The sequence below is a fragment of the Anomaloglossus baeobatrachus genome, chromosome 7 (genome assembly GCF_048569485.1).
Source record: "Anomaloglossus baeobatrachus isolate aAnoBae1 chromosome 7, aAnoBae1.hap1, whole genome shotgun sequence".
Lineage (NCBI taxonomy): Eukaryota > Metazoa > Chordata > Amphibia > Anura > Aromobatidae > Anomaloglossus > Anomaloglossus baeobatrachus.
The window spans coordinates 257,581,776-257,653,864 of record NC_134359.1 but is presented as its reverse complement, the minus strand read 5'-3'; the positions used below and the strand labels follow the sequence as shown (position 1 = coordinate 257,653,864).

Below are 72,089 nucleotides of genomic sequence, written 5' to 3'. Positions count from 1 at the left end.
TTCTGGTCTGAAGTTTGTATTCTAGGCTAAGATCTAAGACGTCTTTGGTCCAGAGAATATATTAAAAAGGTTCTGGTTTGGGGGCTATCAGGAGTTCATGTATTTGGTTAGTAGGGTTTGAATTAATATGAGGATCCATGTTGTCTATATTTCAAGGGTTTATAACTTGTTCTTATTTAGGGAGTCTATATTGTTTAGGGACTCACATTTGAGGTCTGCTTAGCCCCATAGGAGGTCTTTGGTAATTTATGAGGCTTTGTATTGATTTAGGGGATCTGATCTGTATTTTGTATCTTTTTTGGGGTATGATGAATGAGGTTACATGTACTATATTTGATTATGTCATAGGATGAGGTTGTGTCCTAAATAAGTGGATGAAGCCAAAGCATTGGGAATCCCAACAAGTAAACGTTTGTGCATCCTACCTAAGAATCAGAAAGGAGAGCCTGAATGGTAGTGGTATCAAGGTATTTAATTAACAGCACCAAAATGTTGTACAGTGACATCTTGTTACTTGTAGTGCTGTAAGGGTAAGGGTTCAGCACCCTTTCCTGCCTGGCTTCTGCCTGTAGTTTTCAATCTCAGTTGCAGCTATTTGAGCTCACTCCCTCTTCACTTTTCAAGGTAATAGAAACTGAATCCACATTTCTATGTGGTCCACCACTTTGGAAGAAGCCTGCTGTGGAAGAAGTTAGTTGTGTTGTGTGCACTGGTGATGCTTACTGCACTGAAGCTACCTGGAATATTTTATCTTTTCATGCCTATTCCCCCTGTCTGTTCTCCTACCCTTGTGTTTTTGAATTGTAGATGTGAGACTAGTGATCTCGTTGGCCTGCTCACTAGCAAGGATGGGTTTAGGGCAAGCGAGGGCTTAGGAACGTGGTCGGCGACGGGTTGAAAAAACCCATATAAGAACATCAGGGAGTGTAGGGTTCAGCTGCAGGTAAGTGCAAGTGGTGACCCTGCTCCTCTCTCCCTAGCCCCAGAGACCTCCATTGTATCATGACCCCTGTGTACCCTGTGTGTAGTGACATCTATGGGGGGGTTTGGTATCTGGTTTCACCCTGTTAGTCGCGTGAGTGAGAGTCTGTGTATGCTATGTATATAAAATATCATAGCAGCTGTAATACCAGTCTCCACTCACTAGCTCAGAGATAATAAAAAAAAAATTACAGGAAGAGCCTGCAGAGGAAAAACTGATGAAAAATCAAAGATATAGTTTATTTAATGGGCAGTGGTATTGTCTAAGTTCTCATGACAGATGCTGCGATGTCGAGCGCGATAGTCCCCGCCCCCGTCGCAGCTGCGATATTTTGTGATAGCTGCCGTAGCGAATATTATTGCTACGGCAGCTTCACATGCACTCACCTGCCGTGCGACGTCGGTCTGGCCGGCGAACCGCCTCCTTCCTAAGGGGGCGGGTCGTGTGGCGTCACAGCGACGTCACACGGCAGGCGGCCAATAGAAGTGGAGGGGCGAAGATGAGCGGGACGTAAACATCCCGCCCACCTCTTTCCTTCCTCATTGCAGACGGGACGCAGGTAGGAGATGTTCCTCGCTCCTGCGACTTCATACACAGCGATGTGTGCTGCCGCAGGAACGAGGAACAACATCGTACCGTCGCTGCACCGGCATAATGGAAATGTCGGACCCTACACCGATCATACGATAACGACGCTTTTGCGCTCGTTAATCGTATCATCAAGGATTTGCACACTACGATGTCGACTGCGACGCAGGAAGTGCATCACTTTCGATTTGACCCCACCGACATCGCACCTGTGATGTCGTAGTGTGCAAAGCCCGCCTAAGTGCCCAAGTCTCCCACTGCGAGAATGGATCTTTGATGTTGATAATTTGGAGATAATACCTATATAACATCCATTACCCTAAATCGGCATATTATCAGGGGTTGCACTGAACCCCTTTAAGATGATATTTAAAGAGTTTCCATTGAGAACCTTGGCTTCAATCGTTCCATTCATCTTTATAGTTTGTATTCTATAAACCAATATCGTAGATTGATTCATGAACTTCCTTAATGATTTCTAACACGTTCCAGCCTGAGCATCGTCCCTTCTAACAATCCTTGTATCGCCGGCTGCATTTTTGACCTTGTCAGCACATGTATGCCTTCATTTCAAACTAAATAAATATATATTATTAGAAATGCGATACATTTTCCATGCTTATAAGCTGTCAAACAACACGCTTCTTTTATTGCTGCAGTCTATTACATGTCTGTTGCATGCCTGGCCTGTCATTGTTGTGTGTGGCTTAGCATTTCCAGAGCAGACACACTTGACAGATCATTATTTTACTAAATCCATAAGTATTAAGAAATAATGTTCCCTACAGCTCTGGATGTACAGGAGTGGAGTCGCGAGCCGGTGATTATCTGCTGTTTTGCTGTGGAAGGAAGTGGAGTTCTGCGATCATTAGGCTATTTTAGGTAGCCTGTTGTCATGTAGACAAGGAATGAAATTACATTTTCGGCTGTAGTTTCTGAACTATAAAGATGAAGTGCACGATACCTCTTATCCAAATGTAGTGCATTTGTGGCGCCCTGGACTAGCCAGGTCGTCACAGGTACTACAACATACACCCCCACCCCGAGACAGGCACATCAGTCAGACACAAAATCCTTGTTGCCTCCCTCCAGGGGCTGATGTCCACACCAGGTGGGGTGGAGCCAGGCGGTTGGCCCCACCCACTGAGGAGTTCACAGTCCTGGAGGCGGGAACAGAAAGGCAGTTGCAGTTAGTGTTGAGCAGTGAAAGAGAGAGGAGCTACTGCTGGTGTCTGGGTTGGAGCCCAGGCACTGACAGCAAGGTTGGCAGACGGTGGTGGCCGTCTGCAGGAGAGGCAGATCAACGCGGAACCGTAGGACCGGGTACGGGCGGTGGCCCGCCGGTACCGAACCGGGGAGCAAAGTGAAGCCAGCACACACCGGCAGGGCCTGCGTACCCCGACCAGGCTTGGAGTCGCCGTTAATAGGTCAAATCCGTCAGTGACCGGAACCCCAGGGGTTTCCTAACAGCCAAGACCCGATAGAAGGCAACCGTCCGACCAGTAGAAGGAAATACAGCTACCGCCACAGCTAGAGTTCCAAGGGCCAGAGCCTGCGGGCAAAAGGGCTCCTCCGGCGCATATACACGCTGGGGAGCGGGTTACCGTTGGGAAGCCATCGGGACCGAACGTACACAAAGGTGCAGGGAAAGGCAGCCACCGCCAACTGTCCGGGAGAAGCCACAGCAGCCGGCTGCGGGACCCGTCCATCCAGCCGTTTGGTTTACCAGAGACTTTGCGTGCATCTGTTGCTGAGTGAGTACACCAGTGCCATCCGGCACCGCGCTGCGCTGTCCCCGCGACCCTGCACCTCACCAACCCTGCCTCCCCGTCACCTCACCCAGGCCCCGGGACCACCAACCCCTACCCACGGAGGGGGAAAACAACATCCCAGCTGCTCCCTGCCATTGCTCCCGGGATCCCCGTTATCAGCAGCGGTGGTGCCCAACCTCACCACAACCCGTGGGTGGCGTCATGGACTAAATCCCCAAACCAAACCACCCCTTTCACTCACGGGCGAGGAGCGCCGCTCGATTCCCCGGATCCGGCCCACCGCTCGAGCCACCGAGCAGCAGCAGCCGCAGCGCCGGACCCGAGCGTTAGCGAGCGCAGCGCCCCGCCGCCCGCGACACATTGGTAGCCATTTAGCTCCACTTGGCCTGACATCATGAAATGTTATGGGTAGGTGTCCATATTATCTCTGTTAAAGGGAACCTGTCACCAGATTTTGGCCTTCTAAACTAAAACTAGTACCTTAAAGGGAACCTGTCACCAGATTTTGGCCTTCTAAACTAAAGCTACCACCTTAAAGGGAACCTGTCACCAGATTTTGGCCTTCTAAACTAAAACTAGCACCTTAAAGGGAACCTGTCACTAGATTTTGGCCTTCTAAACTAAAACTAGCACATTATAGGGAACCTGTCACCAGATTTTGGTCTTCTAAACTAAAACTAGCACCTTAAAGGGAATCTGTCACCAGATTTTGACCTTCTAAACTAAAACTAGCACCTTAAAGGGAACCTGTCACCAGATTTTGGCCTTCTAAACTAAATCTAGCACCTTAAAGGGAACCTGTCACCAGATTTTGGCCTTCTAAACTAAAACTAGTACCTTAAAGGGAACCTGTCACCAGATTTTGGCCTTCTAAACTAAAACTAGCACCTTAAAGGGAACCTGTCACCAGATGTTGACCTTGTAAACTAAAACTAGCACCTTAAAGGGAACGTGTCACCAGATTTTGGCCTTCTAAACTTAAACTAGCAGTGGGCTCTTATATACAGCATTCTAACATGGTTTATATAAGAGCCCAGGCTGCTGTGTAGCATGTAAAAATGACTTTATAATATTCACCTACGGGGTGGTGGGATGCAAACTGGTCGGATGGGTGTCTCCGTTCTCCGATACCGGTGCTTCCTCTTTTGGCCATCTTTGTTCTCCTTCTTCTGAAGCTGGAGTGCATGACACGTCCTACGTCATCCACACTAGCCGGCATTGAGGTCCTGCGAAGGCGCACTAAAATTCTTTAATCAAAGTGCGCTTGTGCAGGACCTCAAAGCCGGCAGAAGAAGGAGGACAAAGTTGGCCGAAAGAGGAGGCACCGGTACTAGAGAACGGAGATACCCATCCAACTAGAGAGCAGACCATAAGAGCTTACACTCTACAGGAGAGACTGAGCGGATCCCACTGATCATAAGAGCTTATACTGTACTCTACAGAAGAGGGAGGACCACACTGACAATAAAAACTTATACTCTACAGAACAGAGAGACTTAAGGCCGCTTTACACGCTGCGACATCGCTATTGCGAACTCGTTGGGGTCACGGAATTGGTGACGCATTAGCGATGCCGTTGCATGTGACACCTATGAGCGATTTTGCATCGTCGCAAAAACGTGCAAAATCGCTCATCGGTGACATGGGGCTCCATTCTCAAAAATCGTTACTGCAGCAGTAACGAAGTTGTTCCTCATTCCTGCGGCAGCACACATCGCTCCGTGTGACGCTGCAGGAACGAGGAACCTCTCCTTACCTGCCTCCCGGCTCCTATGAGGAAGGAAGGAGGTGGGCGGGATGTTACGTCCCGCTCATCTCCGCCCCTCCGCTTCTATTGGGCGGCGGTTCAGTGACGCTGCTGTGACGTCGCTGTGACGCTGAACGAACCGCCCCCTTAGAAAGGAGGCGGTTCGCCGGTCACAGTGACGTCGCAGGGAAGGTAAGTATGTGTGACGGGTCTGGGCGATGTTGTGCGCCATGGGCAACGATTTGCCCATGTCGCACAACAGATGGGGGCGGGTACCCACGCTAGCGATGTCGGTACCGATATCGCAGTGTATAAAGCGGCCTTTACCCAGTGACTCTGGAGATGGAAAACAACTCTGCCAAACTGTGCTCCCCTGGGAACCACTGATCTATGATTATGGTGTGATAAACTGCTAAATATCAAAGCTGCAGAGCATTATGAGAACACACTCACGGCAACACAAAAAGACAATGGCTCGCTCTATGTTGCTTCAGTAGGGTGGGAAATAGTGTCAGGCAAGATTTTTTGGAACTGCAAATTAAATCTCAAACCTTTACAAATTTCAAGAAATTTTACTAACAGTCAAGCCTCCACAGATCAATCCGCTCATTTCTACAGTTCGTCGTGTACTTTATAAAAATATCCATCATGTGATAGATGAATGGGCTAGGTCCATTAGAGGGAGAGCTGCTGTTTGAAGAAGCTCACTGCTCTGGTTAATAGAAGACACAAACAAGAGACCCTTCTCTTTGCCTACAAAAAAGTAAAAAATATCACTAGAAGCTGCTAATATGAGGATTTTAAAACCTTTCCTAAATTTTTGAATGACTAACATGCCCAACTAATCAATGTTTGTGTCACATGGAGTTTTCCACAAACTTCGACAACTGTCATGGCGTCAGGTTCTGTTTAGATTGCAGATTCTGACACTCCACCCGATGGTTTCTCTTGTGTCTGGGATACACACAGGCAGATTTGGGTGTCAACCTGCTGTGTGCTGATTCATAGGCAGGCTAGCAAACTGGTCTGCTTGCTTTTTTGATCATACATTGTGGGGAGGTCTGTCCCATCTGCTCCCCTCCTATTTATGCTGGTTGAAACCTTCCACCCATGCAGCTATAGTTTGTCTTTGTTGGTCTGTGAGGTGGGGTGTCCCAGACTTAGGGCGGCGTCACACGAGACGATATTTCATGCAATCGCATGAGCGATCGCACCCACCCCCGTCGTTTGTGCGTAACGGGCAATTAGTTGCCCGTGGCGCACAAAGTTGTTTACACCCGTCACACATACTTACCTCCCGAACAACCTCGCTATGGGCGGCTAACATCCTTTTCCTGAAAGGAGAGGGACGTTCGGCGTCACAGCGACGTCACACAGCGGCTGCCCAATAGAAGCGGAGGGGCGGAGATGAACAGGACGTAACATCCCGCCCACCTCTTTCCTTCCGCATTGCCGGCAGGACGCAGGTAAGCTGTGTTCATCGTTCCCGGGGTGTCACACAGAGCGATGTGTGCTGCCCCGGGTACGATGAACAACTGGAGCACAGAAGAAGAAACGACTTTTTGAAAATGAACGACGTGTCAACGAGCAACGGTAAGGCGAGTATTTTTGTTCGTTTACAGTCGTTCATAGCTGTCACACGCTATGATATCTCTAACGATGCCGGATGTGCGTCACGGAATCCGTGACCCCGACGACATATCGCCCGATATATCGTAGCGTGTGACGCCGCCCTTACTGGTGAAAGTTGTGCTTATTGCTTGGTGCGGTTGTTGAATGTAATTGCGGTGGTGCGGTTGTTAAATGTACCTCTGTTGTTTTGTAGCTTTTTTCCTCATATTTTTCCTCCTGAATATCTAATGGTCTTTACCTTTGTGTGTGAGTGCTGTGTGACAGAGTTGTGTGACAGAGTTTTGGTTCTCCTTTGTCTGTCTTTATCTGTGGGTTTCATGCCACTCCTGTCCCTTCCTGGGGGGAGAGGGAATCAGATCACGACTGGTCAGGAGCAGGGCCAGGAAGGAGACTCAGACATCTCCACCATGAGGAGTATCCCTGAGATTAGGAATGGCATAGTGCTCCCTAGCTTGAGGGACAGCTTAGGAGCCCCAATTCTCCATTAAACCCAAAGTCATCGTGACACTATGTTCCACGTGCCTATATTGTTGTAGTGAATACAGGAAAAGTTACATAATCACCTTTGGAGCCCATGTTGGGTTTGATCCAACTTCCCTGAAAATGGAAGAACGAAATGTTCCACTTGACCAGAGAAAGCAATATAAGGACTTTTTGAGATTTAGGGGGAAAATGCTGTTTCCTGTGAACAACTTTAGGAATAAACTACAATATAAAGTCTGTTCTACTCCATGAGCAGCATATTGGTCTGTTTTTCAAGATATTAACCCAACTCTGTTGAGGCATGTTTTAGAAAAAAAACCCTGCAAATTGCGATTGAATCAAACAATTGTGTTTGCGTCTTGGCATTCTGGCTAGCGATTAACACTGTAGGCAGTCAGTATAATGAATGGAAGGAATTTGTTGGAAAATAGAGAATTGCAGGTATCGAAATGCTTATATTCCTGGGCATACAGCCAGAAAAGAGAAAAACACCTGGGTTTTCTGAAATTACCATATTCTCATCAAATCTCAAAAAGACCTGTCCTGTAGACTCATTCCGTACTGCACAGGCAGAAAAATATCATCTATTTCCGCTAAACACCAACTCTGAATATGATCACAGCAGAGGACTGGTTACGAATACAAATATAATTATTTATAGGGGGATTTGTAGTTTTTGTTAAAAGATGTTCATTGGTAATTGGTTATGGATCTGTCAAGAAAAAAAACGAGATTCTCATATATAGAACATTTCCTGGATACTTCTTATTTTTTCAGATGGAACCATTGGTATAGGTTCTGGTCAAGAAAAAACTTACTTCAACTCTTTGATTTGACTGAGACAAAGGACCGTCAATGAGTCTTTTGTAACAATGTGAAGACCTAGGGGTACTTTGCACACTACGACATCGCAGGTGCGATGTCGGTGGGGTCAAATTGAAAGTGACGCACATCCGGCATCGCAGGCGACATCGTAGTGTCTAAAGCCTAGATGATACGATTAACGAGCGCAAAAGCGTCGTAATCGTATCATCGGTGTAGCGTCGGCGTAATCCATAATTACGCTGACGCGATGGTCCGATGTTGTTCCTCCCTCCAGCAGCAGCACGCATCGCTGTGTGTGAAGCCGCAGGAGCGAGGAACATCTCCTACCGGCGTCACCGCGGCTCCCGTAGGATATGCGGAAGAGAGAATGTGGGTGGGATGTTTACATCCCGCTCATCTCCGCCCCTCCGCTCCTATTGGCCGCCTGCCGTGTGACGTCGCAGTGACGTCGTACGACCCGCCCCCTTAATAAGGAGGCGGGTCGCCGGCCAGAACGACGTCCCAGGACAGGTGAGTCCATGTGAAGCTGCCGTAGCGATAATGTTCGCTACGGCTGCTATCACAAGGATATCGCAGCTGCAACGGGGGCGGGGACTATCGCGCTCGGCATTGCAGCATCGGCTTGCGATGTCGCAGCGTGCAAAGTATCCCCTAGTCTTGATCAATTTGAAACCTTCTAAAGCAGTGTGTCCTCAAAACCCACCAACAGATCATGTTTTTAGGTTCTCCTCAATATTAGACAGGGAATAATTCCATCACCTATGCATTATTAAGGATCTCCTGAAAACCTGATTGAGGAAAACCTAAATACATGATCTGTGGGTGAATCTTGAGGACTGGCGTTGACCAACACTTTTATAAAGGAGCAACACAGTCTGTCTGATTTAACTTTTAGTTGGGTCTGCGGTACACCAAGTTACCTTCCAATGTCAACAAATCTCCCTGCCATTGCTTAACTTTGCTGGTTTGTCCAATCATCTCTAGTTCGGTCCAACCTATTTACCAATGGAGACAACAAAGGGATTCAACCATCTCTGAGATGTCGTGATGGATCTTCTCTTGCTGGAACCTTCGAAAATTAATTGGTGAAGAAATACTAGCTGCCATTTCACTGTTTCGGCTCTTACACTGTCACTTCTCAGCTCTCCTTTAGGAAATGGTTTGGTGCTGACACTGCTGAGACTACTTTGCTTTTCACACTGAAGACTGAGTCGCGCAGTGACTAGACAATGTACTCATTTTCTGGTGGGCTTTGCCTCTAAAATTCCTGCCACTACTTTCTTTCAATGCTTTGTTTACCTAATATTCAGACCTTCTAGGGAAATAACATCTCACAAAACTTTTGCACAATCAAGGAGCTTCATGGCATGTGGTTTCCAGTCTTATCAGCTACATGCAACCGTTATATCACCAAGCACAATGGCAAGCCTCTTCTGGTCCTCAAAACACAAACCAATGTCCCTACGGGCATGGGTGGGAGAGATTGGTAACTTTGCCCACACAAATCCCTGACATCAACCCTATCAAACACCTTTGGGATAAACTAGATCTGAGATTGTGAGGCCAACCCTCTCCTCCAACATCAGTTTTTGACCTCACAGATGTTCTTCTATATGAGGAGGCAAAAATTCGAACAGACACCTCCAAAATCGTCTAGAAAACCTTCCCAGAAAAGTGGAAGCTATTAAAGCTACAAAGGGGGGATCAATCCCAAATGATTGTCTATGGATTTAGAAGAAGAGATCATAAAAGCTCCTTTAGGTGTAATGTGTGGATGTTGCAGTATTTTTGTATATTTAGTTGTAACATTGCCAGGGACAGTAGTCATGGGCGAGGGTTTCACTACTTCGCTCACCCCGAAACGCTACAGACACAGGGATGGGTGGGTGCGAAGGTGTTACCTGGCCATAGCGGTACTTCTTGGTCACCAGCCGGTTTCTCATTCTCTTGTTCACACTGTGCGGTACCGCGTTCAGGGTTATTGAAGACGAGTACACAATGGTTAAAAACTGCACATAGTTTACACGTTTCAAACACCGTTTCCCTTAGCTTGCAACAGGTTTCACACTAGACTTCTTACAAGGCATTAACATCTTAACAGACTAAAGCGGGCTTTACACGCTACGACATCGCTAGCAATTGCTAGCGATATCGAGCGTGTAAGCACCCGCCCCCGTCGTGGATTCGATATCGTGTGATCGCTTCCGCAGCGAACATTATCTCTACGGCAGCGTCACACGCACTTACCTGGTAGGCGTCGTCACTGTGACTGCTGAACAATCCCTCCCTCAAGGGGGAGGGATGTTCGGCATCACAGCGACGTCACCGCGACGTCACTAAGCGGCCGGCTAATCAAAGCGGAGGGGCGGAGATAAGCGGGACGTAACATCCCGCCTACCTTCTTCCTTCCGCATTGTGGCCGGCAGCAGGTAAGGAGACGTTCCTCGCTCCTGCGGTGTCACACACAGCGATGTGTGCTGCCGCAGGAGCGACGAACCACATCGATAATCAACCATTACCGATTTTTGGTTTTGGGACGACCTCTCCATGGGGAACGATTTTCACCATTTTTGAGGTCGCTTAAGGTCGCTAGTAAGTTTCACACGCTGCGATATCGTTAATGACGCCGGATGTGCGTCACTAACAACGTGACCCCGACGAAAAAACATTAACGATATCGTAGCGTGTAAAGCCCCCTTTACTCTTCCGATACGGCTGCAGACAAGTTCACACTGGCTACCAAGGAGGGTGGGCGGTTTGCTGCTTTGCTGTTCCCTGGATATGCAACCACATGAGTCCATGGATATCGCTATGGCTAGAGTACCCTACACGGCTACGCTACTACTTCAGGGTCACTCCTAAAGTCTAACCCTCAGTGTTTGTGGCCATCAGTCAACACAGACTCCACCACTGTCCGCACTGTTCAGACTCACCTGCTTGATGGGGGAGCGCTCTCTGGTCTCTCAATTTACCTCGACGGAGCTTTAAAGCTGCAATCCGCCTTTGGTCACCTTTGCTTCCTCCTGCTCGTTTCTTTTGCCTGTTTCTCTCTCCACTTCCTACACTCTACACTGACTAAAATCAGGAACAGGTTCACGACTAGAGTCTCTCAATACCATCTCAGGCTTTATATTTAAATGTAGTTTTATTTCCTTTGTGACCTAAGGAAGTTAATGTCAGTTTTGTTTCCAGCAACTCTCAACAGAGCATTTCAGCTGCAGCTGCTTTATAGGCACATCCCTCCAGGTATAAGTAGTAGTGTTTTCCCAGCAGTCCTTCCTGAAGATACAAATCCATTGCATTCTAGCCACCTTGGGGGAAGCTCCTGTCTAAGAGTGTACCAGAACAAGGACTTTATTATTTTTTATTGCTCTTTTGCCATTTGTCTTACCTTTCCTTGTGTTATATTAGTGCTGCGGTGGGGCTACCATCTCCCACCTGCAAACGCACAAACCAGAGCATCTACAGGGTTTTCTCAGGGTCTCACGTTCCTGCTCGGCTACAGTTGAGCAGACTATATAGGACCTGATTAGGAGAATAGTGATACCTACAGGTGACGATATGAGGTATCCCATCTACCCCTCTAAATAGAGCACGGCCCACCATTGTTATTGTGTCCCTGGTGTTTCCCTATGCTTGTTGTATTGTTTGTTGTATTTTTGTCATGCATCAGGTTTCCTGTAGATCTGAATGCGTGTGCCACGCTTATCATACCGGCAGCATGATACCGGTATTCCCTTCACTGTGGGCTGGCTTTTTCAGTTAACTCCTTCAGACCTGTCAAAATAGCTGAAGCCTAAGAGGTACTTTGCAAACTACGACATCGCAGCTGCGATGTCGGTGGGGTCAAATTGAAAGTGACGCACATCCGGCGTCGCTGTCGAGATCGTAGTGTGTAAAGCGTTTATGATACGATTAACGAGCGCAAAAGCGTCGTAATCATATCATCGGTGTAGTGTCCGACATTTTCATAATTGCGCGTCAGCGACGGAACGATGTTGTTCCTCGTTCCTGCGGCAGCATACATCGCTGTGTGAGAAGCCGCCGGAGCAAGGAACATCAGCTTACCAGCGGCACCAGCCGGTTATGCAGAAAGACGGAGGTGGGCGGGATGTTTACGTCCCGCTCATCTCCGCCCCTCCGCTTCTATTGGCCGCCTGCCGTGTGATGTCGCTGTGACACCGCACGACCCACCCCCTTAGGAAGGAGGTGGGTCGCTGGCCAGAGCGACGTCGCAGGGCAGGTGAGTGCATGTGAAGCTGCCGTAGTGATAATGTTCGCTACGGCAGCAATCACAAGATATCGCATGTGCGACGGGGGCGGGGACTATCGCGGTAGACATCGCAGCATCGGCTTGCGATGTCGTACTGTGCAAAGTACCCCTTAGTCCCCCCTTCCATCTAGGGAACCCAGGACCGCTAACATCTAATAGTGGCTTGTGGCACTGCACCCACAGACACACGGAATTGAAACATCTTATTACTACTACTACACATATAAGTAAACATTATACACTCTTACACAAACACTGACGTCTTCATGGGATTGCAGGTCACAGTCCACTCTCCTACATAGTGTATCTGTGGATGACACATTTATGGACCAGCAGTGGCACCCACACTGCTAATATTTCATGGGCGGCTGACGCACTGATATGGCATATATGTGGCATCCACGCACTGGTATGGGATTTCTATACAAATCACTGTCTTACAATGGGATTTATGGTTGGCACTGTCATGATTCATGCATGGCTCTGCCATTCTTGAGCCAGTGCATGTATCCTGCCTGGGTTTAGGTCTCTGGAGAGGAGCCTGTTCATTCTGGCCTCACTCAAGGGGGTCGCACCGCCATAGCTTGGTGCTGCTACCTCTGGGACGTCGCCAGTAATATTTCCGGTTCTGCTGCATACACTGTTCCTGTGAGAAGTTCTCTGTTTTTTGTCATGCTACACGGCACTTTGTCCTGACCCCCGTCCCTCTTGCCCGACCTGACCTGACCTCCATTTCCCCGATCTGTCCTTACCTATGTCTCTCCTGCCCGTCCTGACCTCTGTCCCTTTTCCCTGACCTGTCCTCCACTCCTCCCTGCCCTCCGGACTCTGGTCCTGTTTTGTGTCCTCCACTCCCTCCCCTGTGCTTATTTGCTCTCCCGGAATCCGACCTCTGCTCTGTTCTTTGACTTTGGCTTGTTTTCCCCATAGGTACAGACGTGACATCCTGGCATTGACTCTGACTTTTCACTATCCTTGCTCTTGTGTTAGCGACCTCTAGTGGGCTTCTGTCTAACGTCACTCAACAGCTCTTTTCCTACCTGAGTCCCTGCACCCCCTAGTGGTAGCTTGACAGGCACACACTAGTTTGGAGGCTTTTGTAGCAAGCACACTATTATAAGGATGTCAGTGAATGGTACACATGGTTTTGGGGTCTTCTCTGTGTATCTGTGGTGAGCTGTCAGGAACTTTATGGTTCATAAAAAAGATATTGAAAACTGTTCCACGTTTTATGGCAAGGTGTGGGCAGGAGGTTTGTGTGTCTTTGGGATTTTCACGTTGGGGGGTATTTCATGGCATTAGGTGATCATATCCATGCAATAAGTTAAAAGTGGGTATATGAGGATCTGTAGACATGCACCGTTTTGTAGATATCAGGGTTTTTATGACTTTCACTAATACAGCTGTCAGCAAAGCACAATATTACATATTTCCCAGGGAAAAAAATATCAAGCTGGCATAGCTTGAAAAAGTCGACAGAAATATAATTCAACACATTTCATTTTAGATCCCATTGATTATGCATTTAAGGCAGGGGAGGGCATGGGAAGCTCATGTGTAGTTTCCATTTATTACATATTACTGCAGATTTTATCACACTGCCTTGTTTTCTTTTTTATTAGTTTAACTATTTGGTGTCTCGGGATACATTTTTCATTCTGTCGCTAGTTTCCGGATAATAAATACACTCGTGAGAAGATGATGATTATGTGAGGGCAATTATAGAGTAAAAATTCCACGATATTTTACAATAAAAACCTGAAAAAATCCAATTACTGTACTCAGGGCCGTATTTGGCATTTAAAAAAAGAAGAAACTCCGGCACACTACTAGTACCCCAAACAAAACATACACTGGTATTTGGCTATTTTCTTTTCTTCATTTATTGGTGCAAAAAAACTCAGTGAGAGGTGCTGTACAATTGTCATAGTCCGCCACAAGTGACGTTTCGGCCTATTGGCCTTCGTCAGATCAGACCATCAGATGGAATATATAGGAAACTAGATGTCAATATAGAATGGTATGCACGTCCAAATATGGATACCTGAGTTCAGGAGTGGCAATATGAGTAGATTGGTATAACCAACAAGGTCTTATCAGGAAAAGGACATCTATAGATAGGATTGTTTTAAAAGTGGCAGTTTACATGTACCGAAAGATAAGTACTAGGCTACTTATCTCACGGTACATCTAAACTGCCATATATATGTGTGTGTGTGTGTGTGTGTATGTGTGTGTGTGTGCATATATGTGTGTGTGTGTGTGTGCATATATGTGTCTGTGTATATATATATATATATATATCTATATATATAATTGCCTTATTCTGTCTGTCTGTCTGTCTGTCTGTCATGCTCCAAAATTGTGTCCTTACGGTGACACAAAGCTGATTGGCCGCTGGGCTCACCATGGCCCCGCCCCCCCCACACGGATTGGCCTCTCGCCCCGGCTCTCTGCAGGCCCCGCCCCCCTCACGCAATGCACGCTCGCTCTGGCCCAACTGACACGGAGCTCCGACTCCCAGGTGAGTACACACACACACATCAGATCACACTCACTCTCACACACACCTCACACATCACATCCACACACTCACAACATTATACACATCGGGTAACTAAGGTCCCTTGGTTACCCGATGTGTATCATAGTTACCAGTGTACACCGGCTCTGTCACGATCCCAGCAGCGCCAGACATAACCTTGCGATGCTGGGATCTTGACGGAGGCCGTGAACGCTGGTAACCATTATACACATGGGGTAACTAAGGTCCCTTGGTTACCCGATGTATATCATAGTTATCAGTGTACACCGGCTCACACTCACTCTCACACACACCTCACACACACATCACATCGCATCCACACACTCACAGCATCCGGCGATATCGCTTGCTTCTTGGCCTCGATACTGTGCTCTTGTGACCTTCCAGGACCTGCCGGGGGATCACATGGCCAGAAGCATGTGGTATCTCCGGATGTTGTGAGTGTGAGCGTGGATGTGCGATATCGTCAGTGTGTGTGTGTGTGAGTGTATGTGATCGGGTGTGTGTGAGTGTATGCGATTGGGTGTGTGTGAGTGTAGGCGATCGGGTGTGTGTGAGTGTATGCGATCGGGTGTGTGTGTGTATGCGATCGGATCTGTGAGTGTCGGCAGAGGAGCACGGCGTGCTGGAGGAGGCTGGGAGGAGAGAGGCTGATCTTGGGGAAGGCTGGGAGGGGGAGGCTGATGCTGGGGGAGACTGGGAGGGGGAGGCTGATGCTGAGGGAGGCTGGGAGGGGGAGGCTGGGAGGAGAGAGGCTGATCCTGGGGAAGGCTGGGAGGGGGAGGCTGATGCTGGCGGAGGCTGGAAGGAGAGAGGCTGATGCTGGGGGAGGCTGGAACGAGAGAGGCTGATGCTGGGGAAGGCTGATGCTGAGGGAGGCTGGGAGGGGAAGGCTGATGCTGAGGGAGGCTGGGAGGGGGAGGCTGGGAGGAGGGAGGCTGGGAGGAGAGAGGCTGGGAGGAGAGAGGCTGATCCTGGGGAAGGCTGGGAGGGGGAGGCTGATGCTGGGGAGGCTGGAAGGAGAGAGGCTGATGCTGGGGGAGGCTGGGAGGAGAGAGGCTGCTGCTGGGGGAGGCTGATGCTGGGGGAGGCTGGGAGGGGGAGGCTGATGCTGGGGGAGGCTGGGAGGAGAGAACCTGATGCTGGGGGAGGCTGATGCTGGGGGAGGCTGGAAGGAGAGAGGCTGATGCTGGGGGAGGCTGATGCTGGGGGAGGCTGGGAGGAGGGAGGCTGGGAGGAGAGAGGCTGATGCTGGGGGAGGCTGGGAGGAGAGAGGCTGATGCTGGGGGAGGCTGATGCTGGGGGAGGCTGGAAGGAGAGAGGCTGATGCTGGGGGAGGTTGATGCTGGGGGAGGCTGGGAGGAGGGAGGCTGGGAGGAGAGAGGCTGATGCTGGGGGAGGCTGATGCTGGGGGAGGCTGGGAGGAGAGAGGCTGATGCTGGGGGAGTTTGATGCTGGGGGAGGCTGGGAGGGGGAGGCTGATGCTGGGGGAGGCTGGGAGCACGATGGGGGGTGCGCAGCATGGGGGATGGAGCACGATGGGGAGTGCGCAGCATGGGGGATGGAGCACGTTTGGGAGTGCGCAGCATGGCGGATGGAGCACGTTTGGGACTGCGCAGCATGGCGGATGGACCACGTTTGGGAGTGCGCAGCATGGCGGATGGCGCATGTTTGGGAGTGCGCAGCATGGCGGATGGAGCATGTTTGGGAGTGCGCAGCATGGCGGATGGAGCACATTTGGGAGTGCGCAGCATGGCGGATGGAGCATGTTTGGGACTGCGCAGCATGGCGGATGGACCACGTTTGGGAGTGTGCAGCATGGCGGATGGAGCATGTTTGGGAGTGCGCAGCATGGCGGATGGAGCACGTTTGGGAGTGCGCAGCATGGCGGATGGAGCACGTTTGGGAGTGCGCAGCATGGCGGATGGATCATGTTTGGGACTGCGCAGCATGGTGGATGGACCACGTTTGGGAGTGCGCAGCATGGCGGATGGAGCACGTTTGGGAGTGCGCAGCATGGCGGATGGAGCATGTTTGGGAGTGCGCAGCATGGAGGATGAAGCACATTTGGGAGTGCGCAGCATGGCGGATGGAGCACGTTTGGGAGTGCGCAGCATGGCGGATGGACCACGTTTGGGAGTGCGCAGCATGGCGGATGGAGCACGTTTGGGAGTGCGCAGCATGGCAGATGGAGCACGATGGGGGGTGCGCAGCATGGGGGATGGAGCACGATGGGAGGTGCACACCTCCCCCCAACACACACACACACAACACACCACACACACACTGGGAACCACAAACACCGCCGTACACAGACACCCACACACACAGACAACGCTGCACACACACAACACCCAACACACAAACACCGCGGCATACATAAATATACGCACATACCACGCAACACACACACATTGCACAAAACATACCTCCCCCCAAAACACACCACACCCACACAAACCGCACAACACACACACACAACGCTACACACACACAGCGCTCCACAAACAACGCAACACACGCAACACACATACAACACCGCTCTCACCCCCCCGCCACACCCAGACAACACCCAGAACATGTACAGCGCCTACACAAACACTTGCTAACTACACACAACAACATCTATATATACATATATATATATATATATATATATATAAAACAAAAATCATACATTAACTACACAATACGTAAATTCTAGAATACCCGATGCATAGAATCGGGCCACCTTCTAGTATATATATATATCTGTGTGTATATATCTGCGTATGTATGTATATATATATATATATATATATATATATACTATATATATATATATATATATATATATATATATATATATATATATATATACATACTAGCTGTACTACCCGGCTTCACCCAAAATAACAAAATAGAATATATTAACAAAAATTTATTCTGCACACAAAAACCCCAAAACAAATAGATAGAAATATAATTATTAAATTGTTGCCTATATTAACCAATCAGAGCTCAGATTAATTAACTGTAGCAAAATAGAAGCTAATCTGTGATTGGTTGCTATTGGCAGTCTGATAAATCTCCAGGCAACAGAAAGCCCTCCCCCTGACAGTATATATTAGCTCACACATACACATATACACAGGTCATGTGACTGACGGCTGCCGTATTTCCTATGTGGTACATTTGTTGTTCTTGTAGTTTGGCTGCTTGTTAATCAGATTTTTATTTTTGAAGGATAATACCAGACTTGTGTGTGTTTAGGGCGATTATGTGGTGAGGTTGGTGTATGTGTGGTGAGATGTGTGCTGAGGGTGGTATATGTGTTCAAGTACGTGGTAGTGTGTGGTGCATTTTGTGTGTGTGTTCATATCCCCGAGTGTGCTGAGTATCCCATGTCGGGGCCCCACCTTAGCAACTGTACGGTATATACTCTTTGGCGCCATCCCTCTCATTCTTTAAGTCCCCCTTGTTCACATCTGGCAGCTGTCAATTTGCCCCCAACACTTTTCGTTTCACTTTTTCCCCATTATGTAGATAGGGGCAAAATAGATTGGTAAATTGGAACGTGCGGGGTTAAAATTTCGCCTCACAACATAGCACCCGACGCTGCCCGGGATAGTAACTGTCTCTCTGTTTCTCTCCCATTCTCTGTCTGTCTCCCCCTCTGTATATATCTCTCTGTCTCTCTATCTCTTTGTCTATCTGTCTCTTTCCCTGTCTGTCTCTGTCTCTTTCTCCGTCTGTCTATCTATCTCTTTCCCTGTCTGTCTATCTATCTCTGTTACTTTCCCTGTCTGTCTCTTTCCCTGTCTGTCTCTTTCCCTGTCTGTCTCTTTCCCTCTCTTTCCCTGTCTGTCTCTTTCCCTGTCAGTCTGTTTCTTTGTCTGTGTCTGTCTCTTTGTGTCTGTCTCTTACCCTGTCTATGTCTGTTTCTTACCCCATCTGTGTCTGCCTCTTTCCCTGTCTATGTCTGTCTCTTTCCCTGGCTGCATTGTGACACGCCAACATTCCATATAAGGGCGTGGCTGCGCATTCTTCTGAAGTTCTGGCTGCACTGTGGCTCCCAGCTCCATTCGCTTTAATGAAGGCAGATTTTTTGGTGAATAACTGTAAAGAGCGGGGATAAAATTTCCCCTCAAAACATAGCCTATGACGCTCTCGGGGTCCAGAAGTGTGAGTGTGCAAAATTTTGTGGCTGTAGCTGTGACGGTGCAGATGCCAGTCCCGGACATACACACATACACACATACACATACATACCACATTCAGCTTTATATATTAGATGAGTGTGTGTACACTGTGTGCAGAATTATTAGGCAAGTTGTATTTTAGAAGATTTAGTTTATTATTGATCAACAGCTGTGTTCTAAATCAACCCAAAAGACTCATAAATATCAAAGCTTAATACTTTTGCAAGTTGGAGTGTTTTTTTTTAGATTTGGTTATCTAAGGCTGTGTGCGCACGTTGCGTTTTTATTTGCATTTCCGCAGCGTTTTGAGCTGCAGCGTTTTAATGCAAAATTGCATGCGTTTTGATTTCCAGGCAAAGTCTATGGAAAATAGAGCTTTCTTGTGCGCACAATGCTTTTAAAAACGCAGCATTTTAGTTGCGTTAAATTTGTCAAAAACTCTGCGTTTGAAGAAGCAGTGTGAAGCCCCACAGGTGTAGTGTCGGTGTCGGTGCGTTACCTTCAGGGACTCCACGTTGCTGGATCTCCGTCACTGGTAGGAAATCTTCTGTTTTTGATCGTGACGCCACTCTCAGTATTGCGGCCAGTAGGGACCGCCACTGCAGGTTAGGGGTGCCTGGGGCTGATGGTGGGTGCAGTCGGATGTAGTAGCCTCCTGAGAGTGAGGCATGCCCCAGGGTCCAGTGTAGGTTTGTAGTACCACAAGTCGCAGAATGACCACACAGGCAGGAATGTCTTTCAGGGTTTTTACTCACTTCAGGTGGCAGGGTGAGTAGCCCGGGCGTAGCTGAGATGAACCAGGTGGGAACCAGGTGTCCTTCAGGCTGACTTTATGAGGGTGACTACTGACTCGCCTTCCTTAGCCCTTGGTGGTTTGGGGTGACCCCGACTTTGAGTCCCTATGGGGGTCACCCAGGGAAGATGCTCCAAGCCTCTCTCCCCTTCTTGTTTCGCCGTGTGCTTGTTCCCCGGACCAGGCCACTCCAGCCTCTTGCCTCCTATGACCTATGGGCCCTCACTGCGGTTACGTGGCTGCGGCTTTTGTAGTGTTGTGGTGTGGGCTTTAAGAGCCCCACACCGGCAGGTTTAGCAGAAGAAAGTTGAATCTATCCCCGCTTCGGGATCTGCCGCCCGGTTGGGCCTGGTGCTCTCTAGCAGTCTCCTTACTTCCCACTCCGTGCACTCTCTAGCTGAAGCTGGCTTTCAGGCAGCACTCCTAGTTGACCGTTCTCCCCCGTCTGTAGCCACTGCGCGGGCGCTGTTAGACAGCAACAGCCCCACAGGTCTGCTCCTCACTGAGCCCTATGGAGTTCTGCTCTAACCGACTCACTGGTGGGTTTTTCCATCTCTGCTCTTTCTGCTGACATCTCCTCAGTCCGAGCTCCAAGCTCTAACTAACTCCTCCTATCTCTCTTTTCTTCCCCACTTGTGTCTGCCTACGCCACCTAGCAACCAGACTCTCTTACCACACCCCTTGAGAGGAGATGGAAGCTCTCACCCCCCTCCACTATTCCAGTGAAGGCGTAGGCTCTGCCCCCTCCTGGGTTCCCCAGGGGTCCTCTCTTAGGTACATGTGTGAGGCCTGATCACTATGCGCCTGTGTTCCACACCCCTGTCAGCCTTCTGGATTACCTGTATTGTACTGTCCCCAGCATGGGTGCAGTACTCAGTGGTGCCTGACCAGGTCAGGGGCGCCACATTCCCCCTTAGTTATCACCAGCACGTCCTCGGGCTGCAAGACAACATTTTAAAATGCATAAAACATTAAAACATGTAAAACATTTTTAAAAGCACCAGGTATCAGACATCACCACCCTCCACCCACAAGTCCGTTAACCCACCCAAAACCCTCTCACGTTGGCCGCGGCTTCAGCCACTTCTGGCAGGATGTAGAGGCGGCTTTCATGGGCTGGTGGTTTCAGGGTATACCCGGCCTGGTGGATCCGCGCCGTCAGCCTCTTCTGGCGGGATGCAGAGGCGGCCTCCACAGTTGGTGCTGACCAGGTACCCTCTTTGTGGTGGTGAGCCAAGGCCCCATAAACAGGCGTGCTCTCTGGTCGCAGGTGAGCCAAGGCCCTTTTCTACGGACGGGCCCCCCTGGTTGCAGACGAGCCAAGCCCCTAAACAGGCTGGCCCTGGTGGTGGTGCCACTGGTGTAACTATTTACACTGCGAGAGTTTGTGGCTATAGCAAGTTCATAGCCTTAAGTTTATTTCTCACAATAGTTTTTGTGGGCGCATTTCTTAAACGTTGCAAAACAAAACTTTCAAAACTTTAACTTCTGTACTTCTTTTCTGTACTTTACTTTACTCTACTCCTCTTTTTCACTAGGGCGTGGGCATGTTGGGCACTGGCACCTGTGACTTTCTTGCTCTTTGTCTCTTTCTTCATCTGTGGTTGCCTCATCTATAGGTTCTGTGTCTTTCCTTTCTTGGTCTGCATCTGATTCCTTTTCTGTATCTGTTTCTTTATCTCTGTCTTGTCTTTCTTGTCTTTCTTGTCTTTCTTGTCTTTCTTGTCTTTCTTGTCTTTCTTGTCTTTCTTGTCTTTCTTGTCTTTCTTGTCTTTCTTGTCTTTCTTGTCTTTCTTGTTGCATGGGATGGCTGTAGGGTTTGTTGGGACATAGCGTTACGTCAAGTGCGTACAATCCCCTTTCACCTTGGTGCATGGTAAACTGTGCGGAATCTCCCATCTTTAGATTTCTGCAAGGGTGTCCTCTTGGCAGATGAGCGTTCACATCTCTGCGGTTTACAAATATCCCTTCTTTTATTCCTGGTGCCACAATGAAGCCATAACCACTTCTCAGATTAAAGTCTTCCACTACGCCATAACACAGGGGTCCTCTAGCCTGGCTTTTGGACTCTCTCAACAAACGCTTCTCCTTTAGGTCTCTGGCGGTGACTGCCCTCTGTTCAGGAGACTGTGGTGCTGGAGCAAACTGTGTTCTTCTGCGCCGTGTCTTGCGGGCTGGATCCATGCCTGTGGGCTCCCAGGTGAAGCTCTTAGGCAGCTCTTCTTCTGCAGAGGGGGTCAGGTCCTCCTCGTCCCAGCGGGCGTATGGCAGCATCTCTGGCTCCGAATACACATCTGCTGCTGGTGGCACTGGAGTCGGAGTCAACCCTTCTGCTTCCTGGCCTCCTCTCCCCCTTAGTTCTTCCTGGCACTCCAGCTGTGGCAGTGCCGGGGATGGCTGCTCTTCGGCCGGCCCAGGTGAGGGACTCCTTGGTGTAGCTGCTGCAGGAGTTAGCAGGAGACTCTTTGGGGTATGCGGAGGGGGTATGTACTGGCTCACCAACCATTGTGGAAATTTGGCCTCCAGGTCAGCCCTCATCTGCCAGTATTCTTCCTCCAGCGTGGGCTTCCTATCAGAGACCTCCGTGGATTGGGGAGCGGTATCAGCTCTGGCCTTGCAGGCCGGGGTAAATGGTATGTCTCTTTTATCTTGGCGGGCCGCGCCCTGTATGGCGGCGGCCTGGTCTTGGCGGGCCGGGCAGGGCATCGCTGCGGCGGCCTGGTCTGTGCGGGCCGGGCAGGGCATCGCTGCGGCGGCCTGGTCTGTGCGGGCCGGGCAGGGCATCGCTGCGGCGGCCTGGTCTGTGCGGGCCGGGCAGGGCATCGCTGCGGCGGCCTGGTCTGTGCGGGCCGGGCAGGGCATCGCTGCGGTGATCGGAGCTTGGCGGGCCGCACCCGGCGGGGCTGCGGCCTGGTTCAGCATATCACTTGCGGCGCGGACGAGCGTCGCTGCTGCGTTGGGGTCTTGGCGGGCTGGGTTCAGCAGGGTGGCAGCCTGGGTCAGCGTCACACCTGCAGCACGGATGAGCACTGCCGTGGTGGTCGGAGCCCTGCGGGACAGGCGGGGCATCGCTGCAGCGGCCTGGGCTTGGCGGGCTGCTTCTAGCGTGGCTGCGGCCTGGTCCAGCATCGCCGCGCCGGGCGCCTCTTCGGGGACCGCGGGCGTGGCTGCAGGGGTCGGGGCACTCGCGCTGGCCGGGGCATCACTTGACTCACCCACCGGTGGCAGCATCGGGGTCTGCGTCGTCGCCGCTCGGTCTGACATGCGTCGCGCGGCTCCCTCCTCGTAGGTCCGCACCGCCGCAGCCATCCCCAGGAACTCCGCGTACTCTTCTCTGACCTGCTCTATGACCCGGGTCTCCAGTCGATCACAGAACTGGGCCAGCTCCCGATACCACCAGGCAGCGGAGCCTGGTTCTGGGTTCCTGCTGTCAGACGCCATTCCTTCTGCGCCGTCTTCCGCACGATCTCCCAGCGGTGGCCTCGTCGCTGCCTCCTGTAGCAAGCTGTCCAGCTTCTGTTCTGCCTCTTTCAGCAGCTCCTCTCCCAGCAGCAGGCTTGTGGCTCCCCTTCTGCTCCGCCGTTTCTCGACGCTTCCACTCTCATAGCTGGCAAGCTCAGAACTCTCCAGAGGATCTCTGGGTAGCCACACCTCTTCGTGGGCGGTAACTTCTTCCAGCGCGGGCTGCTGTTGTTTTTCAGCGCGCTTTTCATGGTGGCAATATGGCGGCGCTTCCAATTTTTCAAGCGGACCGCCCAGGCACATGGTCACCTGTCTTAACAGGTCTAGTCCTTATCCTGTTCGTGACGCCAGATGTGAAGCCCCACAGGTGTAGTGTCGGTGTCGGTGCGTTACCTTCAGGGACTCCACGTTGCTGGATCTCCGTCACTGGTAGGAAATCTTCTGTTTTTGATCGTGACGCCACTCTCAGTATTGCGGCCAGTAGGGACCGCCACTGCAGGTTAGGGGTGCCTGGGGCTGATGGTGGGTGCAGTCGGATGTAGTAGCCTCCTGAGAGTGAGGCATGCCCCAGGGTCCAGTGTAGGTTTGTAGTACCACAAGTCGCAGAATGACCACACAGGCAGGAATGTCTTTCAGGGTTTTTACTCACTTCAGGTGGCAGGGTGAGTAGCCCGGGCGTAGCTGAGATGAACCAGGTGGGAACCAGGTGTCCTTCAGGCTGACTTTATGAGGGTGACTACTGACTCGCCTTCCTTAGCCCTTGGTGGTTTGGGGTGACCCCGACTTTGAGTCCCTATGGGGGTCACCCAGGGAAGATGCTCCAAGCCTCTCTCCCCTTCTTGTTTCGCCGTGTGCTTGTTCCCCGGACCAGGCCACTCCAGCCTCTTGCCTCCTATGACCTATGGGCCCTCACTGCGGTTACGTGGCTGCGGCTTTTGTAGTGTTGTGGTGTGGGCTTTAAGAGCCCCACACCGGCAGGTTTAGCAGAAGAAAGTTGAATCTATCCCCGCTTCGGGATCTGCCGCCCGGTTGGGCCTGGTGCTCTCTAGCAGTCTCCTTACTTCCCACTCCGTGCACTCTCTAGCTGAAGCTGGCTTTCAGGCAGCACTCCTAGTTGACCGTTCTCCCCCGTCTGTAGCCACTGCGCGGGCGCTGTTAGACAGCAACAGCCCCACAGGTCTGCTCCTCACTGAGCCCTATGGAGTTCTGCTCTAACCGACTCACTGGTGGGTTTTTCCATCTCTGCTCTTTCTGCTGACATCTCCTCAGTCCGAGCTCCAAGCTCTAACTAACTCCTCCTATCTCTCTTTTCTTCCCCACTTGTGTCTGCCTACGCCACCTAGCAACCAGACTCTCTTACCACACCCCTTGAGAGGAGATGGAAGCTCTCACCCCCTCCACTATTCCAGTGAAGGCGTAGGCTCTGCCCCCTCCTGGGTTCCCCAGGGGTCCTCTCTTAGGTACATGTGTGAGGCCTGATCACTATGCGCCTGTGTTCCACACCCCTGTCAGCCTTCTGGATTACCTGTATTGTACTGTCCCCAGCATGGGTGCAGTACTCAGTGGTGCCTGACCAGGTCAGGGGCGCCACAGCAGCATGTCAATTGTTTTTGCCATTTTGGCAGCGTTTTGGTATCATTGAATTCAATGATAATGATCAAAATGCATCCTAAATCAAATTTCTTGCGTTTTTCATGCGTTTTTGACATTATAGTGAGGTCATGACGTCTCCTTTCACACACATATCTAGCCCGACTATAAAAAAAGAGTTAAACTATAATTTTACGTTATTTTATACATAAATATTAAATCGCAATAATCTTTTTATTAATATTATCTATTATGTGTATGATTTAAAGCATGCATTTTTTTTATTTTTTTTTCCTTTTTCTCACAGTGTTTGAATGTTTAAACTTTATTTAGTAGTGTAGTTGTATTGAAAACGCAGCTGACTTTAAGCACAGAAAATGCATGTAAAACGCGGTCAAAACGCGGCAAAACCACTAGAAAAACGCATGCATATTTCCTGCGTTTTTGTGGTCAAAACCAAATTTGACATTGACAAATTCTGCCAGAGGATGCGTTCATTTCTGTATGGTCCTGGACGCAACGTGCGCACATGGCCTTAGGAGGATATCTGTTTGTGCAGGTAACTATTACTGTGCAGAATTATTAGGCAACTTAATAAAACTAAACATATTCCCATCTCACTTGATTATTTTCACCAGGTAAACCAATCTAACTGCACAAAATTTAGAAATAAACATTTATGTCATGCAAAACAAAACCCCAAAAAATTAGTGACCAATATAGCCACCTTTCTTTATGATGACGCTCAGCAGCCGACCACCCATAGATTCTGTCAGTTGATTGATCTGTTTATGACCAACATTGCGTGCAGCAGCCACCACAGCCTCCCAGACAATGTTCCCAGAGGTGGGCTGTTTTCCCTCCCTGTAGATCTCACATTTTATGAGGGACCACAGGTTCTCTATGGGGTTCAGATCAGGTGAACAAGGGGGCCATGTCATTATTTTTTCATCTTTTAGACCTTTACTGGCCAGCCTCGCTGTGGAGTAGTTGGATGCATGTGATGGAGCATTGTCCTGCATGACAATCATGTTTTTCTTGAACGATACTGACTTCTTCCTGTGTCACTGCTTGAAGAAGTTGTCTTCCAGAAACTGGCAGTAGGTCTGGGAGTTGAGCTTCATTTCATCCTCAACCCGAAAAGGTGCCACAAGTTCATCTTTGATGACACCCGCCCATACCAGTCCCCACCTCCACCTTGCTGGCGTCTGAGTCGGAGTGGCGCTCTCTGCCCTTTACTGATCCAGCCTCTGCCCATCCATCTGCCCATCAAGAGTCACTCTCATTTCATCAGTCCATAAAACCTTTGAAAAATCAGTCTTAAGATATTTCTTGGCCCAGTCTTGACATTTTATCTTATGTTTCTTGTTCAAAGGTGGTGGTTTTTCAGCCTTCCTTACCTTGGCCATGTCCCTGAGTATGGCACGCCTTGTGCTTTTTGATACTCCAGTAACGTTGCAGCTCTGAAATATGGCCACACTGGTGGCAAATGTCATCTTGGCAGCTTCATGCTTGATTTTCCTCAATTCATGGGCAGTTATTTTGCGCCTTTTTTGCCCAATACGCTTATATATTATTATATTATATATGTGAGTGTGTGTTTGTGTGTGTATATATGAGTATATGTGTGCATATGAGTGTGTGTATATATATGAATGTGTGTGTGTGTTCGTATATATACATATATATACTGTATATACATATAATATATGAGTGTGTGTATATATATATATATATATATATATATATATATATATATAAAATTATATATGAGTGTGTATATGTGTGTGTATACAGTATATATGAGTATATGTGTGTATATGAGTGTACATATGTATGCATGAGTGTATATGCATGTGTGGGTATATACTGTACATTTGAGGGTGTGTGTGTGTGTGTGTGTGTGTTCGTGTATATATGTGTGTGTGTGTGTGTGTGTATATATATATATATATATATATATACAGTATATATTATATCTAATATATAAAGCTCAGTGTATGTGTGTGTGTGTGTGTATGTCCGCTAAAGGAATCTGCACTGTCGCATTTACAATCACGAAATTTTGCACAGACACCCCATGTGACTCAGGGAACGTCATAGACTATGTTTTGGCGGGAAAATTTAACCCCGTGCATTCCAGTTGCGCTACAAAATCCTACAGCCATTAAACTGAATGGAGCTGGGAGCTATAGGCTATAAATAACAACTGTCAGTGGTTGCTATAGGAACAAAATAAACTGCTAGTATAAGATAGGATAGACGGATATAGAGAGACAGAAAAAGACAGACAGACATAGAGACAGCCCTGGAAAGAGACAGCCAGGCAAAGAGACAGCCGGGCAAAGAGACAGCCCGGCAAAGAGACAGCCCTGGAAAAGAGACAGCCCTGGAAAAGAGACAGCCCTGGAAAAGAGACAGACCGGGAAAAGAGACAGACCGGGAAAAGAGACAGCCCGGGAAAAGAGACAGCCCTGGAAAAGAGACAGCCCCGGAAAGAGACAGACGGGCAAAGAGACAGCCCGGGAAAAGAGACAGCCCAGGAAAAGAGACAATCCGGGAAAAGAGACAGACCGGGAAAGAGACAGCCCAGGAAAGAGACAGCCCGGGAAAGAGACAGCCGGGCAAAGAGACAGCCAGGGAAAGAGACAACCCGGGAAAAGAGACAGCCCGGGCAAAGAGACAGCCCGGGAAAAGAGACAGCCCGGAAAAGAGACAGCCTGGAAAAGAGACAGCCGGGCAAAGAGACATCAGGGCACAGAGACAGATGCCCAAAGAGACAGCCCGGCAAAAAGACAGCCCTGGAAAAGAGACAGCCCGGGAAAAGAGACAGCCCGGAGAAAGAGACAGCCTAGGGAAAGAGACCGCCTAGGGAAAGAGACAGCCAGGGGAAAGAGACAGCCCGGGGAAAGAGACAGCCCGGGAAAAGAGACAGCCCGGGAAAAGAGCCCGGAAAAGAGCCCGGAAAAGAGACAGCCCGGCAAAGAGACAGCCCTGGAAAGAGACAGCCAGGCAAAGAGACAGCCGGGCAAAGAGACAGCCCGGCAAAGAGACAGCCCTGGAAAAGAGACAGCCCTGGAAAAGAGACAGCCCTGGAAAAGAGACAGACCGGGAAAAGAGACAGACCGGGAAAAGAGACAGCCCGGGAAAAGAGACAGCCCTGGAAAAGAGACAGCCCCGGAAAGAGACAGACGGGCAAAGAGACAGACGGACAAAGAGACAGACGGATAAAGAGATAGCCCAGGAAAGAGACAGCCCAGGAAAAGAGACAACCCGGGAAAAGAGACAGCCCCGAAAAAGAGACAGCCCGGGAAAGAGACAGCCCAGGAAAGAGACAGCCCGGGAAAGAGACAGCCGGGCAAAGAGACAGCCAGGGAAAGAGACAACCCGGGAAAAGAGACAGCCCGGGCAAAGAGACAGCCCGGGAAAAGAGACAGCCCGGAAAAGAGACAGCCGGGCAAAGAGACAGCCGGGAAAAGAGACAGATGCCCAAAGAGACAGCCCGGCAAAAAGACAGCCCTGGAAAAGAGACAGCCCGGGAAAAGAGACAGCCCGGGAAAAGAGACAGCCCGGAGAAAGAGACAGCCTAGGGAAAGAGACAGCCTAGCGAAAGAGACAGCCAGGGGAAAGAGACAGCCCGGGGAAAGAGACAGCCCGGGAAAAGAGCCCGGAAAAGAGCCCGGAAAAGAGACAGCCCGGCAAAGAGACAGCCCTGGAAAAGAGACAGCCCGGGAAAAGAGACAGCCCGGGAAAAGAGACAGCCCGGAGAAAGAGACAGTCTAGGGAAAGAGACAGCCTAGGGAAAGAGACAGCCAGGGGAAAGAGACAGCCCAGGGAAAGAGACAGCCCGGGAAAAGAGACAGCCCGGGAAAAGAGCCCGGAAAAGAGACAGCCCGGAAAAGAGACAGCCCGGGAAAGAGACAGCCCGAGAAAGAGACAGCCCGGGAAAGAGACAGCCCCGGAAAGAGACAGCCCGGGAAAGAGACAGCCCAGGAAAGAGAGAGCCCCGGAAAGAGACAGCCCCGGAAAAGAGACAGCCCCGGAAAAGAGACAGCCCCGGAAAAGAGACAGCCCCGGGAAAGAGACAGCCCCAGGAAAGAGACAGTCCCGGGAAAGAGACAGCCGGGCAAAGAGACAGCCGGGCAAAGAGACAGAGAGAGAGAGACACAGACAGATACAGAGATTGAGACAGATAAACTGATGCAAATACAGAGAGATAGAAACAGACAGACAAGGAAAGAGACAGACAGCGGCACACAGACAGAGACTGGGAGAGAGATAGAGACACAGTTACTATCCCGGGCAACGCCCAGGTACTACAGCTAGTGTATATATATATATATATATATATATATATGTTTGACTGTTTTTTTTTGTATGAATGAATATGTATCTGTGTACATGTGTGTATGTATATGCCTGTGTGTCTATGTATTTGTGCTTGTCTGTGCATGTGTCTGTATTCTGTGTGCATGTATGTGCCTATGTTTGTGTGTTAACGTACATATACACCATGTATGTACCGCCCCTGCAGCGGATCGAACCGCTGGGATCCGGGGGTGATGATTACTCGTGGCTTAAGGTCTCCGGACCCGGGGGCTAGGGGCCACACTCAAATGAAAAAGGGGATTATTTACATGGGATTGGTATAGTTCGTGACGCCACCCGAGGTGTACGGTAATTGGGAGTACCGCCACTGCCATTGGGAGAGCCCGGGGTGATGGAGTGGGGCAGTAAGATGACGTTACCCTCCACGGGTAGGGGTAGACCCCGGGACTCTGGATGGTGATGCAGGGGTGCAGTGCAGGGGTCAGTCGGGTAATCACTCAGCAATGAAGCAAACGCTGACAACAGGGTAAACCAAGTCTCTGACTGTCGCTGTCTTCTGAGGGGAGCTCGTCCTGGTCTCATCCCCTGCAGCACTGCCTGGTGGTCCGTAACCTGCCTTCTGGCACCAATTTAGATTGTCCGTTGTGGCCCTGTAGCTTGGAGCTTTCCGGGCACCACTCCCTACTGTGGCTAAGTGAAAGAGCCTGCTCTCAGAAGCTCATGCTTGGAATTTCAGTGGGCCACTTGCTAGGAATGCCCTATCCCCCTCGTTGCACTATTGCCCCTGATCTTTTAGTTTCGTGAGAACAGTCTATAAAAGCCCTGTCCTCCGCAGGTTATTTCCCGGGCCACCTGAAGCTTCTCCCAGACCTAGGGTCCGTGTACCCCGATGTGCCTTCGGTCCCGGACCGGTGATAGGACCAGGCTGCTGACCGTCCTCCTTGACAAGTTCCAGGCACCTAGCCTCAATCCCCTGCGACTGGGGGTCCGACTCCTCTAGGTTCAGACCACCGTCTGCAACCTAGTCTGCTTCTCCCCTGGGAGCTACAACTCCCAGCTTCCTCAGAGCTCCTCACAGCTCGAGGGCTACCACTCAACTGACTTGACATCTCCCACCTCCCTGTCTGACCCCTAGATGGGCGGCCCTATTCCTGCTTAAGCAGCCCACTGGTGTGCCTGACAGGTGTGGTGCAAGGTGTATCTAGGATTTGTGAATGCTGGTGGAGGCAGTACTGTAGGATGGAGACCCAGAACCATGGGGGTTTGAGTCCTGCACGGGGAGGGCAGATTGTGCAGAACCCTGTGACGACCTGAATAGTCCAGGGCGTCACACATACACTCCACATACACACACCACATACAGTGTGGGCAGGCTTGTGCCTGTGTCTACATATGTGTGCGTGTATTTGCATGTGTTTTCTCTTCTACATGTCTACATATGTTTGTGTATATCCGTGTGTGTGTATGTGTCTGGCTGCATTCTTGTGTATGTTTGCGTTCATTTGCGTGTCTATGTGAATATGTATGTAAATTTTTCTGCATGTGTGCATATCTGTATGCCTGCCTATATGCACATGTTTGTGTGTGTGTCAGAATGTCTGTAGATTTGTCTGTGTGTCTACTAGAGATGAGCGAAGCGGTCGTGGTTCGGCTCGAGTTCGGTTCGTCGAACGGAGGTCTCGTTCGAGTTCAGTTCGTCGAACGTTCGACGAACCGAGCTCGAACCGCATAGGAAACCATGGCAGGCATTCAGAAATACATAAAAACACCTAGAAAACACCCTCAAAGGTGTCCAAAAGGTGACAAACAACTCACAACACAACACAAACACATGGGAAAGTGACAAGGACATATACTCATGCGAAAACAAAACAGCTGGACAAGGAAAAAGAGGAGGACACACAGATATAGGCATGGCACGCCCTTCTAAAATCATGTAAAACACCTCAAGGTGACTCCAAGCGGAGTATCCCTTTTTTCCAAAAATTGGGGCCCACACACACCCACCCATTCAGTGGCAGCAGTTGTGCCCTAGTTGTACACTTCACAGCTAGATTTACATCAAGCACATTCAAAAATACGCCATACTTAACCATCCCCAGGATGACACCGGGGTAGGTAGCAAAGTCTTTCCTGATCCCAGCTCTGTTCATCTTGGCTCCTTTTAAAAAACACGGCAAGCAAGGGTTACTCCAAGCGGAGTCTCCCTCAAAAATATGCCATTCTTAACCGTCCCCAGGATGACACCGGGGTAGGTAGCAAAGTCTTTGTTGAACCATGACTTGGTCATCTTGGCTCCTTTTAAAAAACACAGCAAGCAAGGGTTACTCCAAGCGGAGTCTCCCTTTTTTCCAAAAATTGGGCCACACAGACACCCCATCAGTGGCAGCACTTGTGCCCTAGTTGCAAACAGGATGTTTTGATTTGCATCAAGCACATTCCAAATCCACAAGCATTTACTCTCCCCAGGATGACACAGGGGTAGTAAATTCCTTGTGGATCCATGACTTGTTCATTTTGATGAACGTCAGTCTGTCCACATTGTCACTGGACAGACGCGTGCGCTTATCTGTCAGCACACACCCAGCAGCACTGAAGACACGTTCAGAGACAACGCTTGCAGCTGGACACGACAAAATCTCCAAAGCGTAACTGGAGAGCTCTGGCCATTTTTCAAGATTTGAAGCCCAAAATGAGCAAGGCTCCAGTTGCACAGTCATGGCATCGATGTTCATTTGGAGATACTCCTGTATCATCCTCTCCAGCCGTTGACTATGTGTCAGACTTGTTGTCTCTGGTGACCTTGCAAAGGACGGTCTAAAAAAATTATGAAAAGATTCCATAAAATTGCTGTTACCAGCACCAGATACGGTCCTACTGGTATGGGTAGACTGTTGGAGATGACGAGACCGTCCCATGTTTGTCAAGTTACAACTGGGAGATTCACTCCCTGCACCTGCACGGTTGTTTGGTGGAAAAGCGGATCTAAGATCGAGTAACAGCTTCTGCTGATACTCCTGCATACGTGCGTACCTTTCTATGGCTGGAATTATGTCACAAAAGTTGGACTTGTACCGGGGATCTAATAGTGTGGCAAGCCAGTAGTCATCATCACTTCTAATTTTGACAATACGAGGGTCATGTTGGAGGTAGTGCAGCAAGAAGGCGCTCATGGGTCTTGCGCAGCCATGCGGACCAAGTCCACGCTGTGTCTGTGGCATAGAGGTGCTAACCGTTCTTTCTTCCTGTGACATCTCCCCCCAACCTCTTTCAACAGAAATTTGACCAAGGTCTCCCTCATCCGCTGAGTCTTCCATGTCCATGGACAGTTCGTCCTCCATTTCTTCATGTTCTCTTGCACCTTCCTCAACATTTCGCCTGCTACCATGTGCCCTTGTTGATCCCTGTCCCCCATGGTCCCATGCCTGCCGCGTTGGTGATGATGAACGTCTGGACCTTGGTGATGTTGTTGTGTCTTGCGCATATGAATCCTCCTGTAGTTCATCCCCTTCCTGTTGTCCCACCCCCTGACTCCGAATAGTGTTTAGCGTGTGCTCCAGCATGTAAATGACTGGAATTGTCATGATGATAATGGCATTGTCAGCGCTAAACATATTCGTCGCCATGTCGAAACTGTGCAGAAGGGTGCATAGGTCCTTGATCTGAGACCACTCCATCAGGGTGATCTGCCCCACCTCTGCATCTCGTTGGCCCAGGCTATACGTCATGACGTATTGCACCAGGGCTCGGCGGTGCTGCCACAGTCGCTGTAACATGTGGAGAGTCGAATTCCAGCGTGTCGCCACATCGCATTTCAGGCGATGAACCGGCAGGCCGAAAGACTTCTGGAGCGATGCAAGTCGCTCAGCTGCGGCGCTTGAACGGCGGAAGTGAGCAGACAGTTTTCGTGCCCTGGTCAGAAGGCCATCTAGGCCGGGATAGTGTGTTAAAAATTGCTGGACAACAAGGTTCAACACGTGAGCCATACAAGGCACGTGTGTCACCTTGCCCAGGCGAAGGGCCGCACCCAGGTTTGCAGCATTGTCGCACACGGCCTTACCAGGCTGCAGGTTGAGTGGAGACAACCATTTATTAAACTCGGACCGCAGAGCTAACCACAACTCCTCAACTGTGTGACTCCTATTACCAAGACATGTCAAGCTAAAGACCGCCTGATGCCGTTCCACTCTGCTGCCAGCATAGTAATGAGGGGTGCGTGATTCCTTCTGTGCAGTGCGAACGCTGGTGGCCTAACCAGGCAGGCTTGGGGCGGAGGTGGAGGACCCAGATGAGGTGGAGGAGGCAGAAGCAGTGGCGGAACTTGGACAGACAGAGGATTGACACACAAGTCGTGGGGACGGCAAGACTTTTGCAGCAGACCCTTCACCATCTATCACCATAGTTACCCAGTGCCCAGTCAGCGACATGTAACATCCCTGTCCATGCTTACTGGTCCAAGTATCGGTGGTGAAATGCACCCGTTGACACACAGGTTTGCACCAGTGGGACACTAATGGAAGTCCAACAGCCACTTTTAGAATGCCACTAAGTTTACTCAGTGTTTGCTAGTATAATGGCTTAGTAACAATGAGTTTGAGTGTGCAATGCAGAGGTGCTGCACATAGGTTTGCACCAGTGGGACACTAATGGAAGTCCAACAGCCACTTTTAGGATGCCACTAAGTTTACTCAGTGTTTGCTAGTATAATGGCTTAGTAACAATGAGTTGGAGTGTGCAAAGTTCAGGAGGGTACAGTGGCAGGGTTGTGGGTCTGGGTAGAGGAAAGGAAGCCTGCCTTTCTATCCCTCCTAATGGGGAAATGCAGCGAGGAAATCCCTGACCTTAGCTACACAGACGCTGTCATCTTGTGTAGCTGTTAAAATCTGTTTTCATGGTCCTGACTGTCACCTATGGCTCTGACCCTGCTGATATTAGCCCTTACAAGGACTAATAGAAACTTCTATCCCTATTCTGTATAGCGCTGTGTATAGAGCGTACACAGCAGTATCGGAGACAGGAGCTACGCCAGAGGTGACTGACATCCAGATGCAGAAGGCAGATAATGGCATGCTGGAGGAAAATGTCCATTTTTATAATGCATGGACATGTGACATGGACATCCTATCACACATGCCGTTGCTTCTCTGGCTAAAAGTCCACTTAGCTGTGTGTGTGTCTGGGATTGGTTGACATGCTGGCCCGCCCCACTACACGCGCGCGCTTAGGGAAGGAAGACAAGGAAACAAAAAAAAAAATATCCAAACAGCAGTGATCTGAATGCGCTGTTCCCGCACACTATACGCTGAAATTTCATAATAGTGTGAGTTACAGAGTGACTTACACTATTACAGCGGAAAGCCAGCTAGTAATTAGCTTGTCTTTTTGCTGCTAGAACCGTTCTCAAACGTATCTAGAACTATCGAGCTTTAGCAAAAAACTCGAGTTCTAGTTCGATCTAGAACAGCCCCCAAAATCACTCGAGCCGCGAACTGGAGAACCACGAACCGCGCTCAACTCTAGTTGAGACCTTGTATTGATTACCATCTTCTTAATAAATTTACGATCAAATATCAGTAACCTTTGCCTCTGATGTCTGAACTGTTCTCTAGAGTGAAGAGTGCCAAATGGTTTACGAAACTGGATCTAAGGGTGCGTATAATCTCATCCGTATTAAGGAGGGTGATGAATGGAAGACGGCTTTTAATACTCCTGAGGGGCATTTTGAGTACCTAGTGATGCCTTTTGGGCTCAGTAATGCCCCCTCCGTCTTCCACGCCTTCATGAATGATATTTTTCGGGACCTTATTGGTAAATTTTTGATTGTTTATTTGGATGACATCTTGATTTTTTCTGATGATTGGGACTCTCATGTTGGACAAGTACGGGCTGTTTTTCAGATACTTAAGGATAATGCACTGTACTTTAAGTGGTCAAAGTTCCTCTTTGGGGTGCAAAGGTTTTCCTTTTTGGGCTTCATCTTGTCTCCCTCCGCTATCGAAATGGACCCGGTAAGGTTCAGGCTATTTACGACTGGGTGCAACCGACTTCTCTAAAATCCCTGCAGCAGTTTTTGGGGTTTGCTAATTTTTACCGTAAATTTATAGCCAATTTTTCTGCCCTTGTCAAACCTCTGACAGATTTGACCAAGAAGGGAGCTGATGCTGAGCATTGGACCCCGGATGCGATTATGGCCTTCCAGGAGCTTAAGAGGCGATTCACTTCTGACCCAATCCTGCAGCAACCTGATGTGTCTCACCCATTTCAGGTTGAGATCGATGCCTCAGAGATCAGAGCAGGAGCTGTTCTGTCTCAACGAGACGCTACTTTGGGTAAACTTAAGCCCTGTGCTTTTTTCTCTCGGACGTTTGCTCCTTCTGAACGGAATTATGATGTGGGGAACCGGGAATTATTGGCTATGAAGTGGGCATTTGAAGAGACATGTGGAGCCAACAGTTCCTGCAGCAGCGCCTCCTGATCCTGTTTTGGTACAAGGTGATCGGGAGTATGAGGTTGAAAAAATTCTGGATTCCCGTCATAGTAGGCGACAGCTTCAGTACCTTGTGAAATGGATGAGTTATGGGCAGGAGGATAACTCTTGGGTTGTGGCTTCTGACATTCATGCGAACAGGTTGGTTCGCGCCTTCCATCGTGCTCATCCTGAGCGACCCGGTGGCGTTGGTGAGGGTTCGGTGACCCCTCCTCAAGGGGGGGGTACTGTTGTGAATGTCAGTTATGCTGGTACTGCTGTGAGGCTCCCTCTTGTGGCCAGGAATGGTTTGGTCAGATGCCAGGTGTGTTGAGCAATGGGCGTTTCCATTGCTAACTCTCTGCCTATTTAAACCCTGATCTGATAGCAGGCTATGCCGGATGTCAGTTGTTCTTTGTTCACCAGCCTGCTTCATCCTGCTCCAGACCACATCTACCTCAGATAAGTGCTTTGCTCTTTATTTGTTGTTTGGTTCTTTTGGCTCTTATCTGAGTTTGTCATTTGCTGTGGTTGTTGTCAGTTTATTTGCATGCAGGGATCTTCCCTCTCAATTGCTTAGCTGGGAAGGTCCCTGCAGCTATGTTTGGAGTATTGCTCCTATAAGTCCATGTGTTTGTTTCTTCTTGAATTTGTAATGATTCCTGCTTTCTATTCATTGGTATGACAAGAGCACCTGGTATAGGACGGAGTTCAGATCTAGTGATCTGAGGGCCTTTTTGTACTATCAGGTATTTGGATTTTTGCAGGATTTTTCTCTGGCCACCATCAGTCCCTTTCCTGTCCTGTCCTATTTAGTCAGTAGGGCCTCACCTTTTGCTAATCCTATCATCTATCTGTGTATTGTGTTTTCCTATATCATCGCAGTCTTTGAATGTGGGGGGCTTGCTATTCTTTATCTATTTTCTGAGGCAGAGAGTTATTCATCTTTCCTTCCTTTAGGATAGCTAGTTCTCCGGCTGGGTTCGCGGTGCACAGGATGTTAGTTCACCCCTCGGCTACTTCTAGTGTTGATAGTTAGTAAGGGGATGGCGGCCAGATTAGTTGCCAATGTTCTTGTCACCTTTTACCAATGTTTTATGGTGGTCTTTCATGGTTCCGGATCATAACACCGCCCCATCATCTCCCTGGCGGTGGATGGTGTCCTGACCATGGCCCTGCTTGACACTGGATCACAGGTAACGACTATACCTTATATACCTTATTCATTGTACCAGCGATATTGGGCTCATAGTGAACTTGCCCCTCCGGACGATGGTTTAACTATCATTTCGGCCAATGGGCTCCCTATGATCCAGGTGGGATTCAAGGAGGTGACCCTGACTGTGGGACGAACAGAGCTGAGATGTCAAGGGATGATTGTGGTGTTGAATGACTCCAGTGACCGTAACCCGAAGGTAGTCCTCGGGACCAATGTGATTGAGTACTGTATGGGGGAGGTGTTGAGTCTGTTGCAGCAGTTGTCTGCCACTGCGGGAGGGGGCCGACAGACGGCTTTGCAGCTTGAGATTCGGGCCCTCCTACAGTGACAGCAGGTGAACATGACAGGTGGAGAGATTGGTGGTGTGCGGGTAATGGACGCCGCACCTCTGGTGGTGCCACCACGGAGTGAGATGATGATTTGGTGCAGGGTAGCAGTAGGATCCCAAGGACAGGAATACCTGGCAATGGTAGAGACCTTGCCTTCAGAGCACTGGCCCACGATAATGGCAGCCAGGAGGGTGATTGATGTCAAAAAGGGGAGAGTGCCTGTGAGAGTACTGAATTGTGGAGAGGAAGAGGTCAGGCTCCCCAGCTATGCCACCATAGCCAAGTTGTTCAGCGTAGACGCACATGCTATCCATGACATGACCCCTACAGCTACCACACCACACTCAGGCAGTGACCTTCCACACGGACAATTAGAGGAATGGTGCCAGGAGTTGCATGTCGGCACCGAGGCTACCCCCATACACCACAAGGAGGGAGTATACAGGGTAGTGCAGGAGTGCGGGCAGGTCTTCAGCAAGCACCCGCTAGATTTTGGGAGGTGTAAGGGGGTCCAACACCATATTTCCACGGGTATGCATCCACCCATTAAAGAAAGGTACAGGCCAATCCCACCTGCACACTACCAGTGCGCCAAAGACATGTTGAGGAACATGAAGGAGGCAGGGGTCATCCGGGATAGTTGTAGTCCCTGGGCAGCTCCATTAGTGCTGGTGAGGAAGAAGGATGGCACCATGAAAATGTGTGTGGATTACCGGAAGATCAACCAGATAACGCATAAAGATGCATACCCTCTTCCCCGCATTGAGGAGTCGCTCGCTGCGCTGAAGACTGCTAATTATTTCTCTACCCTTGACCTTACTAGTGGCTACTAGCAGGTGGCGGTTGCCCGAGAAGACCGCGAGAAGACTGCGTTGGGACTCTGTGCGTTTAGCAGTATGCCGTTCGGGTTATGCAATGCCCCGGGAACTTTCCAGAACCTTATGGAGTGCTGTTTGGGACATCTTAACTTCGAGACGGTGCTGCTATACTTGGACGACGTGGTTGTGTACTCCAAGACGTATAAGGCCCATCTGGAGCACCTGGCAGAAGTGTTTGCAGCCCTCGCCAAGTACGGGATGAAGTTAAAACCCTCCAAGTGTCATCTGTTGAAACCCAAGGTGCAGTACCTCGGGCACGTGGTGAGCGCAGAGGGCGTAGCCCCGGATCCTGAGAAGATTACTGCTATCCAGAGCTGGCCGCAACCAACCACGGTGAAGGAGGTGAGGTAGTTTCTAGGCCTGGTGGGCTACTACCGCCGTTTCATCAAAGGGTACACAAACATGGCCGCGCCCATGCAAGACCTCCTCGTGGGACAGACCAAGAATGGTAGATCTTCTGGACCCCATTTGTCTGGAGTGAGGAGCACAAAGAGTCTTTCCAACAGCTGAAGTCGGCCCTGACAGGGGAAGAAATCTTGGCTTATCCTGATTACGGCCTACCGTTCATTCTCTATACCGACGCCAGCAATGTGGGCCTGGGTGCGGTCCTGTCCCAGGTACAGGATGGAAAAGAGAAAGTGATCGCCTACGCCAGCAGGAAGCTCCGGCCAACAGAGAGGAATCCCGAGAATTACAGTTCCTTCAAGCTTGAGTTCCTGGCCCTTGTGTGGGCAATAACAGAGAGGTTTAAACACTACCTCGCGGCGGCGAAGTTCACGGCCTATACGGACAGCAACCCGTTAACACATCTGGATACGGCCAAGCTGGGTGCCCTGGAGCAACGGTGGATGGTGCGACTGTCCAATTATGACTTCACCATCAAATACAGGGCTGGCCGCAACAACACCAACGCGGATGCGCTGTCCCGGATGCCCCACTTGCCTGATGAAGGGATGGAGGAAGACACTCTAGAGGAAATCGAGCTACCCGCATTCCATTGGCCCCGAGTTGAGAAGCCCTGCGTTCACCAACAGCAAGCAAACTTTGACCCGCTGCCCAGCCAGGGGTGGCAAAAAGGCCCAGGATCAAAAGCCTGCAGTTCAGCTGGTAAAGACAATGATTGCCCAGGGTTCTTCCCGGATGAGCCCCACAGCTCCCTCTGAAGCCCAGCAGTTGTGGAAGGAGAGAGACCATCTGTACCTGTAACAAGGGAAGCTCTATAGGGGATCGATCAACCCGAAGACCCATGAGAAGGTTTGCCAGCTGGTGGTGCCCCAGGCGTGTGTACCCAAGGTCCTGCAGGCCTACCATGATGGCGCAGGACACTTCGGCTGGAAGAAGCTAGAAATGCTGTTGAGGGAGCGGTTTTACTGGAGTGGGATGCGAGAGTCCGTGGAAGCTTGGTGCCGAAAGTGTGGCCCCTGTACGCTGAGGAGGCGGGATGAAGCCAGTCAGAAGGCCCCGCTACAACCGGTTGTCACTTGCCAGCCGCTGGAATTGGTCGCCTTGGACCATGTCAAGCTCACGCCCAGCCGAAACAGGTACACCTATGCCCTGACCATTGTCGACCACTACTCCAGATTTATGGTGGTTGTCCCCGTTAAGGACTTGACAGGTCGCACTGCAGCCAGAGCTTTCTAGGCCTACTTTTGCCGGCCACATGGCTACCCCGAGAAGGTACTCACAGATCAGGGGCCAGCTTTTGAAGCGGAGGTGTTCCAGGAGTTCTGCCACTTGTACGAGTGCAAGAAGATCCGGACCACGCCTTACCATGCCCAAATCAATGGGATGTGTGAGAAGATGAACAATCTGGTCCTTAACCTCCTCAAGACATTACCCCTGGAAGAACGGAATCTATGGCCGGATAAGCTACCTGATCTGCTGGACATGTACAATAACATCCCCTGCAGCTCCACCAAGTGCACCCCCGCGTACCTGATTAGAGCCCGGCCAGGACGGCTGCCAGTAGATCTGGAAATGGACGTAGAAGTGCCCGAAACTCTTCCTCCCACTGGCAATTGGGATGCCAAGCGGCAGACACAGTATCGACGGATCCAAGAGTATGTGGAAAGGAACCTGCATCAGAGTCGCGAAAAGCAGGAGCGCCGCTTCAACAAGCGGGCTCAGGCTGTCCCCTTTGGGCCTGGAGATGTGGTGCTGAAGCACACGGGCAACAAATTGAACGTGCCACACATGCGATGGGGGCGTGTCACATCGCATACGAGATCGCATGTCTAATTGTAAGGTGTAAAGCAGCCTTAACACCATTTATGAAAGGGGGAAATGCAAATAGAAGGGTTAATATTTTTCTCCATTCTCCATTTTTAGTATTAGCTAGTCTTATAGTCTAATATTGAAGGTTTCATATTTGGTCTAATATTTTCTTATCTCATATACAATGTTCTGAGAAAACTGTGTTATGGGCAGTATACTGCGAGAGGCATGATACATAAGAGTTATAACATTTCTGAGAAGGGGGCGGCCGGTGGAACTGCCAATGGGAACGCACTTCCAATGCACTATTACATTTATCTGTAAATGGTATAAGAAATCTACTCACAGGGGAATAGTCAGAATAGTTTATGCTCACACCCGGTGTGTGTTCTTTTCTACAGCAGAAAGAAAATTCCGCAGGTATTCAAAGATTACCGCACCCGCGGTAAAAAACCGCGGCAAACCGCACCCGAAAACCGCATGCGGTTTGCTGCGGTTTTACCGCGGTATTGTTCGCGGTATTGCCGCGGTTTTGCCGCGTGCGGGTTGGGATGTGCTTTATTGCATTCAATGCAATAAAGCACATTGAAAAAAAAAAAAAAAAGTCATTTCACTCTGAGATAGATAGATAAAGAGACAGAAGAATAGATAGAGGGATAGATAGACAGACAGATAGATAGGCGGATAGATAGATAGATAGACAGATAGATAGACGACAGATCGCTGCATTTCCCACGGTCAGCAGTGAGTTCACATTACCGGCCGTGGGAAATGACCGGTAATTACCTCTGCTGTCTGCTGCATTCATTCAGCGCTGTGTCTGTGACAGTCGCGGCTGGATGTAAGCAGCGCAGGACCTGTGGATTACGCCGGAGCTGTGGATTACGCCGGAGCTTTGTTTCGGGAGGGGTTAATAAAAGGGTGAACGAGGCTTGTTTGTTTTATTTAAAATAAAGTATTTTTCTGTGTGTGTTTATTCACTTTACTTACGGGTTGATCATGTCAGCTGTCTCATAGACGCTGCCATGATCAAGCCTGGAGTTAATGGCGGCGATCCGCCACCATTAACCCATTGTATTACCCTGACCGCCACTGCTACACGGCGGCAGGAAGAGCCGGGGACACTCTGGTGCTGCCGCATAATGCATGCGACAGTCCCGGGGCAGCTGCGGCTGATATTCCCAGTTGTGGGAGGTGGGAGTGAGGCGGGGGACATTAACCCTGCCCCTCTCCCTCCCCAGCCTGAGAATACCGGGTCGCCACTGTGTGCTTACCTCGGCTGGACAGTAAATATGCAGCGGAGCCCACGTTCTTTGTTTTCTATATTTCCGTTTGCTTTCTATGTGTGTTCTATGTGTCTGTGTCTGTGTTCTATGTCTGTGATGTCTGTGTGTGTCTGATATGTGTGTTTGTTTACTCTCTGCTCCGCTTCCTCTTCCTGTAATGACATCACTTCCCTGCAAAACTGCAGGCAAGCGATGTACATTACCGGAGGTAAACCGCGAAATACCGCAGGGAATAACGCAGGAAAACGCAGTGAACCGCACAGAATTTGCTGCCTGCGTTATTCCCTGCGGGATTTCACGATTAACATTGGCGTCAATGTAGTGAAATCCCGCAGCGACGTGCGGAAAAGAATTGACATGCAATTGTTTTTGCTGCGGGAATCCCGCAGCAAAACATGCAGCTGTCAAATTCCGCATAGTGCGCACAGCATTTTTTTGCCCATAGGATTTGCTGGTGATTCACTGCAGAGATGTTATGAACATTTTCTGCAGCGAAACATTTAGCAAAACCGCAAAAAATCTGCGGCAAAATCCGGTAAGTGCTCACATAGCCTAAGACGGTCTCATCCCACATTATGTCCTCCTTGGTGATCCGGTAATCTAACTTTGAATCAGAACAAAAAAGCTACAACAACATCTATAAAGAATACTCAGATACACATGATATACGCTGACTTCTTTATTTACTTCATCCAATTTGTGTAATATAGAAGTTTCCATTAGAAGTCAGGACAATATTTTATGTGGCCCTGATGATGATGATGACAGGGGGCCTTGACTCATGAAGAGTTGGCCTTCAGCACTCAGGAAAGGAAAAACCCCCAGTGGAGGAAACCTTTAGGGAACCATGGCTAAAGGAGAGCCCTTCCCTTGGGCTTTATATGTCCAATGGTGAGAGCAGAAACCGAGCCCGGAATCTGCCTCTAGATGCAGCAGGAAAGTCACTTGTATTGTGACTACATCTGTCTGCGGAAAGTCCAATATTATATCCATGTGTGAGCGCAGAAACCGAGCCCGGAATCTGCCTCTAGATGCAGTAGGAAAGTCACTTGTATTGTGACTACATCTGACTGCGGAAAGTCCGATAAAAGTCATATTCATGGTTGAGCGCAGAAACCGAGCCCGGAATCTGCCTCTAGATGAAGCAGGAAAGTCACTTGTCTGTGACTACATCTGACTGCGGAAAGTCCAGTAAACGTCATATTCATGGGTGAGCGCAGAATCCGAGCCCGGATCTGCCTCTAGATGCAGCAGGAAAGTCACTTGTATTGTGACTACATCTGACTGCGGAAAGTCCGGTAAGTGTCATGTCCAGTGGGTGGAGGCAGAGACCGAGCCCGGAATCTGCCTCTAGATGCAGCAGGAAAGTCACGTGTATTGTGACTACATCTGACTGCGGAAAGTCCGGTAAGTGTCATGTCCAGTGGGTGGAGGCAGAGACCGAGCCCGGAATCTGCCTCTTGAAGACCTCGCTTTGCCTCACCTGTAATACATGATCAAAAATAAGAAAAATAGTTAGAGATAAATAAATACATGGATGTATATGATAACGAGCAAGAATCATTATTCCTAGTATACGATAACGAGCAGGACAGTCAGGAAGATTATGTCCTCCATCAGATCAGCGTCTCTCAAACTGTAAAGGGGGCTTTACACGGTAGCGATATCGCTAGCAATTTCTAGCGACAGCGACCGTGTAAGTACCCGCCCCCGTCGCGCATGCGATTGTTTGTGATCGCTGCCGTAGCGAACATTATCGCTACGCAGCGTCACACATACTTACCTGGTCGGCGTCGTCGCTGTGACTGCCGAACAATCCCTCCTTCAAGGGGGTGGGACGTTCGGCATCACAGCGACGTCACCGCAACGTCACTAAGCGGCCGGCCAATCAAAGCGGAGGGGCGGAGATGAGCAGGACGTAACATCCCGCCCACCTCCTTCCTTCCGCATTGGGGCCGGCGGCAGGTAAGGAGACGGTCCTCGCTCCTGCGGTGTCACACACAGCGATGTGTGCTGCCGCATGAGTGATGAACCACGACGCTAAACAACCCTTACCGATTTTTGACTTTGGGACAACCTCTCCATGGTGAACGATTTTCACCATTTTTGAGGTCGCCTAAGGTCGCTGGTAAGTATTACACCCTGCGATATCGTTAATGACGCCGGATGTGCGTCACTAACAACTTGACCCCGGCGACCAAACATTAACGATATCGTAGCGTGTAAAGCCCCCTTTAGGCTGGAGGCAGCTGGGGGAACAATTTCCTTAGAAGTGATGGTGTGCTGCACAGTCCGTTCTATGACTGCAGAAATATTTAATTTTGAAACATTGTTGGTCATTTTGTAGTTATTCTAACATTATATTATTACAGTGGAACCTTGGTTAACGAGAACAATCCGTTCTGGGAGTGCTTGTTAACCAAGTTACTCGTTCAGCAAAGCAAGAATTCCCATAGGAAATCATTGGAATGCAGACAATTCCTTCCACAACTTGTTAAATGTCCCATCCTGGTCCCCTATTGTGCCATTCCACACATGTACAAACACGTACAAACACACACAAACACACACAAACACGCACAAACACGCACAAACATGCACAGATTATGCTCACCTTACCTTCCATTCCCTCGCCGGTCTCCTGGAACTTGCAGTTCGCCCGTACAAGACGTGTATCGGGTAACCAAGGCGACCGATGCCGCACCTTCCGCACTCAGCGCGCTGATGTCAAAGGCAGGAGACGCTTGCCTCTGATTGGCCAGCACGCTGCCTTTGAGTAGCGCCTGACAGGGGAAGTTCCTCCCTCATCGCGATGGTTACCAGATACACATCCTGTGGAGGGAGGACCTTCCCCTGTCAGGCGCTACTCAAAGGCTGAAGGTCCGGCATCGGACCAGGAAGCCGGCGAGGGAACGGAAGGTAAGGTGAGCATAATATGTGTGTGTGCGCATGCGTGCGTATTTGTTTGTGTGTGTTTGTGCGTGCTTGTGTGTGCTTGTGTGGACTGCAAGAGCGGGTTAGAGCGCGGTGGATGTATGGAACCGGAAGTGTGTGCGGTGAGTATTTTGCTTGTACAGCAAGGCTTTCTCGTAAACCGAGTTACAAATTTACAGAAAGCCTTGCTCTTTAGGCGAAATACTCGCTAACTGGGTTACTCGTTATGCGAGGTTCCACTGTATATTGGGTTTATGAGATAACACTGAGAAATATTTTTGATATTAGTATGGGCTTTAACTATGCATGGTGATGCCCAGGCACCACCCATGGTCTTTCTGGTGAGGCCTAGGCACAACCCATGGTCTGTCTGGTGAGGCCCAGGCACCACCCATGGTCTGTCTGGTGAGGCCCAGGCACCCCTCATGGTCTGTCTGGTGATGCCTAGGCACTAGGCATTAGTTTGGTGTGTCTAATGAGGAATGAGTAGAAAAAATGGACAACTTCAATTTATGTTAAAACATTACATATATCATAAAACATATAGGCAGAATCCAAAAGTCATAAGAACTTACCAGGGCAGGAGGTCTCCGTCCTTTGTTCTGAAGTACGCATAAAGGTCTACCAGAAGGCGCATGTTCATGCACTGGCAAGTGATGGTGTTTGTTGGAGGAGGTAGAATATATTCCATGTCCTCTTCTCCTTCTGTAAAACACATTGTTTATAAATATTAATGGACAATTATTCTACTTTATTCCCGGTGTGGAAACTATTAGAAATTATTAGAAATTGCTCAAAATGAAGAAAATAAACTTACCGTCAAAGGAGGTGACCACGTCCTCATCTGGCATGCTGATATCTACATCAGGGGGGCCAGACACAGGGCTCTTGGTCTCCTCAAGGATATCTGTATTTTCAGTCTCGGGTCCATGAGGAGCATCATCAGTAAGAATCTGTATTTTGTCCTCATGTTCTCCTGTAACACAGAATATTGAAATCAGCATTAATAAAATAAAAAGCTTCTACGTGTTTCTTGTAGACAATTTCCTTTATATCTAGGATTCAGTCACTGACGGGATTTGGATTCAGAGACTATTTTTCTCTTAAAATGTTGTTACTCCATTAAATGCATTTTGTAATATGGAAAGACACAATCCAGAATGTCCTCAGTTTAAGTAACTGACTTCATGTGTCCAGTCGGGGGTTGGAGACCCAGAAAATATTAGAAATTGCTTAAAATGAAGATATAATTAGCTTACCGTCAGCGGAGGTGACCCAATCACAGCCGTCCATTACGGGTGTCCAGGCCCAATCACCGGATAGATATTCCAGGTGATACTCGGGCAGTTCTTGGGTATGTCTAAAGAGGAAGGAGTAGAAGAGTTTGAGAACCCCTGCTCTAGATAATAAATACTGAAATTATGCTAAAATGTTTACCTCTAAATTGCCCAATTTCTAATGTATCCCAGTACCTGTTTTTGTCAAAACTACATATTTCATAAAACATTTTATATATATATATATATATATAAAATATATATATATATATATATATATATATATATATATATACACAGAAGAATACAGACATATAAGTGGTAAGAACTTACTGTGGTTGGAGGTCACAGTCCTTTTTGTCGTCAGACATTGAGCCTTCTGATCCAATCATGTCCGTTCCTTGTCCAAAAAGTGTCTTGTAACTTGGAAGCGGAGGAGGAGATGGAATTTTTACCATGTCCTCTTGATGTTCTGTAAAACACATTAGACCCGATACATTATTGGTGTCGTATTTTTTATTTAGTTTTCCTGGTATTTTTCAAAGGTGTTTTTGCGCCACATTCTTGAAAATGGCGCAGGTGGTTCATACATTTTGTGAAAAACAAACAAGAAGTCCTTTTTTGGCCTGTGACTTGGTTTGCCATTCTATACACACTTTACAAAATGATGTAAATATTGCGCCACAATTTCAGGCAAACATAAAATGTCTCCGGGAGGGGATGGAGTACGGAATAGATGATTGATGAATCAGAAAATAATATCTAGAAACCAAAAACCCGGCCCCTAATGGTGAACATAAAACCAGGCAAACACATTTAAAGTAGACTTTAAAAGGGCATAAAACAAAATGAGAATTAGGCAAAAAAATGGGAAAAACACCAAAAAACAGAAAAGTAATTGGCGCCAATAAGGTCAATTCTTTATAAGATTATCTGTTAATTTAATGAAAAATGATTCTACTTCATTGCCGGCCTAGGGCGAAGACCCAGAAAATATTAAGAAACTGATTCAGGCACCACTCGAGCATTGTTTTTCTCTCCGCTGGAGTGGTGCTTTAAATGTAAGTCCCCCGCGTTGTGTCTTATACCCACCTGCCGCCATCTTCATCTTTTTCCGGGGGCTCTCCGATCGGTAGCTCCAGTGTTTCATGGAGCGCACTGGAGGTCACAAGACAATGTAAGTCTATGAGAGCCTTGTTCTGGCTCTCAGGGGTACTTTGCACGCTGCGACATCGCAAGCCGATGCTGCGATGCCGAGCGCGATAGTTCCCGCCCCCGTCGCAGCTGCGATATCTTGTGATTGCTGCTGTAGCGAACATTATCGCTACAGCAGCTTCACATGCACTTACCTGGCCGGCGACCCGCCTCCTTCCTAAGGGGGTGGGTCGTGCGGCGTCACAGCGACGTCACACGGGAGGCGGCCAATAGAAACATCCCGCCCACCTCCATCCTTCCGCATTGCAGCCAGGACGCAGGTAGGAGATGTTCCTCGCTCCTGCGGCTTCATACACAGCGATGTGTGCTACCACAGGAACGAGAAACAACATCGTACCTGTCGCTGCACCGGCATTATGGAAATGTCGGACCCTACACCGATGATACGATAACGACGCTTTTGCGCTCATTAATTGTATCAAAAAGGATTTACACACTACGATATCGCCTGCGACGCCGGATGTGCGTCACTTTCGATTTGACCCCACCGACATCGCACCTGCGATATCATAGTGTGCAAAGCCCCCCTCAGTGTTGCATAATGTCTGAGTGGCGCAAAGCCACCGGAAGGGGAGTATGAGAATGGGGCAGGGACTTACATTTAAAGCTCCACCCCAGCACTGAAAAAAATGCTGAAAGAAATTGCTCAAAGTGAAGATGAAATAAACTTACTGTCAGAGGCGGTGACCACGTCCTCATCTGGCATGCTGATTACATCAGGGGGGCCAGAGGTGGTGACCACGTCCTGATCTGGCATGCCAATTATTTCATCAGGGGGGCCAGAGGCGGTGACCACGTCCTCACCTGGCATGCTGATTATTACATCAGGGGGGCCAGGCACAGAAATCTTGGTCTCATCAAGGATGTCTCCATTTTCAGTCTTGGATCCATGAGGAGCTTCATCAATAACAATCTGTATTTTCTCCTCATGTTCTCCTGTAACACAGAATATTGAAATCAGCATTAATAAAATAAAAAGCTTCTGTGTTTCTTGTAGACCATTTCCTTTATGTATCGGGTTCATTCACTGCCGGGATTTGGATTTGTAAATAATTTGTTTTCCTAAAATGTTATTTTTCTATTACCATATTTTTCGTTTCTTAAGACGCACGCCAAATTTAGAGATAAAAAATGGTGAAAAAAAAATATATACTCCGGTGTTGTTTTACCAAAGAGGGGGTGGCAGCGGTGGTGGAGTGGAGTCAAAGGAGACAGGGGCGGTGCTGGTGGGGTCTGTGCTGGCAGCGGAAGCTGCGGTGAGTGTGTGGAGCAGGTGTGTCTCAGATGCTCTGTCGGCGGTCTGGGCTTCAAAGAAATGGCGCCCGTAGAGGCACATGCGCAGATGGAGCTCTCAGCTGAAAGCTCCATCTGCACACACACTGACTCCAGGCGCCATCATTTGAAGCCAGAGCATCTGGAACACCCGCCGCATAGCCACCACAGCTTCCGCTGCCAGCACAGCCACCGCAGCTCACACAGTCAGCCACCCGCCCACACAGAGAGGCAGCCGGCCGTCGACAAAGAGAGGCACCTGACCATCCGCATTGACAGCCCCCAGAACCCCAGAAGCCAATTCTCCACATCCCGGTAAGCTATATTTGGATTTTAAGATGCACCCCTCATTTTCCTCCCAAATTTTTTAAAGGAAAAGTGCATTTTATAATCCGAAAAATACGGTAAATACATTTTGATATATTGAAAGAAACAAACCAGAATGTCCCCAGTGACAGTAATGGACGCCCCGGACTGCTTCCATGTAATGTAAAAGCCGGCAATAACTGCCTGTATGTATATAGAGATTAACCCTTTCAGGAATAGGGAATTTTTAATTCTTACACTTTTGTCTACGTCCGTCCGGTTAAATTGATACCAGTTTTGTGCTTTAATTGCAGATTATTGCATTTTTTTTGTGCAGTGAGGGAACTAAAAATGCAATTCTCTCTATTTCATTTTTTTTTCTTTTTTTATGGTATTTACTGATTAGATAATAAATTCTATATTTTAGTAGATCGGACTATTACAAATGTGGCCATACTAAATACGTATATTTTTATTTTTTTTCCTTTCTGTATTTTTAACAGAGAAGTGGGGAAGAATTGAACGTTTCGGTTTGTATTCATTTTTTGTGTTAAAATCTTTTTTTTTTTCTTTATTTCTTACAATATTTCTTTGTCCTCTCAGGGGACTTGAACCTGCAATGATTTAATTGCTTATACTATATCCTGTAATACCATGATACTGCAAGATCTAATGATAACCCTGTTCTCCTAGGTAGCTCAATATTTGGCTGAACCTCACAAGAGGACTAAGATGACAGCGACAGGGGTCTTTAAAGGACCCCTGGCTGCCATAGTAAACTATCAGTCACCCACGATAGCAATGCAAGGGATAATGGGAGCTATTTATTTGCAAAAGATCAGCATTTAAATGGTTAACAGCTGTGTCGGGAACTGGACTCTAAAGGGTGCTTTACACGCTGCGACATCGCTAGCGATCTCTTTAGCAATGTAACATGCCAGATCGCACATACGATTTACCGAGATCGCACATGTGACCGGTGCTACAAAAAATGACCTATGTGCGATCTCGGCAAATCTTATCTGCGATCTGACGTGTCACATCGCTAACAAGATCGCTAGTGATGTCGCAGCGTGTAAAGCACCCTTAACTGCGGCTGTAAGAGATAAATGCCAGCTATAGAGTATAGCCAGTACCTGCCATGTGTAAGGGAGCTCAGCTCCTGAGCCCCCCGAATGTCAGCTATAGAGTATAGCCGGTACTTGCCGCGTGTGGAGGGAGCTCGGCTCCTGAGCCCCCCGAATGCCAGCTATAGAGTATAGCCGGTACCTGCCGCGTGTGGAGGGAGCTCGGCTCCTGAGCCCCCCGAATGCCAGCTATAGAGTATAGCCGGTACCTGCCGCGTGTATAGCTTGGCTGCTGAGCCCCCCGAATGGCAGCTATAGAGTGTAGCCGGTACCTGCCGCGTGTATAGCTCGGCTCCTGAGCCCCCCGAATGCCAGCTACAGAGTATAGCCGGTACCTGCCGCGTGTATAGCTCGGCTCCTGAGCCCCCCACACACCTGAGAAGCCCTTCCCCGGCTGTGATACAATGTCAGATGTATAAAGATGTATTTACCTTTTGGTTTGCTGCCGCTGCACTCTTTATCTTTGTAGGAATACCAAACCTTTACTGTGTACTCATGTTCTGTAACACAGAATATTGAAATAAATCAGTATTAGTAAAATGTCTCCGGCCGTGATCCAATGTCTCATATGTAAAGATGTATTTACCTCTTGGTCTGCCGCTGCACTCTCGCTTTTTGTAGGAATGCCATAGGCTGTAAAAGTCGCCGTAGTATTCTCTATTTTTGTCGGCGTGCCATAGACCTTCCTCATCTCTTCTGGATTTGTTGTTTTTCCGAAGTCTGTAAAATGGTAAAATTGAAGTCATATTGTGAATTATAATGAAAAGTGATTTCTGCACAGGGTAATAACACATTTTACATGACATGTTCCTCTCAGGAGAATTATCACCATTCAGTCACGTCAATCAACATTTATTCTTCATTATCTACATAAAAGTCTGTTCTGCCCCATCAGTCCCCGGGCTCCAGTCTGGAGAGACCCTAGAAGTCTGCCCTGGAGCGGGGCCTGGTCCAGCCACCTCTTCTGATTGGGAAGAGCCACAATGTCCTCTGGACTGCGGCTCATGTCCTGGTATTGGGGAAGAAGCATCGGATGCACACAGGGAGCAGGAAGTCCCCAGCGCTCCGCTCCGGGGGCCTCAGGCACTGACATGGCCTCTGGACCAGGGTCCTGCACATGGTTTTCTAGTCTACACATAAATGTCCCCAATACTGGAGTGACCTGAAGATGAGACATTTCTCCTCCAGACTCCAGTGTGGCCCATAAATCATTCCTTACTATACTTACCTATAGATGAGGGTAGAGATGGCAGCAGCCGTTATCACAATGACAAAGACAATGGCTGCGATAGCAATAATAACCATCAGATCCTGAGAATTATTGGGAAGGACGATGTTATCCCCTGAAAGAGAAAAAGAAAGAACAGAAGTGATCAGATAACCCTTCACCAGATAAACTGTGTAATATCTTCACATAGAAATCTGCTTATTTCTTCTCTGATCTTTCATTCTCAAAATGCTGAATTCTGAGGTGAAATCTGTCTTCAGTGACTACAAATCTCCCATTACTGAGATAGGAGATGACAGTTGGTTCTCATAACCTTCTATGGAGATCTGTACCTCACGGTCAGGAGAACTTGCAGCAGAATGTCTGTCGGCCACTCGCTCCTCCTCCTCCATAGAATATGAAAAGCACCAACTGTCATCTCCTATCTCAGGAATGGGAAATTTGTATTCACTGAAGACAGATTTTACAGGTGAATTTAGAGTGAAAAATCAGAAGGAGAAAGAAGCAGATTATCTCTGATAAGAAATATTACAAAGTCGCTTATTTCCATGTGTATTACTGATTTATAAAATAAATATTAAAATGGCGATTCCTCTTTACCCCGTAGTCAGTGTATATCTGGTAATGCACTCACCTCCCTGGATCCTGTTCTCCGGTATAGACTGCTGGTTGCGGTTTCCGATGGGGGCACCTTCCACAGGCGCTAATAGCAAAATCAGAAATAGAAGTAGCTTAAAAAGCATTTTAGTATGGAGGAAAATCACTAATCGTGTAGTTAGCACAATGAGTCTCTCCAGACAAAGCCTCAATCTGTAACATCACTCATTATAAACACACATTCCGTGACATCACAATTGGAATCAAACTGTGACATCACGGGGGGCGTGGCTACACATGGGTGATGTCATAATTGGGGCTCAACCACTAAACATGGAGCAGCTGCTTCCATCTCTGGATGTTTTCCTCAGGTTTCACTTCCACTAGAGTATAAATAATGGCTCCGATATCCTGAATAGTGGGACGAGGGTCATGTGTATGTTATTCCATATGTCATACGGGTGCTATGCGAGTGTGTGATTGTTTTCTCGCCTATCATTGCCCTTCAGGGGCACTACATTACACTGACTGGTGTCCTCTGTTACACTATACATTGTATGTACAGATGGGTCATTAATTTCATTGATTACCATCAATGTTCTTTATATTTCCTGCTCAGTTTAGTAGCATAGTGTGGTTTATTGTAACCCTGTGCTAGACTTTTACATTGCAGGTTCATGATTATGCACATTATATATGCCCCGCTGTTATGTACAGTGACTACCAACATTTTACATTGTACACAAATTATCATGACATCTATATGCTGGTTATAATTATTTACTATGTAATTATCTATTTAGTGACATCCAATGGTTGTACAATGATATACAGTGCCTACAAGTAGTATTCAACCCCCTGCAGATTTAGCAGGTTTGATAAGATGCAAATAAGTTAGAGCCTGCAAACTTCAAACAAGAGCAGGATTTATTAACAGATGCATAAATCTTACAAACCAACAAGTTATGTTGCTCAGTTAAATTTTAATACATTTTCAACATAAAAGTGTGGGTCAATTATTATTCAACCCCTAGGTTTAATATTTTGTGGAATAACCCTTGTTTGCAATAACAGCTAATAATCGTCTTTTATAAGACCTGATCAGGCCGGCACAGGTCTCTGGAGCTATCTTGGCCCACTCCTCCATGCAGATCTTCTCCAAGTTATCTAGGTTCTTTGGGTGTCTCATGTGGACTTTAATCTTGAGCTCCTTCCACAAGTTTTCAATTGGGTTAAGGTCAGGAGACTGACTAGGCCACTGCAACACCTTGATTTTTTCCCTCTTGAACCAGGCCTTGGTTTTCTTGGCTGTGTGCTTTGGGTCGTTGTCTTGTTGGAAGATGAAATGACGACCCATCTTAAGATCCTTGATGGAGGAGCGGAGGTTCTTGGCCAAAATCTCCAGGTAGGCCGTGCTATCCATCTTCCCATGGATGCAGACCAGATGGCCAGGCCCCTTGGCTGAGAAACAGCCCCACAGCATGATGCTGCCACCACCATGCTTGACTGTAGGGATGGTACTCTTGGGGTCGTATGCAGTGCCATCCAGTCTCCAAACGTCACGTGTGTGGTTGGCACCAAAGATCTCGATCTTGGTCTCATCAGACCAGAGAACCTTGAACCAGTCTGTCTCAGAGTCCTCCAAGTGATCATGAGCAAACTGTAGATGAGCCTTGACATGACGCTTTGAAAGTAAAGGTACCTTACGGGCTCGTCTGGAACGGAGACCATTGCGGTGGAGTACGTTACTTATGGTATTGACTGAAACCAATGTCCCCACTGCCATGAGATCTTCCCGGAGCTCCTTCCTTGTTGTCCTTGGGTTTGCCTTGACTCTTCGGACAAGCCTGGCCTCGGCACGGGAGGAAACTTTCAAAGGCTGTCCAGGCCGTGGAAGGCTAACAGTAGTTCCATAAGCCTTCCACTTCCGGATGATGCTCCCAACAGTGGAGACAGGTAGGCCTAACTCCTTGGAAAGGGTTTTGTACCCCTTGCCAGCCTTGTGACCCTCCACGATCTTGTCTCTGATGGCCTTGGAATGCTCCTTTGTCTTTCCCATGTTGACCATGTATGAGTGCTGTTCACAAGTTTGGGGAGGGTCTTAATTAGTCAGAAAAGGCTGAAAAAAGAGATAATTAATCCAAACATGTGAAGCTCATTGTTCTTTGTGCCTGAAATACTTCTTAATACTTTAGGGGAACCAAACAGAATTCTGGTGGTTTGAGGGGTTGAATAATAAATGACTCTCTGAATAAACTTTTCACAATTTAAAAAAAAAACAAAAAAACCAAATAACATTCTTTTTTGCTGCAGTGCATTTCACACTTCCAGGCTGATCTACAGTCCAAATGTCACAATGCCAAGTTAATTCCGAATGTGTAAACCTGCTAAATCTGCAGGGGGTTGAATACTACTTGTAGGCACTGTACAGCACATAATACTCTGTTTATTTTGCCATGGGTTTCCTTGGAATATGCGTCCTACCTTGTTGTTTTGTGTCACATGTTACCTATTTACCTGTCCAATAAAGTTTTTTCATATTCATAAATTGGGCTTTGATCGCAATTTTCTTTGGTTTCTGTGTGTATATGTGGCACCCCTGACCTGGTCTGGCACCACTGAGTACTGCACCCATGCTGGGGCACAGACACCTAGTGACCAGGTCTCACACACCTTAGAGGGGACCCTTGGGCAGACCCAAAAGTGGGCGTGCCTCCACATCTCAACTAAGGCTAAGTTCACACTACCGTTGTTTTGCATCAGTCACAATCCGTAGCCTTGAGGAATTACGGTATCCTGCAAAATATTTTGCAGGAATCCTGCTTTTCCCCATAGGCTTCTATTAGTGACGGATTGTGACTGATGATGCTGCGTTGCATCCGCTGCGTCGCGTTCAGTCGTTTTTTAACTGACCGCCAGGCGGGAGCAACGCAGCCTGTAACGTTTTTTGAGCAGCGCGATCCGTAGGATTTCGCTGCGCATGCGCTCTCTGGCTCCCCGCCCCCGTAACCAGGATAAACATCGGGTAACCAAGCAATGCGCTTTGGTTAGTTACCTGATATTTACAGTGGTTACAGGTGCAGGGAGCCCGCGCTAAGCGGTGTATGCTGGTAACCAAGATAAATATCGGGTAACCAAGCAAAAAGTGCTTTGCTTTTAGTTACCCGATATTTACCCTGGATACAGTGTGCAAGGAGGCCGACACTTCACCACTCAGCTCCGCCCCCTCCCGCACTCCGCATGTACACACACACTCACACACACACACACACACTCACTCACTTGTCCCCAGCTCTGCAGTCCCCGCGGCACTGACGTCCTCAGCTCCACGGCCCGCTCGGATCCGCCCCGTTGCGCTCTGCCCCCTCCCGCACTCCGCATGTACACACGCATGTAGACACACACACACACACACACACCACACACACACACACACACTCACTCACCTGTCCCCAGCCATGCAGACTGCGGCACTGACGTCATCAGCTCCGCCCCCCGAACTCCGCACACAACGGAGTCCGACAAAGAAATTATTTTCTTTGTCACCGTTGTCATCCGTTGTACAACGCATCAGTCACATGCGTCAAGCAACGCATGTGACTGATGCAAAACAACAGAAGTGTGAACTTAGCCTAAGGGTGAAGCTGGAGAAGCTGGAAGTTAGTGTCGCAGTGGCAGTCAGGAAAGGAGCAAGGAGCAAGCCAGTCTAAGAGCGGTGAAGCAGTAGCTGCTGAAAGGAGCAGTAGTGCAGACACGCTAGTCAGACCCTGCACGTGAAGTAGCAGTTGGCGGGGGAGATCGGTGCCACACAGTCAGCCTTAAAGGCACCTGAAGAGAGGAAAAACAGGCAGTTGAGTACGGGGACTCTGGTAATCAGGCACGCACAGGGAAAAGGTCCCTAGAGCCAGACATCCATTTAGTGGTCTGCTAAATCCTGCAGGTGCAGGGACTAGAGGTCCCTCACCAACCATTACAGAGTTCGAGCATCAGCAGCAACGAGGGAGCCCATAAGGAGGATCGAGCCTGGAGCCATCTTCCTTGGTCCACGCTGCCAGCAAACGGGCCAGAAGGGGGAGAAAAGGCAGAGGTGACTTCCCTGGATGAATCCCACGGTACTTTAAGTCAGGGGTTGTCCGAAACAAGAAGTGCTAGTGTACCTTCCCGGGGCTCGGCCGGCTGATCCGTGCTCGTCGGTGGGTGGCTCGAGCTCCTAACGGACCCGGGGGTTACGTCGCTCTGCAAGGGGGTTGGCGCTACACGTAGGGACTTCGGTGGGGAGGTCCACGGCCGGAGCCGCAGTTGTTTGTAGGGGATTTGAGTTCGTGACGCCACCCACGGGTTGTGGTGAATGGATGGACACCACCGCTGCCGTTGACTAGGCTGCCGGGGACGGTGTTGCGCAGCTTGGTGTTGACCCCCTCCGTGTGTAGGGGGAATGATGGTCGCGGGGGCCCGAGGGAAGTGCTGAGGCGGGGGACTGGATGGTACTGGCGTGTCGGTGCAGTGCGGTGCGGTGTGCGGCCCAAAGGCACTGTTGTACTCACTATTACACGCTGGAGTTTCTGGTAAACCAAACAAGATGGTGAATGGTGCCCGCAGCCGGCTGCGCTTTTCCCCTTTTCAGGTTGGTGGTTTCCGCCTTTCTCCTGCACCTCACTTATGTAGAAAATGACGACTTCTATGCCTGAGCAACGGTAGTCCGCTCCCCAGCCTGGTGTGTGCCGTGAGAGCCCTTTTTGCCCTCAGATTCTGGCCCGTCGGGTCTCTATGCCTTGGCGGTGGCTTTACCCTAATGGTTGGGCTGTTGTCTTCAGTCGGGTCTTAGGTGCGAAGGGGCCTAAAGTCCAATCCTCAATCAGTTGATTTGACTCAGCCCAGTTGTTACTGGGCCTCGTACTGGGTCTGAGTACCCCTCCTGGTGCTCCGGTTTCCAATCGGTTCCACGGTTCGGTACCAGCGGGCCACCGCCCTTCCCCGGTCCCTACGGTTCCACCGGCTGTATTCCCAGCTCCTGCAGGCGGCCACCACCATCTGCCTCCTTGCCAGAGGTGACTGGGCTTCAACCCAGACACCTGTCGTAGACTATGGCAGACCTGGACGCAGGTCTGCCCTTGAACTTCACTCCACTCCACTTAACAGTCAAAGCTCATCTAGACTACTGTTTTTCCCACCTCAGGGCTTGTGAACTCCTCGGTGGGCGGAGCCAACCGCCTGGCTCTGCCCCCTGGTGTGAACATCAAACCCGGAGGGAGAAGACAAAGGTTTTGTAGTTTGGCTGCTCTCCCCTTATTAAGGGGGTGGGGGGGTGGTCTTTGTGTAAGGACCTACCTGTGACAACCTGGCTAGTCCAGGGTGTTACACTAGGAAGGCGAGTCGGCAGTTACCCTTATACCGGCTTAAACGATACCTGGTTCTCCCTGGTCTATCTCAGCATCGCCCGTGTTACCTCACAATAACCACCTGAACGTGAGTAAACAAGTTGAAAGACTTTCTGGACTGAGACTGAGTTATTCTGCGACCTGTGGTTCTACACATACACCCGAGCCCCCCTCACTCTCGGGAGGCCACACCAACCAACTGCAGATCCCATCAACCCTAGACGCTCGTTAAAACTGCAGTGGCGGTCACCCATGACCCTGACCGCAAACCGAGAGTGGCGTCACGACTCAGAAGTAAATAACCTGACATACCTGTGACCAGAGATACCAACAAGTGGAGACCCCGCGGCGTCCCTGCAGGTGGATGATGTCCCTGGGAGTGGTGGGCGACACATATACAATGCATTTAACAGCAGAATACTCTATGTACTTTCTTGCTAATTGAAAAAGTTAACACAAGGCCGGTCCTAATATTTATGGACACTCCCATTATACAATTATATCAACACTTGAAAAAACATATGAACTCATTTTTTCAAAAAAGGAGCAACAAAGTCCTACATATGATCCATATAAATTTTATTAATACACTCACTCAAACATAAAAAGATGTATGCAACAAACAGACAGAGATTAGCAGCATAATAGTATTGCACATATATCCGATCCACAAAAGTGACTAGTGCTGTGCAAAAATGCAATTAGTGATGCCCTATGAGGTCAGTGTAAGGGGTTCTAGGCCTAAACCAATTTACCACCAGAAATAATTAGCAGGCTGACCACCAACAACTAGACATCCAGAAACATCATATATTATTGCATACAAGATGAATATATAAATCACTAAATCACTACATGGGTCTGAATACTATATCACATTACCCAGTTTGCAAAAGAATGGTGGCCTTAGTCTCAATGCGTCCATAGATGGCGCTACAGTCCCATAAATACAAAGGACCGATATAATAGTAGTAAATTGAATACGTCGGCCGGTGCCTGCAGAACTACTCCCCCCGAGGGGAGGACATCATGTACTAGCAGACACCGAAAACCGGCCAAGTATGAGCACCAAAAAAACCACCATGCAAGAGCGTAACAATTACCTGGGAATGCTGTGAAAACACGCTGCTAGCCTCTTTCCCCGACGTACGTTTCGCTTCCCGCTTCTACGGGGGGCATCTAGAAGAAGCGGGAAGCGAAACGTACGTCGGGGAAAGAGGCTAGCAGCGTGTTTTCACAGCATTCCCAGGTAATTGTTACGCTCTTGCATGGTGGTTTTTTTGGTGCTCATACTTGGCCGGTTTTCGGTGTCTGCTAGTACATGATGTCCTCCCCTCGGGGGGAGTAGTTCTGCAGGCACCGGCCGACGTATTCAATTTACTACTATTATATCGGTCCTTTGTATTTATGGGACTGTAGCGCCATCTATGGACGCATTGAGACTAAGGCCACCATTCTTTTGCAAACTGGGTAATGTGATATAGTATTCAGACCCATGTAGTGATTTAGTGATTTATATATTCATCTTGTATGCAATAATATATGATGTTTCTGGATGTCTAGTTGTTGGTGGTCAGCCTGCTAATTATTTCTGGTGGTAAATTGGTTTAGGCCTAGAACCCCTTACACTGACCTCATAGGGCATCACTAATTGCATTTTTGCACAGCACTAGTCACTTTTGTGGATCGGATATATGTGCAATACTATTATGCTGCTAATCTCTGTCTGTTTGTTGCATACATCTTTTTATGTTTGAGTGAGTGTATTAATAAAATTTATATGGATCATATGTAGGACTTTGTTGCTCCTTTTTTGAAAAAATGAGTTCATATGTTTTTTCAAGTGTTGATATAATTGAAAAAGTTAAAGGGAACCTGTCAGCAGAAATTTCCCCTAAAACCTAACAGATTCCCCCTCTGCAGCTCCTGGGCTGCATTCTAGAAAGGTCCCTGTTATTATTGTGCCCCCTTTCTGACCAAAAAAAAGAGTTTATAAAGTTGTACCTTTTTGGCTTCGGATTCTATAAATCTGACACGGGGGCGGGCAGCCTGATGGCCGTTATTCTGCCCCCTGGTCCTGTATGCCGCCCCCATCGCTGATTTCCATACTTTTGGACGCCGTCCAGTGCCAGTCTCACGGGACTGAGCACTGTGACTGCTGGTGACGTGTGCGCAGGCAAGTGATTATGGGCGGGACTGTGACTGTTATCAGCAAGTACCCGCCCATAATCTCGTGAGCGCGCAAACCTCTCCAGCGGTCACACTGTGCTCAGTGTAGATGCTATACTGTATGGGCTGCTTCCAGGGATGACGTCCCTTTGTCACATGATAGGGGCGTGTTCAAAATACTATCACGTGACAAAGGGACGTCATCCCTGGAAGCAGCCCATACAGTCTAGCATCTACACTGAGCACAGTGTGACGCTGGAGAGGTTTGCGCGCTCACGAGATTATGGGCGGGTACTTGCTGATAACAGTCACAGTCCCGCCCATAATCACTTGCCTGCGCACACGTCACCAGCAGTCACAGTGCTCAGTCCCGTGAGACTGGCACTGGACATGCGCGGGGATGGCTGGAGCAGTGGGCGGCGTCCAAAAGTATGGAAATCAGCGATGGGGGCGGCATACAGGACCAGGGGGCAGAATAACGGCCATCAGGCTGCCCGCCCCCGTGTCAGATTTATAGAATCCGAAGCCAAAAAGGTACCTCTTTATAAACTCTTTTTTTTGGTCAGAAAGGGGGCACAATAATAACAGGGACCTTTCTAGAATGCAGCCCAGGAGCTGCAGAGGGGGAATCTGTTAGGTTTTAGGGCAATTTTCTGCTGACAGGTTCCCTTTAAATACTTCTAGGCCACTATGTAAGGCATTTCCAAAGTAGAATACACAACCAAGAAAAAGGAAGAGAAACAATTAATATACAAATTATACATTTTATTAATTAAAATTTGACATGGAGACAGAAAAAAATATACTGAAAACTTAAGGCCACACAAATTACACAGTATAACAAATAAATAAGACCAAATATAGATCTAAACCAGGGGTGGAGAACCTCCGGCCCACGGGTCGTATGCGGCCCACAAATACTTGTTATGTGGCCCCGGGCACATTCCTGGGGACCGCAGTGCTGTGGCGGATGTGACGTTTTTCCCGACTGCTGACACTCTTTAAATCCCATTGCAAGGAAGTGAACGCTTCCTGACCTGTGGGTAGATGCTAGAATGTATGGGCTCCTTCCTGACTGCAGCCCATACATTCTAGACTCAACCCTGGGTACTAAGGGTTGTGTGCTAAGGGTATGTGGCGCCCCTGACCTAGTCAGGCACCACTGAGTACTGCACCCATGCTGGGGACAGTACAATACAGGTAATCCCGAAGGCTGACCGGGGTGTGGTACACAGGCGCATAGTGATCAGGCCTCACACATGTACCCATGAGAGGACCCCTGGGGATCCCAGGAGGGGGAAAAGCCTTCACCTTCACTGGAATAGTGGAGGGGGCCAAAAGCCTCCATCTCCTCTCAAGGGGTGTGGTAAGAGAGTCTGGTTGCTAGGTGGCGTAGGCAGGCACAAAAGGGAAAAGAGAAGGAGGAGAAAACAGTCTGAAGCAGAGGGTGGAGGAGTGAGGAGCAGGAAAGCGAAGCTCAGACAGGAGCAGCAGTGAAGGTCCCAGATGTGAGCCGGTTCAGAGCAGAGTCCAGGGAGCTCCGAGGAGAGCTGACCCCTTCCCCTGGGCTGCTGTAGTCTGACAGCGTCCGCGCAGTGGCTACCGACGGGGGAGAACGGTCGACTAGGAGTGCTACCCGAAACCCATCTCAGCTAGAGAGAGAGCACGGAGTGGGAAGTAAGGAGACTGCTAGAGAGTACCAGGCCCAAACGGGCGGCAGATCCCGAAGCGGAGATAGATCCAGCTTTCTTTTGCTAAACCTGCCGGTGTGGGGCTCTCAAAGCCCACGCCACAACACCACAAAAGCCGCAGCCACGTAGCCACAGTTAGGGCCCATAGCTCACAGGAGGCAAGAAGCTGGAGTGATCTGGCCCAGGCAACAAGCACACGGCAAACGAAGGGGAGTGAGGCTTCAGCAACTTCCCTGGGTGACCCCCATAGGGACTCAAAGTCGGGGTTACCCCAAACCACCAAGGGCTAAGGAAGGCGAGTTGGTAGCCACCCTCATAAGTCAGCCTGAAGGACACCTGGTTCCCGCCTGGTTCATCCCAGCTACGCCCGGGTTACTCACCCTGCCACCTGAAGTGAGTAAAAACCCTGAAAGACATTCTGCCTGTGTGGAGTTATTCTGCGCCTTGTGGTACTACGCACCTATACAGGGCCCTGGGGCTTGCCTCACTCTCAGGGGGCTATTCCAACTAACTGCACTCACCATCAGCCCCAGGCGTCCCTTAATCTGCAGTGGCGGTCCCCACTGACCGCAATACTGAGAGTGGCGTCACGACAAGAAGAAGATCTCCTACCTGTGACAGATCCAGCCGAGTGGAGTCCCTGAAGGTAATGCACCGACACAACACCGGCGGGGCTTCACATCTGGCGTCACGAACAGGATAAGGACTAGACCTGTTCAGACAGGTGACCATGTGCCTGGGCGGTCCGCTTGAAAAATTGGAAGCGCCGCCATATTGCCACCATGAAAAGCGCGCTGAAAAACAACAGCAGCCCGCGCTGGAAGAAGTTACCGCCCACGAAGAGGTGTGGTTACCCAGAGATCCCCTGCAGAGTTCTGACCTCGCTTGTGAAGGGAGCGGAAGCGTCCAGAGACGGCGGGAAGGAAAGAGAGCCACAAGCCTGCTGCTGCAGAGAGAAGAAATGGAGTCCGGACGTGGATACCCAGAACCAGGCTCTGCTGCCTGGTGGTGCCGGGAGCTTGCTATCTTCTGCGATCAGCTGGAGGCCAGGATTATACGACAGCTCAGAGAGGAACGCATGGAGCTTCTGGAGATGGCTGCGGCGGTTCGGACCTACGAGGAGGGAGCCGCGCGACGCCTGCCAGATCGAGCGGCGACGACTCAGATCCCGATGGTGCCACCGATGGGTGAGTCCAGAGTTGCCCCGGCCAGCGCAAGTGCTCCGACCCCTGCTGCTACGACCGCGGTCCCAGAAGAGGCGCCCGGCGCGGCGACGCTGAGCCAGGCCGCAGCCACGCCAGGTGCGGCCCGCCAAGCCCAGGCCGCCGCAGCGATGCCCTGCTCGGCCCGCCAAGCCCCGGCCGCCGCAGCGATGCCCTGCTCGGCCCGCCAAGCCCCGGCCGCCGCAGCGATGCCCTGCTCGGCCCGCCAAGCCCCGGCCGCCGCAGCGATGCCCTGCTCGGCCCACCAAGACCCGGTCCCTGCAGCGACGCCCAGCCCAGCCTGCACAGATCCCGTCGCAGCTGCGACGCCGATCCAGGCCGCCGCCATACAGGGCGCGGCCCGCCAAGACCAGGCCGCCGCCATGCCGGGCGCGGCCCGCCAAGACCAGGCCGCCGCCATACAGGGCGCGGCCCGCCAAGAGATTGCATCACCATTTTCCCCGGCCTGCAAGGCCAGAGCAGACATCGCTCCCCAGCCTAAGGAAGTCCCTACTAGGAAATCCCTGATAGGTGAAGACTCCGCATACTGGCAGCTGAAGGCTGACCTGGAGGCCAAGTTCCCACAGGAGATGGTGGACCGATACATGCTCCCTCCGCACACCCCTAAGGCAACCCCTGCAGCAACCACGCTGAAGAGTCCACCGCCTGGGCCAGCTGAGGAACACTCATCCCCAGCGCTGCCACGACCAGAGTGCAGCGAAGAACTAAGGGGGAGAGGAGGGCAAGAAGCTGAGGAGTTGCCCCCGGAGCCAGCAGCAGTGCTAGTCCCAGAGCCGGAGATGCTGCCATATTCCCGCTGGGACGAGGAAGACCTGACACCTCCTGCTGAAGAAGACCTGCCCAACCGCCCCACCTGGGAGCTTGTAAGCTGCACTTCGCAGAATCCAGCCCGCCAGACACAGCGCCGCAGCAGAACCCAGTTTTCCCCTGCACCGCCATCCCCAGAGCAGAGAGATGACATCACGGCCAGAGACCTACAGGAGAAAAGGTTCCTGAGAAGAGCCAAAGCCCAGGTCAGAGGACCCCTTTGTCGAGGAGTAGTGGAAGATTTTAGCCTAAAATCAGGATACGGCTTCATAGTAGCACCTGGTATCAAAGAAGGCATTTTTGTCAATAGGAGAGACGTCAGAGCTAATCTGCCCAGAGGACATCCTGGAAGGAACCTGCGTACAGGAGACTCCGTACAGTTCACCATGCACCAAGGAGAAAGAGGGTGGTACGCGCTAGATGTAGTACCATGTCCCAAAGAAGAAAGGAAAGACAGCCATAAAGAAAGAAAAGACAAAGGACCTAATGATGAGACAACTACAGATGAGGAAAAAGGTCAAGAAAGCAACAGGTGCCGCAGCCCTACAGGCCCAAGCCCTGGTGAAGAGGAATCTGCCTAAGTTTAAGTAAAGTACAGCAAGTTTTGACCAGTTTGGAAAGTTTGTTTTGCAACGTTTTAAAGTTCAAGAATGTGCCCACAAAAACTATTGTGAGAAATAAACCTTAAGGCTATGAACTGGCTACAGCCACAAACTCTCGCAGTGTAAATAGTTACACCAGAGGGCACCACCACCACCAGAGTCAGCCTGTTTAGGGGCTTGGCTCGTCTGCAACCAGGAGGAGCCCGTCCGTATATAGGGCCTTGGCTTACCTGCGACCAGAGAGCATGCCTGTTTATGGGGCCTGGCTCTCCACCACAAAGAGGGTACCTGGTCAGCACCAACTGTGGAGGCCGCCTCTACATCCTGCCAGAAGTGGCTGAAGGCGCGGATCCACCAGGCCAGGTATACCCTGAAGACCACCAGCCCATGAAAGCCGCCTCTACATCCTGCCAGAAGTGGCTGAAGGCGCGGCCAACGTGAGAGGGTTTTGGGTGGGTTAACGGACTTGTGGGTGGAGGGTGGTGATGTATGATAGCTGGTGCTTTTAAAAATGTTTTACATGTTTTAATGTTTTATGCATTTTAAAATGTTGTCTTGCAGCCCGAGGACGTGCTGGTGATAACTAAGGGGGAATGTGGCGCCCCTGACCTAGTCAGGCACCACTGAGTACTGCACCCATGCTGGGGACAGTACAATACAGGTAATCCCGAAGGCTGACCGGGGTGTGGTACACAGGCGCATAGTGATCAGGCCTCACACATGTACCCATGAGAGGACCCCTGGGGATCCCAGGAGGGGGAAAAGCCTTCACCTTCACTGGAATAGTGGAGGGGGCCAAAAGCCTCCATCTCCTCTCAAGGGGTGTGGTAAGAGAGTCTGGTTGCTAGGTGGCGTAGGCAGGCACAAAAGGGAAAAGAGAAGGAGGAGAAAACAGTCTGAAGCAGAGGGTGGAGGAGTGAGGAGCAGGAAAGCGAAGCTCAGACAGGAGCAGCAGTGAAGGTCCCAGATGTGAGCCGGTTCAGAGCAGAGTCCAGGGAGCTCCGAGGAGAGCTGACCCCTTCCCCTGGGCTGCTGTAGTCTGACAGCGTCCGCGCAGTGGCTACCGACGGGGGAGAACGGTCGACTAGGAGTGCTACCCGAAACCCATCTCAGCTAGAGAGAGAGCACGGAGTGGGAAGTAAGGAGACTGCTAGAGAGTACCAGGCCCAAACGGGCGGCAGATCCCGAAGCGGAGATAGATCCAGCTTTCTTTTGCTAAACCTGCCGGTGTGGGGCTCTCAAAGCCCACGCCACAACACCACAAAAGCCGCAGCCACGTAGCCACAGTTAGGGCCCATAGCTCACAGGAGGCAAGAAGCTGGAGTGATCTGGCCCAGGCAACAAGCACACGGCAAACGAAGGGGAGTGAGGCTTCAGCAACTTCCCTGGGTGACCCCCATAGGGACTCAAAGTCGGGGTTACCCCAAACCACCAAGGGCTAAGGAAGGCGAGTTGGTAGCCACCCTCATAAGTCAGCCTGAAGGACACCTGGTTCCCGCCTGGTTCATCCCAGCTACGCCCGGGTTACTCACCCTGCCACCTGAAGTGAGTAAAAACCCTGAAAGACATTCTGCCTGTGTGGAGTTATTCTGCGCCTTGTGGTACTACGCACCTATACAGGGCCCTGGGGCTTGCCTCACTCTCAGGGGGCTATTCCAACTAACTGCACTCACCATCAGCCCCAGGCGTCCCTTAATCTGCAGTGGCGGTCCCCACTGACCGCAATACTGAGAGTGGCGTCACGACAAGAAGAAGATCTCCTACCTGTGACAGATCCAGCCGAGTGGAGTCCCTGAAGGTAATGCACCGACACAACACCGGCGGGGCTTCACAGGTACATGCACACAACATCTATTTCAGGTGGATCTAGTCTGTTATGCGCCTGAAAAAGCAAAGTAAATAAACTCTAAAAAGCCTGGCTATATGCTCTGCAGTGTAGATGTGAAGCCCCACAGGTGTTGTGTCAGTGCATTACCTTCAGGGACTCCACGTGGGATGGTCTGGTCACAGGTAGGGAACCTTCTCTTTAGGATTTTCGTGACGCCACTCTCGGTATTGCGGTCAGGGGACCGCCACTGCAGGTTAAGGGACGCCTGGAGTTGTTGGTAGGTGCAGTTAGATGGTGTGGCCCCCCGAGAGTAAGGCCCGTTTCGAGTGGGTGGAACCACTAGGCGCAGAATGACTCAACCACAGTCCAGGCAGTCTTTCAGGATTTTTACTCACAGTTGATGGTAGGGTGAGTAACCCGGGCGTAGCTGGGATGAACCAGGCTGGAACCAGGTATCCTTCCGGCTGGCTGATGAGGGTGACTACCAACTCGCCTTCCTAGCCCTGTGTGTTTTGGGGTGACCCCTACTTGAAGCCCTGCTGGGGTCGCCCAGGGAAGTTGCTGATGCCTCTCTCCCCTTCTTTTGGCCCCTTTGCTTGTAGCCTGGACCAGGTCACTCCGGCTGCTTGCCTCCTGTGAACTATGGGCCCTCACTTTTCTACGTGGCTGCGGACTCTGTGGTGGTATGGCATGGGTCTGAAGTGCCCCCACCGGCAGGTTTGGCAGGAGAAAATTGAATAAATCTCTACACTGGGACCTGTTACCCATGCGGGCCTGGTACCTCCCTGGCAGTCCCCTTACTCTGCCACCCCTTTGCTCTCTCTAGCCTAGGGTGGATTTCAGGTGGCACTACCAGGTGACTGATCTTCCCTGTCGGTAGTCACTGCGCGTACGTTGTCTGACTAGTGGCAGCCTCAGGTCTCCTCTTTGCGTCTGCTCTCCCTGAGCTCCACTTCAGACTCAGCTGCCTCCTTACTACTCTGTCTGCCTACGCAACCTAGCAACCAGGCGCTCTACCACACTCCTTGAGTGGACATGGAGACTACGCCCCCTCCTGGATTCCCCAGGGGTCCCTATCAAAGGTAGATGTGTGAGACCTGATTACTATGCGCCTATGTAGTCACACCTCGGTCAGCCTTCTGGATTACCTGTATTGCACTGCCCCCAGCATGGGTGCAGTACTCAGTGGTGCCTGACCAGGTCAGGGGTGCCCCATTCCCCCTTAGTTATCACCAGCACGTCCTCGGGCTGCAAGACAACATTTTAAAATGCATAAAACAGTCAAACATTTAAAACATTATAAAACCACCAGGTACCATACATCACCACCCTCCACCCACAAGTCCATTAACCCACCCAAAACCCTCTCAGGAGGCAGGTCACCGGTTCTTTTGGTAACCAGGTCTGGGCCATCCGCTTCCCCAGACCTTTCCTCCAATCTTCCTCTCCCACCGAGCCGCGCCTTCAGCCACTTCTGGAAGGATGTGGAGGCGGCTTTCTTGGTCTGGTGGTTTTCAGGGTGTACCTGGCCTGGTGGAGCCGCGCCTTCAGCCTCTTCTGACAGGATGTAGAGGCGGCCTCCACAGTTGGTGCTGACCAGGTACCCTCTTTGTGGTGGAGAGCCAGGCCCCATAAACAGGCGTGCTCCCTGGTCATAGGCGAGCCAGGCCCCATAAACAGGCGTGGCCAGGTGGTGGTACCATTCAAGGTAACTATAAACACTGCGAGAGTTTGTGGCTATAGCCAGTTCATAGCCTATGGTCCGTAGTTTCAAAGTGCAAAAAGGGGTTTCTCACATTAGTCTATGTGGGCGCATTTCTTGAACATTGTAAACGTTGCAAACTGGTCAAAACTGTAACTCTTTACTTCTTGCTTTACTTCTTTACATGGATTCCTCCTCTGTACCAGGGCTTTGGCCTGTAGGGCTGTGGCACCTGTCATTCTCCACATTTCTGTCGTCGTCATCATCTGTGGTTGTATCTTCTGTTGGTTCTTTGCCTTTATTGGTGTCTTTTTCTGTTTCTTGATCTTCTATCTCTTCTTCTGTCTCTGTTCCTTTTTCTCTGTCTTGTTCTACTGTTTCTTTGGTTGTTTTCTCTTGCTCTGTTGTTTCTTTAGACTTTAGGAACTGTGTGGAGGCAGCTGGGCCACAATCAGGTTCTTTAGGACATGGTGTAACGTCTAGCGCATACCATCCACGCTCTCCCCGATGTTTTGTGAACTCCACCAAGTCTCCCATGTACACATTCCTTCCAGGATAACCTCTTGGCAAGTGGGCTCTGACATCCCGTCTGCTCACAAAAATGCCTTCTTTCATTCCAGGTGCAACAAAAAAGCCATACCCTAATTTTTAAGCTGAAGTCTTCCACTACATCACAGCAAAAGGATATTCTTTCCTGGTGGCGGGCTCTTCTCAGGGATTGCTTGTCTTCTATATCCCGGGCTGTCAGCTCTTCTCTCTTTTTCTGTTCTGGGGAATTTTGTGTAGGGCAAGGCTTTGCTCTGCGGTTTCGTGCTCTGCTTGCGGGGGTTCTTGGTGACTGCAGGCTCCCAGACTACGTACATGCTTGGGGCCAGTACTGTCAGCTCCTCATCTGCAGAGGCTGTTGGGCTCTCCTCATCCCAGCGGGAGTATGGCAACATTTCAGGCTCTGAGCCCCCTTCAGCTTCACAGGGTGCTGCGTCCTCCTCCTGCTGTTCTGGGTTTGCCGCTTCAGCCTTCAGGCCTCCCCTCCCCCTTAGTTCTTCTGAGCACTCTTCTGACGGCAGCGCTGGAAATAGGCTTTCATGAGCAGGCCAGGGTGGTGGGCCATCAGCCGAGGGAGTCACTGAGAACACTCTGGGTGAGCGCCAGGGGAGCAGATAGCGGTCCACCTTTTCCTTAGGGAACCGCGCCTCCAAATCCTCTTTAAACTTCAAATACTCTGGATCTGCTCTTTCCAGCGGAGACGTGGGACCTGCTTCCTTGGACTGGGGAGCAGTGTCTGCTCTGGCCTTGCAGGCCGGGGTAGATGGCCTTGCGGCCTGGTCTTGGCGGGCCGGGCAGGGCTTCACTGCGGAGGCCTGGTCTTGGCAGGCCGAGCCTGGCATGGCTGCAGCCTGGTCTTGGCGGGCCGTGCCCAGCATGACGGTGGCCTGGTCTTGGAGGGACGAGCCTGGCGTGGCTGCAGCCTGGACTTGGCGGGCCGCGCCCAGCATGGCGGCGGCCTGGTTTTGGCGGGCCGAGCCTGGCATGGCTGCGGCCTGGTCTTGGCGGGCCGCACCCAGCATGGCGGCAGCCTGGTCTTGGCAGGCCAAGCCTGGCGTGGCTGCGGCCTGGTCTTGGCGGGCCGCACCCAGCATGGTGGTGGCCTGGGTCAGCGTCACTCCTGCGGCGTGGATGAGCGTCGCGGCTGCGGCGGGACCTTGGCGGGCCGGGCCTGGCATGGCAGCGGCCTGGGCTTGGCGGGCCGCGCCCAGCATGGTGGCGGCCTAGTCTTGGTGGGCCGCGCCCAGCGTGGCGACGGCCTGGTCTTGGCGGGCCGCACCCAGCATGGCGGCGTCCTGGGTTAGCGTCGCTCCTGCGGCGTGGATGAGCATTGCTGCTGCGGCTGAGCAGCTATTAAACCTCTGACGATCTGCTGGATATAGACCATCGATCGCTTTAAACCTGCATTTAGTCAATGTGTTTAGCCATCACCTGCATTTATCCAGCCTCAGACCTCAGTACCTCACAGGTCCTTGTGCCATGATGACTTCACATCTACAGCTCGTCTCTGCAGACCGCCATCTTCTCCACTCTTCTGCTTCTGCAGCACATCACGACACAGTGTCTTTACAAATAACATGTCATTATAAAAATAATCACCCATACAATTCCCTAAATAAGCCTCCAAAACAAATAACTGTCCCTCACTTTAATTCCTGCACAAAAAATGACCCCACACTGTCCATATTATGGTACATGGCTTCCACACTGCCCCCTTTATTTTGCACCCCGTTTCCCCTCATGAGTTATACCCACTACACCCTCCTCACTTTTGAACTACGATCTCCAAACTCTCTGCACCACATGCTGCCCCAATTAGAACTGTCTCCCTCACATTAGATTTCTACATACTGAGCCATGTTGCCCTTTCTCCATACTGAGCCCACCCCATGCTGCCCCCTTTTCCACAGTGATTCCACCCCGCAGGTTTCCCTCTACCCCATACAGATCACAGCCCATGCTGTGGGCCTACACAGATCCTCCCACTCCCTTTTCCCATACAGAGCGCTCCCTATGCTGCTGTCCCTCCCCTGCCCCACACAGATCACACTCCATGCACCCCCTTTTCCCATACGGAGCTCCCCCTATGCTGCTGCCCCCTGACCCACATAGATCAAACCCCATGCACCCCCTTTTCCCATACAGAGTGCTCCCTATGCTGCTGCCCCCTGTCCCATACAGATCACACTAAATGCACCCCTTTTTCCCATACAGCACACTCCTTATGCTGCTGCCCCTTGGCCCACACTGATCACATTCCATGCACCCCCTTTTCCCATAGAGAACACTCTCTATACTGCTGCCCCCTGGCCCACACAGATCACACTAAATGCACCCCTTTTTCCCATACAGCGCACTCCTTATGCTGCTGCCCCTTGGTGACGCCCTGGACTAGCCAGGTAGTCACATACATACCAACATACCCCCCCCCCCCCTAGACAGCTACAACAGTCAGACAAAAACCCTTATTGCCTCCCTCCAGGGTCTGATGTCCACAGCAGGTGAGGCGGAGCCAGGCGGTTGGCCCCACCCACCGAGGAGTTCACAGGCCTGCAGGCGGGGAAAACAGACAGATCAGTTTAGGAGGTGAAAGTGAGAGGAGTAAAACCTCTGCGTGTGCCTGGGTAGGAGCCCACTAGAAATATCAAAAAACTGACCCGCACATCCAACAAATGTGAACAGGTGCTAACTGAAAAAACATAGTAACTATAAATGCAAACAGTTGCACACTGAAAAAAGCCAAAAATGTACTAGGAAAAATATGGCACTGCATTACTGCAAAAGAGAGATATTTAGTTTATTTATTGGCCAATGCATGTAAGCCCGGAGACCAAACGGTAAGGTATATCTCTGTATTCCGGGAACCTAACTTAAATGCCACTATCAGAGATATACCTTGCCGTTTGGTTTCCGGGGCTTACATGCATTGGCCAATACATAAACTAAATATCTCTCTTTTGCAGTAATGCAGTGCCATATTTTTCCTAGTATATTTTTGGCTTTTTTCAGTGTGCAGCTGTATGCATTTATAGTTACTATGTTTTTTCAGTTAGCACCTGTTCACATTTGTTGGATGTGCGGGTCAGTTTTTTGATATTTCTAGTGAGTCTCTTTCTGACTGGGCAATCCGCCCTAAGACCTGGCTGTGTTCATAACCATTATAGCAGGAGCCTAGCTACCCATACATGGAGGTTTGCAGTCCAAATAGTGGCATTTTTTCCCAGATATGGATGTTTTTAACCTAGATAGTGGCATTTAAGTTAGGTTCCCGGAATACAGAGCTATACCTTGCCGTTTGGTTTCCAGGCTTACATGCATTGGCCAATACATAAACTAAATATCTCTCTTTTGCAGTAATGCAGTGCCATATTTTTCCTAGTACATTTTTGGCTTTTTTCAGTGTGCAACTGTTTGGGTAGGAGCCCAGGGACTGACAGCAAGGTTGGCAGACAGTGGTGGCCATCTGAAGGAGTTGGTGGAACTCTGCAAAGCTGTAAGGACCGGGGCTGGGCGGTGGCCCACCGGTACCGAACCGGGGAGCGGAGTGAAGCTAAGCACACACAGACAGGGCCATCGGACCCCGTCCAGGCTTGGAGCCACCGTCAATAGTCAAATCCGAGTGTGACAGGAACCCCAGGGGTTTCTCAACAACGAAGTCCCGACAGAAGGCAACCGCTCACACCGTGAGGATATACAGCCACCGCCACAGGCTAGAGATCCAAGGGCCAGCGCCTGCGGGCAAAACGGGCTCCTACGGCACCTATACGCCGGGGAGCGGACTACCGGTGGGCAACCACAGGAGTCAGAACATTTCTAAAAGGTGCAGGGAAAGACAGCCACCATCAGCCGTCCGGGGAGAGCACAACAACAACACTGCAGCCGGCTGCGGGACCCGTCCATCCGGCCGTTTTGGTTTACCAGAGACTCTGTCAGTGATTGTCTGAGTGAGTACACCAGTGCCGTCCGGCACTGCGCCGCGCTGTCTCTGCAACCCTGCACCCCAGCCATCCAGCCTCCCCGTTACACCACCTGGCCCCGGGATCACCTACCCACGGAGGGGACAACATCCTGGCTGCTCCCTACCATCTCTCCCGGGATCCCCATTATCAGCAGCGTTGGTGCCATCATCACCACGTCCCGTGGGTGGCGTCACGAACAATCTCCCCAAACTAACCATCCCCTTTTCACTCATGGTTGAGGAGCGCTGCTCGAGACCCCGGGTCTGGCCCACCGCTCGAGCCACCGAGCAGCAACAGCAGAAGCCCCGGACCCAAGCGTGGCGAGCGCGTCCCCTCCGCCCGCGACACATGCACCCCCTTTTCCCTTACAGAGCGCTCCCTATGCTGCTGCCCCTTTACCATAGAGATACCACTGCATGCTCCCCCTTTTTTCATACAGAGTGCTCCCTAAGCTGCTACTGACTCGCCCACCCCAGGGCTATGGGACACTCGGTGCCGGGCCGGACTAGTCCGGGGGGGTCGTCAGTGGTGGCGGGGCCCGACTCAGTGACTCTGGCGGGAGTCAATTAATATGGCTTCAGTGGGGGGTGATTAAAGTTTATATTCGTGACGCCACCTGTGGTTTGCGGCTATT

The 72,089-nt window shown here is 50.0% G+C and overlaps 1 long non-coding RNA gene across 1 annotated transcript; it reads right to left on the bottom strand.

Moving 5' to 3' along the window:
• Positions 1–42,492: 42,492 nt before the first annotated feature.
• On the bottom strand, positions 42,493–45,488 carry LOC142246153 (uncharacterized). Its single transcript, XR_012724881.1, has 3 exons — positions 45,346–45,488; positions 45,104–45,233; positions 42,493–43,077 (listed from the first exon to the last, which is right to left on the bottom strand). It is a non-coding gene; the product is annotated as an uncharacterized LOC142246153 (long non-coding RNA).
• Positions 45,489–72,089: the final 26,601 nt, after the last annotated feature.